The sequence below is a fragment of the Glycine max genome, chromosome 2 (genome assembly GCF_000004515.6).
Source record: "Glycine max cultivar Williams 82 chromosome 2, Glycine_max_v4.0, whole genome shotgun sequence".
NCBI classification, from domain to species: domain Eukaryota; kingdom Viridiplantae; phylum Streptophyta; class Magnoliopsida; order Fabales; family Fabaceae; genus Glycine; species Glycine max.
The window spans coordinates 48,851,414-48,904,421 of NC_016089.4; the positions used below are offsets into that span (position 1 = coordinate 48,851,414).

Sequence of the window (53,008 nt, forward strand, 5' to 3'; positions counted from 1 at the left end):
CCTTAAATTAACTGGTTGTATAAAATGATGATGAAAAGCGATTCAACGTTATCAATCAACGAAAAAAGTAATAGCTAAACCCAAATTTACTTATTGCTCACGTAGTCGAATTGAAATATATATTATTTACTTGGGAATAATCCAAACATTGCAATTTTAAAATTACAAGTTCGTATCACTTTAAAAAAATTGGGTGGATTTGTTCATTTATTTTAATTTATTTCATATCATAGAGATTCGATTTACTGTTATTCTCATGGACAATGAGTATATAATTAATGAAGCAATCAAACATTTATGTCATCGTCAGTTATGGCCATTGGCCAAATCCGAAAAAATTAAACATATTACTGGGAATCAATGAAATTAAAAGCAAGAACTATTAGAAATCCAAAATTGAAACAAAAATTCCTGTTTTTTTTTCATTTTTTCCTGCAAGTCTGAAAATTGAAATACTAACACTACAATATATGAGAAGTTTATTATAATAGTTTTTATAATAATCACCTTAAAAATTCTATTAATATTTAATGGTAATTTCTAATTAATTGATAATATAAAAAATTATTTTATATTATCGTACATAATTATTAAACACGTCTTTGTAAACAAACTTTACCATTTACATATTTTTTTAGCATAAGTTAAAAGTATAAAAAAAATAACAATTAATATATTAGAAAATATGTTTACATTTTTTATTATAATTGAGATAAAAAATAAAGTATACAATGCCTATTTGTTTGTTTGTTATATAAACTAGGAGAGATAGACATAGTAACGAATTAAAAAAGATTGTTTTAATTTTATTTTATATGTTTCAGATAGTATTAATAAAGTCACATTGCAAGTGAAATTCAGAAACTAGATAAGGGTTCAGTGATAGTAATTGTTCAAGCTTCCAGAAAAGAAAAGGGTAGAATTTTCCATGCCTGTGATGAGCTCAAACCAAATGCATATGTTTATTTTTATTTTTATTTCATTAAAAAATTAGGAAAGTAAGTGCCTTCAGTGTCTGATCTATTTGTTGCTTGCACACTTCACTATCTACTCTATTCACCCTACAAAAAGGGCATCCGAGGGAAACTCCACGTGGCAAAACAAAGGGCTGTCACGTCGATAAATACAAAACGTGCTCTCCATATTAAATTACAAACTCACATGGTCTTGGAAATTAATACTACTTATTATTTTAATGAGCCAACCCCCTCTATAAAGTGGCATAATAAGTGATAACTTTTATTTTTTGGTATGACTTCAATGTAGAATTAGATCTTGATAGCTTATTAAAATCTTAAATTAAACAACGGATATATAGGTTAATGGCTGCGCATCCTAACTTGATTTTAATTTTCATTGCCCTTGTTAGGTTTCTTTTTTCTTTTTAACCATCATTCGATCGTAAGCTATTATGAGAAGGGTTTTAACTTTTAATTCAAGTAATGCTAAGTAAATTAGGGGAAAAATACAACCAATTGGATAAAAAATCTTTTGATTATTTTCCAAGGTAGAAGGAGAAGATGTTTTCCAATTTCATACCATCAATGCATGCAAAGCCTAAGTGCCAACCCAATACATGTGCAGAAAAAAAAAAAAAAAAAAAAAGATACATTCACAGAATCTGTGAGTTTCTACACTTCTACTTGGCTCGTCGCTCACGTGGGCCATTACCATCATGGGTCCAAATTTAATTTAATTTATACGTTGTTCTTAACCATTTTATTTTCGACTTTTCTATTTGTAGTAGGTGACTGGGTGTGTAATTTTCGTTCTAAATTATGAGGTTGGACTACCTCAGAAAATGTTTGTTGAATAGATTTTAAAATGCATATAATTTATTACTTTCTGTTAATCTTATTGTTTTCTAAATGTTTATTTTGTTGTTTGGTTTAGTTTGATTCATTTAAATAAATATATGAAATTAACAGTAAATTTCCTTTAATGAATATTTACTCCCTTTAAATCGAGATTACTTTTCTTTGTCCAAGGTTTGATCTTAAGAAGATAGTGAGTGTAATTGCAAATATTTATAAAATGGAGTTTTTTTATTCCCATTATTATCTTTCATTTATTTATATAAATATGTGAGTGAAATAAGAGAGGTTAAGATGGAAAAAATATTGATATGAGTGATATTAAATTTGATCTTAGGTTCTGGATTTAAGTACTGTAAATGAAAAAAATGTAAAAGAGAAAAGAGAATTCTAATAAAAATAGACAATCATATTTTGTGATGACGAAGATTAATTATTAACTAAACATGACATTTCATACTAATTACATGATTAAAAAAAAGACATGTCAAACATCTTTTTCTTTCCCCTCACGACTAATATTCTTTGATATGTTTATCACACAATCATAAACTTATTAATTAAAGTATTCTCTTTATCTTTAATTAACATGAATAGTTTTTTTGTGTGTACATAACCTGAGTAGTTGTTTTGAACAATAAAATTAATTGATGTAAACATAAAATAGTTCAAGTGCTTTGCTACATAAACTTTTAAGGTTATTGTTGCTTTATGGAACAATATAGACATTTTTTTCTATTATTAGATTATAGTATTATAAATATATAGAATGTGAAAAATACCAGTTGATGCAGGATCACGATTCACATATGTTGTCTACATATGCATGGAAAATTGGAAATGACAAGAGCCCACGTTCAGTGGGGACTTCATGTCCATAATCAGCATTGATAAAATAATAGACTATGTACATGTCAGGTGCAATGATGAAATATTCTTTTCGTTAGAAAGAGAGATTATATATATATAATTTAAAAATATAAGGAACAAAAATGGGGGGAAAACATATGGTAAAAATGAATGTGAAAGAAAAAAAAAAGTATTATAGAAAATTAAGTATTTTAAAAGTTGTTAATATGAATAATATAATTCTAAAAGAAAAGATAATTACCGATAGTTACAATTTTTTTCAGCAAAAAAATGGTTAAAGTATGTTTATTTTTCTTCTAGAAAATATTTTCATATATACAGTCGAAATTAAACTTCTAGAGACATAATTAAAAAAAATTAAATTATTCATTAATTATCTCAAACATTTTTTGTGAACTGAAAGTATTTATTAAATAACAAAAGGTTTAAAAAAATTATCGCTTCTAAAATCAATCTTTTCTCCTGTAAAATTGATTTCGCTCACTAAAAATATTACCCAAATGAATATGAATATTGCAATTTGTACATGATCATCAAATTCCGACCAGAAAAGGCTACGTTGGCAATTAACAACTTATCTTTTACAAAGCTTCTTTGTTTTTTTGGTACCACCTTTTACAAAGTTCTGAAAATAATATGATAGAAGTTATGCATAACAGAAAATATAATTAGTACTAATGTCTAATTGGATGTGGAAAAATTAATGTGGCCGAACTTTCAGATTCATCTTAATCCTTTAGTAATGAAAAACAAAAACATGTATGGCACTCACGAACGCAAAGTGGGAAGCTCACAATCACTATCAGGATATGGATTTCATCGTTGTATTTCAAGAACCACCGGCAACTTTGGGTTCTCCTCTTCTGGCCGACACTCTCTCGTTTAATGTTTTGGTTTCCCGGCGAAGAAAAACTATGATTGTTTCACCAAAGTTAGCTAGCCCTAAACCACCATTTAGTTCATTATGCCATTAACAATTACATTACCAGTTTTGTTTCCAACTACTTTTTCCTTTTGTTTTGTTTCCCACCTTCTAATTCTGTGACCATATTAACAATTACCAGTTCCAACTTTTAAAGCAAATTAAGCAATTAACTACTACTTTTGTACCTAATATAAAATTCGTTTAACTAATTCACAATCATCAGATAACTTGGTTAATTGAATTAATTAGTAATTTTAAATTTATTAATACTTTGTATTATTTCTTTAAAATTAATCTTAGAATTGTCAAAATACCTAATTTTATTCTTTTCACTTAATTTCTATTTAATTAATTAATATCGTATAGTCATCTTTTTCAATTCTCGCAAGAGAAAAAAATGATTTTTTCTTATTACTTTGTACCATTTGTTTTTATTAAGTACAAAAATTGAAAAAAAATTAAGAATATTTTGATAAAAAAAATAATGCAAAGACAATTTAAAAGACATCTTATAAAAGAGACAAATAAAATTTTCAAGAGTCTTATATAAAGAGATGAAAGTAATAATTAACTAAAAAATATTTTACACTATCATGCAAATTTTTATAATTATAGATTTTTATTATCAGAATTATATATATATGTGTGTATATATATATATATATATATACATATTTAAAAAAAATTATAATATTTTTAAACTTTTTATAATAAACTTTAATTTTATGTTAAAGTTTATATATTTTATATAGTATTGTTATATATTATGTATTATATACTACATATTATCTTTTATACTAGGACACGTATTATGATGTCATGTTATTTTCAAACTCAGTTTCTTTCAAAAGATTAAAAAAAAACGCTAAATTAACAGGATAACTTAAACAAAAAGATAACATAATTATATCCTACCAATACATCAAACAATTAATTACAATTAAATAAGATAGTTATTTTATTCTATCCTATTATAACTAGCAAACCCTTCTTTTAGGGAGGCTAACTACTAATCCTTAATTGATACAAACTACCAAGATGTGCAAATTCTGAAAACACATTGTCTTTCTTTTCTATTAATTTGTAATTTGTAAGCCAATTTTAATACCTACCCTCTCCGTTTCCAACAGTGGAAAGCCCACTAACGAAAAGAAAAAGACAAATTTCGTACAGTATTTGATAAATTTTTAATTTTTTATTGACAGTTCCCTAACCTCCCTCCACAATGAACATTTTCCTTTCTTTTGTCACTGTTCCTTTGATACTTCAATAATTTCTATAACTTGAAGAAATTAATCTCTAACTAAACAATACTCTCAGTTGTTAACCCCTCAACCCCAATTCGGAAAAAAATGTGGAGCTACCAATCAAGATATAAATTTATACATGGGAACTTAATGAGATTGACAATGCTATCAGTTTCTTTTAAAAGAAAAGAAACAGATTTAATGGATAAAAGAGATATTACAGTAGAAAAGAAAGACACCTGATGTATAGTTCAAAAGGATAGGTGAGATAATTATTTGAAATGGTCAAATAAAATTTTGGATCAAACAGTTTATAAAAATGAAAAATCCTTATCTTCCCCTCTCCTTCTATTCCTCACCAACGAAACACTAAGTAAAAGTCATGGAGATAATATTTCAAAGCAAAGTCATATTATATATCAAAGACAATATACAACTCTACAACTGAATATATGGCTATGTCCATCTTCAACCTCAAATACAATGTGCACAAGCTTTGTTGATATATTAACAAATACTTACTAACAAAACTATGGAATTTCAACGTCTAAAGAACCGGTCACATTGATCTTTGATGGCAATTCACTTATGACAATTAACCGTAGCACCGGATTGGATCATTGCAGCCTTTAGAAGCAGATTGCTTGAAACCAAATCGGCCACCCTTCTCAAGGTACTGTTGATGGTACTCCTCTGCCCTGTAGAACTTTTTGGCAGGAAGGATCTCAGTGACAATCTTCCTGTTCAACTGCTTCTGCTGTTGTTCCAACGACTCCTTGGCCGCCTTCTCTTGTTCCGGCGTGTAGTAGTATATTCCAGATCTGTACTGTGTTCCCACATCATTCCCCTGCCACACAACAAGATCAAACAGTATCTAAGCGCTTAAGTGGTAGAATGTACAATCCATGTATGTGCTGCTGCTGCATATCATAACCAGTCACCATATTTTCAAAAGTTCGTGTGTGCATGGATTTGGATGGAAGAGTGAATTCAAGAAACAAAAGTATTAAGTATGCATATTGAAAGGGGAGAACAAAAGAAACAAGGGACAAGACAAAAATGTAGTGAAGGAAATACTGAAATGGATTATTCCATATGAAAACGTAGTTTTGGATGCTCACAACTCACAAGTCATTCTGGAGAGCCATACATAACTGAAGTCCAACATAAGAGTTGGAACTAGTACATTACCACAATGAAATTAAAGCAAAACCATCATTGCAATGAACTCCTAAATGCAACTGATAAATGGGATTACAAAATGTACAAAGAAAGGAGACGATCCATCGATGTTAAGATATTGGATCAATGATAATCATAGGAGCTGGGGCTCATTGCAGGTTCTTTTGAAAACGGTGCTCATAAGAAGAGAAGTCTTAAGGAGAGAATTTTTTTGACACGTAAAAGAGGGGAAAAAATAATATATTTTTAAATGGATGGATTGGATATCTTACCCATGAAACATTATTAATGGATGGGTTGGGATTTTTTTTTTATCATATAAAGTCATGGATGGTTTGGATTTTAAATAAAATTGTACCATACCATAAATGAACTAATGATTTATTTTTGAACCATCCATTTTAATCCAACTTAATTTATCCAAACCATCTATTGCATTACACCCGTATGAACATCCCACCATGTGCAAACAGAAGGGTAAAAACAGCCTAAACAACTATTACCAAGAGACCACTGGAATTTGATGCGACCCAAAATTCAACACAAGATCATATTAAAACAGAATTTACAAGACAGACATGACTAGATATCAAACCATAAATGCATCTGTTAAATACATGCTACATAGAGAAAACCAATATTACTAATTTACTATAGAGAAATCAATCATGGAATCAAAAAGGTGTTGTCAAAATGTTTAACTCTAGAAGTAATGCATCATTAAACAATTGTACAGAAACCCCAAAAGTAACAAAAATCATTTATGTTGACAATACACAAAGTCCAGTCCTATTATTCAGATCAGCAAAGTCTAGAAATATCAATTAGAAACCAGACTACCTCATTTTTACATGACATGGTGAATAACACAAACAAAATACTTCATATATACCTGTCTATTCAGAGTGGTAGGATCATGTCTAGACCAGAACATGTCAAGCAGAGTCTCATAGCTGCAATTTTTTGGATCATATTGAATCCTTACAACCTCTGAGTGGTTGGTGGTCCCTGTACACACATCCTCATAGGTTGGATTATGCACAAGCCCCTGGGTGTAGCCAACCTCTGTCTTGGTCACCCCAGGCACCCTCTGGAAGGCCAACTCAACACCCCAAAAACAGCCAGCACCAAACTCGGCAAACTGCTGGCCTGGTGCTGGTATGTCATCATCTGGACCCTGAGGAATGGATGAATCCATGTTCTCTGTTGCTCTTGCGCTGCCAAACCCGAGTCTGTTCAACAGGTTCATGGAGGGCTTGTTCACAGCAATGCGCGGATAAGTTTGGGAAAGGAAGTACGGACGCTTGACAGAAAATCTAGAAAGTGAGGGCAGGAACTTGGTTTTTGCAGGACTGGAGAGGGAAGAGGAAGCAAACACTAAAAGGGAATTGGACGTGGTGGTGTAGCTGCTGCTGATTGCTGCTAAGCATTTGATTAACATTAGAGTCCTTTTCTAGAAGAAATAATCAACTTCAAAATGCTCTTGTGTATATGGAAAAAAACAAAACAAAAGAGCCACCAAATCAGGATGCCAAGGCATCTGAAGTTACAAATTTGAACAGATAATCGGAAGTTTAAAAATTAATTTTGAATCACTCATCCATATGGTGCTACATTTTATTACTATACCACATGGCACTTGTATATTGGTAATGATAAAAGTTTTACATGGATGAAGGATCATTTGAACTAATAAAATAATAATTCTCTGTTTTCATTTTGAATTCTCGCGTATAATTACAAAAATATCATCTTATATTTACTTTGTTCCCATTGTCAAGGATTTGTGCAGGGACCAACGAAAATAATTTGTTGAACATGGAAAATAGTAAACAAAGTAAATGTAAGATAAGATTTAAAATAACTTAAACTCCCATCCCATCACTTTAAAAATTGAATACAGAAAACATTTTCTCAAACCAAACATGTCCTAAATCTTATAAAGATGATTAGGTTTTAAAATAACTTAAACTCCCATCCCATCACTTTATGTTCTAGTCCTAATCAAATATATTCCTCCCTCTAAAATTTGGACATTTTTCTTATAGTATATGAGTTCTCCCCCAGACATGGACTACAACTTTACAAGCTGCAGCAGACTCACATACAACTGTGCCTACTGTTCAGCATTAATTTAACACTTAAAGATGCCACTATTTTTTTTATTCAAATAAAACAATTAGCTGACACTCTTTATTTCATGCATGCATGTAATCAGACATAGATAGAGAAAAACAAGTCTTTGTTATGAAATATAGAAGTGATTTATGGTTTAACTATTAGCACTCGGGGGAAGAAAAGAAGACATGATATATTATAAGATTCTTTTTTCATACAATTTCCAACAAATGGATGGATATCCGTATTGGGTCAAAGATTGTGCCAATAAATAAATTCATATTTTCTCATGCAAACAGCTGGCCTAATGTGCAACCTCCTTGCTCCAATGCTTTACATAAATTGAGAATTGCCACAGAATCACATAAAAATAAACCAAACTCACATGACCAAGAATTGTTAATAGAATTGGGTGCAGAAACATGCAGGAAATAAGTCCACCAAATAAATTAAAGGAAATCTAATATCAAACCATACCTGCTCCACAAATTCTCATCTTCAACCCTTCAACAAATTACATGAATCAATCTCCACACAATAATAATAATAATAATAAAGGTAATATTTTTAACACTAAAAGGAAAAATTGAACTGAAATAAAGAGAACCCATAATTCCCTTTTCCTCACAGATTAAGGGGAAGAGGGAAAGGGGAGAAATTGAATTGAGAAATGAGAGATAACATGCAATTGGAAAATGAAGAACACAACATACGTACCCAAGTGAGAGAGAGTGAGAGTGAGAGCAGAAGAGAGAGAAATTCAAAGGTAGTTGAGGATTGAGAAAGAAGATTGAGGATTTGATCTTCTCTCTCTACGCTGGCATCAATTGCAAAAAGACTTAAAAGCCCTCTCCAACTTACCACTACCCTTTAAATGGTGAAGGATAGGAACATCATTTTACAATTAAAATCACATTAAACCCCTTTACCTGTTGCTGTTTGCCTGGAATGTAACGTCTAGAATATTACAAAAATAGTGCATCTAAGGGTGACACGTCGTGAAATATCCTTCATATATTATTTTTTCATATTTTTAAGGAGAAGATGTAAGATGTGTAAAGTAAAAAAGTGCAAATTTCAAATTATTTACTTTTTATTAAATTAAAATATCTCATCAATTTAAGTTTTTTCTTACTTAGGGTAGATATATTTTTATTTTCTTACTCTGTACCTTGATAATTTGAAATCATGTGATTTTGTGATTGAATGGATGACGTTAGGTGTAATGGAAATTATTCTTCAAAAAGTTGAACTATTTATGTATAAAAGAATATTTTTCAAAATAAAGTAAAATAAATTAAATTAATTTATAAAAAATCTTTCATTTTCTTTTTAAAGATATTTTAATTAATATATAAACTAATTTAAACTTATTAAAAAACAATTCAATTTATATTATTTTCTTATAAACATTTATGAAAATTTTTATTCAAACAAAAGCTTTACCTCTTAATTAATGCGTATTCTGATTGATATCTTCCAATCAACACAAATTTAAGTTCAAAAGCCCCTTTTATCTAGATTGTGTTCCTTAGTTTTCTAGCTGCTGTTTTATTTTTCATATGTACCAAAAAAAAAACGCGGTGCTTTTTTTAATTCCTTTAAAAATAAATGTTTTCAACTTTGATACATCATATGATAATATACTATTTAAGTAACTAAAACAACTTAATATAATATATTTATTACGTTGTTATCAGCTTTTTACGAGATTATTATTTGCTCCTTCGTTTTGTTAACGTTCTCATCATTTTTTTCCACTTTGTAATTATCAGCTTTTTTACATATTCAAACTAACAAATATGTTAAGAGATTATGGATGTATTCTTCACGCAAAAGGAAAAATGAGATTACGATTCTTGTTTAGTCTTTTCTTTTGTTTGGATTAGAATTAGAATTAGAAATGGTCCTTTACATTTTGGTTTTTCCAATGAGGGAAGTTCAGGAAAGGAAAGTGAACATTTCTTGAAGGAAATTAATTGCTCGTTTCTTTTTCTTTGGATCGGGTATTGTTTGTTTAGCATTTAGCAAAGGACTAAGGATTAAGTTTTAAAAATTCCGTTAAATACCAAAAAAATCATTGGTACCACTGCATTTTATTTCCTTAAATAAGGTTTCGAGTTTAAATTTTATAAATAAAAATTAGTTGTTGAAAGAGAAAAATTTCATCAAAGATGATTAATAAAAAATTCAACAAAAATTAATCAGTAATAAAATCAATAAATATTTCATATTAATATGAAGATTAAAAAAATCTATTAAATAAAATAAGATAGGATTTCTTAATTTTTTAATTTTTTACTTATCTGGCTGAAATGAGAATGACTTAACTGTTTTTATAAGTATATTTTATTTTGAAGGCTTTTATATATCCTCTCTTAAAATTTTGATACACAAAAAAGAACTAAAATAGGATTTGCTTATTTATTTGTAACTTTTTTTGTAAAGAGATAGAGACAGGGGCTATAACTTATAACATTGGTCTTGGACTGTGCCAAGGCCCATAGTACGTAATCTCAATCAGCTTGTATTAAGTTCTTTTTTGTGCAATAAAAACTCTGGGCTTATTGTAAGTTCGCCCCAAAATTTAGCCCATCAGCTTAAAAACTAAGTGTTAGCCTCAAGCTCCCTGGGCCGAACCAAATATATATAAAAAAAAAACTCACTGAACTGATTCAACTGAGGAATATAAAAAAGATAAAATGATAAAAACAACAACAAATAGACAAAGTTTTAGGTCTTGACAACTCTTGAGTTTTGTGGCCATTGAGTAAACACTCTACATAATATCTCTATCTCCAAGATTAAGGAATAAAAAAAGAGGAGGTCGTTAATTATTAGGTGTCGGCAAACAATTTTTTAAACATTTTGTGGACCTATTTTTTTAGAAAAAGATAGAGGTCCACTTAATGATATAGAGTCAAATGATAATCACTTGATAACCAGAAGATATCCATTACAATAATAGTAGATAGCCACTCAACTCTCTCTTCGGATATATAGATGCATGTATATATCTTTCAATAAGACTTCCACATTCATTTTATATCTATATGACGAGCATTACAAACAAAATATTATTTTTTATGTCAAGCAATTTCCTAACAAAACTTAGTATGCATGCGTTCAATTCAACTTTTCTTTTCTTTTCTTATTTATTTATTTATTAAAATTGACTTTAAAATTAAAGTTCAAAATGAAAACTTTGAAATCAAAATAAAAATTATTTCACATCTTTTATTTCTTTTAACTTAAAAGAAATGACAAAAAGAGAGAAAGAGAAAATGTAAAAATGACTCAAAATTGTTTTTTTTTACTGAGATTTTAGTTTAATACGAATATATAGAATGGCGATTTTTTTTTGTTCCTTAACCTAGTTATTCTAGAAACAATATTGTGTTGAATTAATTGGGACTACCATGTCGTGTTTTTTTTTTTTTTATGCAGTAGAAAATAAATTCAACAAAGGTTATATTAGTTGTGCCTAGAGAAGAAAACAACACCTAGGGCATTTGCGATCAACTTAGACTCAAGTTCATAAGGAAAAACATTTAAAACTAATAGTTGATCATCCTGGGCTTCTTTCTTTGTAAGTCAATCGGCGCAACTATTGCCTTTTCAAAGAGAATGTTGAAAGCGAAGTTGCCAACCCAAATGTATGAAGCTTCTGGCTTTGAATTAGAGGATAAAAAGGATGAGTTGAAACAACATCTTCACTGATGAGTTGAAGAGCAAACGTCTGATAAAAAAAAATAATATACAAGAGCAACATTAATATGCAATGATGTACGTTTTGCAATATCACCAAGTGGTTCAATTCAATTATAACTAGATTGAGTCACAGATTTATATCCAACCAAAACTCAATCAAATTCAATCCAGCGCAGATTATATTTTGTGATTATTATTAACTTAATTATTTTGAGTTGTAAAATAATATTATGTTTATAATTATTGAATTTTATTAATGAATATTTTTTATCATATGAATAGTCTTTTTTTTCATTTTCTATCAAACAAAATAGCTTATTATTTTTTTAGTTTGATGATTTTTTAATTTTTTTTTGCAAGATTTAAGGTGAATTTTTTAATGGTTCAATCCAATAATCAATCCAATCCGATTTAATTAAAGTTGGATTGAGTTAAAAAAAGAAGAAGATAAATTTAATCTAATTCAACCCAATTATGTTTAATTAGATTTACTTAAAAAATAACAATCCAGACCATTTACACTCCTATGGATTAGAGTTGTTTTGTACTCCATATACTACCTTCATCCTTAAAAAAAATATATATATATATATATATATATATATATATATATATATATATATATATATATATATATATATTAAAAATATGCCTTTTCATAAGATTTTTTTAAAGTTTTTTATTGTATCATTTATTTTTTAACCAATATACCCTTATTACTTTACAATAAATGTCATAAATTAATAAGTTAAGTTCATTTTTTCTTAAGAAAATTAAAAAAGATGTCTAACACATTAATTAACTAGCTAAAAATAATTAAGTTAAAAGAGTGAGATTACAAGTTCTAATGATTTTAAGATAATTTTGATAAATAGTATAAATTGTTAACAAATGTAATACTATCAATTAAATTAGTCAATTTTCAAGTGTAAAATCCTATTACAGTTCAGAAAAGAAAAGGAAAAAACAGGTAACCAACATTAATATGAATGTAATAAATTGACTATAGTGTAATTTATTCTGTAAATAAAAGTAACTGTCTACAAATTAATAAAAAAAAAAACTATATTTACTAATTAATATTAACTAATTATAATTTCTATGAGGGCAATTCTATATATATGTTTCTTATTAATTTATTATATATTGTTTCATTTAAAAAACAAAAATGTAAAGCTCATCAACAACAAACTCAAAAAATCAACGGCATGCTCAGCAGTCCAACATGTATCACACTCAGATGTTACTTATTTAACTTTGATTTCATATTTCCTTACATGTCATGCTTAAAACATAACGCCGTTTATTACTTTGATTATTCAACATTGATACACCTAAACTTAATCCTAAAGGAGGAAAGTTGAAAAATTCAACTTCAACCTATTGTGCTTTTACAAGTCCTAATTAATTAAGACCGTGCTTGAATTGAAATAGAGTACATTTGACGCAGTAGTAGTAAAACGAGCAATCAACATCTGCTACACGCGGTGGTTTTTAATTAATATTTAAGGAAAATTAGTTAGCTACTAGAAAGTGAAAACCAATTGTTTTCCTTTGATTAATAGTTTGATTACTAACACAACTACGCAAGTCTTCGGCAAAATACTATGATATTAATTTAAAATTAAACCCTGCAATTGAGTCTACAGAAGTTGTCACATTAAAGCCAAGTAAAAAGTAAAAACAATATTTTATAGCTAGAAAGAATACTCTGCAGCTAACTGCTGCTTAATTCAGACTTAGAAGTCAAAGGGAAGATAGAAGGCAACATTCGACAAGTTAAAAGCCATATTTGACGATATAACATAGCAACGAAATGGCCCAGAAAAGAAATTAAGCCATTGGGAGATTAAGATAGGCATGGCGCGCCCAACATTTGCATGCATAAAGCCATGATGAGTGGCTGCACGTAATCCAGCATTCACACTTGTACAAGAATGGTTCAAGGTTTTGATTCTTATTTTGGATAAAGATTCTTAGAAATTTATAATTCTTAAAAATATAGTTTCAATTAATCATTACTTAGTATTGACATAATGTATATTTGAACCTATCAAACTCTAAAATAACACATATAAATGCATGTTACACTGTCAAAAGCGGTTTTCCCTCTCAAGGACATTCTTGATTCTTGATTGGTATACTTCTGTCCGTAAAGTGTGAATCAAGTTTATTGAGAAGTGAATAGATGCACGGATTTCTTAGCAAATTTGGGCCATTTATCTTTTATAGATTGTATCCCTCCCCATGATGATATAGGAGGGACTACAATGATGAGTTATATATATATAACGCTGTAATTACTTCTTTCCTCTTTATTAAAAAGAAAAAAGAGATAGGGATTATTTTTATAAAATTTATAACTATATTTTTAAAGAATTAAATTAAAAGTTATTATATTTGCAAAAACTAAGAATATATTAAACTCAATTTTTTAATTGGCCCGTGCGATTTTTGAAAGAAAAAAACATGTATTACCTATATATGTATTGAGTTTTTAATGTGTTTTTAAGGATTTTGAATGATATAGTATTTGTTTAGTTTCACTTCGGGTGTTTTAAAATTGCATTCAAATACCAGTTAACGTGATTTCATATAAATTTGTACATATTTTATATTAAGTTGATGAATTGATTCTGAGTAGATAATTTTTGTGTTTGATTAAATTTTAGTAATACTCATCCACCTTATCGTAGCCCAATGCTCATATCACTCAACAACCATACTGCAAATCAATGGGATTAACCTTCGAGACACTTACCATGCATTATCACGCAAGAGACACCATCCTAACTCAATAATAATTTTATATAAGTAAACCTAACATGTTCCTCCCAAGTAAACAATTATCTCCATAAATTTACACACTTTATCTACTATTGCAAATACTAGAACTTAATCGTCAAAATCATTGCAAGTGCTCCATGGAAACTGGACTAGCTAGTGGAAAATCATCTGAGATTTCCAAAATAATCCACCTTATTACTCCTTAAATATTCTTTGCCTTGGGCTGGGGAAATATGAAACTAGGTTGTTGTGTCAATGTCACAAAATCCTTTTCGTTGCCATTTCAAACGTGCTATCCTCTTATATAATATGAATAAAAGCGAATGGTAACTTGTAGTCAACTTTTTTTTCTTCTTTTTGGATAGTTAAAGTTAAAGCAAATTTGCATAGCACGATTTCGAATTGTAATAGTTTATGGATTGACTAATTTCGTTGTTTAAATGAAAAACGTTCTTTAATCATTGTTTATTATTGATCATTTTTCCACAAGAGTCGTGTAGGGAGTATATATAAGCTACACATATAATTAGGATTATGATAATGAAAAAAGTGTGTTTGGGTCAGCGAAATAGGAATTGCACGTGAAAGAAAGGTAGCCAAACAAACAGCACCTTCACTCAAAGATTCCTTTCCCTAATTTGTGTTCACACCTGACGTGGCTACTTTTATTTGAAACTTGTCCTCAGATTCCAGGTTTATCCTTTTCACACCTAAAACCTACCAACTAATTCCAGCTTTTATCACTTTATGACCCCACCATATATTTTAATTTGATGAAGTTATGTGTTGGTAAGAACAGATTTGATAAAATTTCAAATATGGCATGGAATATAAAAGTTTAACCGCATAATTAAATAGCTATAATATATATATATATATATATATATATATATATATATATATATATATAAAGACAACTACGTTTTTGTCTCATAACATAAAAAAAAGGCCCTTCTGCAAAAAAAAAAAAAAACATAAAAGGCACTTTCCAATAAATATATAGCATCTAATTTCATATAAATTTATAACATGAATCTCGATCTTGATCATTTATCATAACTTGAAGGAAATGAAAAGGAAATCTGTATCCTGAGTTTAATTATATAATAACTATTTTTCTACATACTATACAAGGAGAAAAAAAAGTCTTTGGCAACAATTTATCGTTGTTGGAAATGCCCATTTTTGTGTTTGTTTATTTGGAAATGCCTTTTTAAGTAATTAAAAATGATGAAAGGAATATAGATAATTCATTTAAAAAAGTTTACGCTAGATTCCTACCATGCCCCGTTCACACCTGAAACATTGAATTGAACATTTCATTGCTGGCTGCATGACAATTAATAATAATAGTTTAATTAATTGGTGAACTTGGAGGGCTTGACTTTGGCTTCCCGGCTGTTCATGGCTTGCAACACTTGCTTAAAGATACACAATTTATAAACTTAAATACAACTCTGTAATTATTTTTAATATTATTATTCTATTTTAGTAATTTAAATAATAAAAATTTCCATTAAAAATTAATATAAATTGCTGAAATCAACAATGTTAATTAAAAATAATTTAATTATGAAATTGTATTAAAATTTCGTAGCACTTATGCTTCAATATTGTTCTACAATTTGAGTCATTATTATTTTTCAGAAAATATCTGTAATTTTACTGTATATGTAAAAAAAAAAAAAATCGACACTACTTGGTACTTGCTTCTCAAGTATAAAATAATGAAATTAAAAATATCTTAAATAAACTTTTGAGAAGAAATTCTTAAGAAATTGAAGTGAAATAAGTAATGTAATTTAATAACTGATAGTTCATGCGTCAAAAATCATAATTGATATTTAAAGGTAGTATTTTTTATACTTATTCTTTAATAATTGTTGGCTTGATTCACAAGTATTATATATGAAATTTAATTTCACTCAAGTTAGATAAAACAACTATTTGATGACAAAACTATTCTTATAAAGATTTAAACATAATTAAATATTTATATTTGAATTTAAAATTACTAATTAAATTAAAGTAATTCTAATCCGTAAAAATAAAGTTAAAATAATTGTATCACAGTTAACTTACATACATATATAAGTTATGAATGAGATTGATTAACTTGTGACTCATTATTTATATATATAAAAAAAACACATTTGTTGGGATGGCAAAAGCAAAGGCAAGTAGAGGCGCCAGTGGAAGTGGAAGCGTCGGCTCCAATGTGATCCCGTAAGATACCTTTAACTTGAAGTCCGTTACAGTCAAAGGGACCCACACTTGCCACCTATGAAATCCTACGTGGCACTACTTAGGTTTTTCATTTTCCTATTTATATCGGTAATATCATATCTCCCACCTAGTTTCCATCTTTTCTCTCTACGATTCATCGCAATTCACAAAATGGGCAATTGCTTGAGGCGCCAATCGCGGATCGGATACTCCACCGACGACGATGAGGACTGGGAGGATTTTCGGGCGGCGGCGGCGGCAAGCGGTGGTGTTAAGAAATCGACGAGAGAGGTGAAAATTAAGATAACGAAGAAGCAGTTGGTGGAGTTGGTTGGTAAAGTTGAGGTAAAGGAGTTGAGAATGGAACAGGTTTTGGCACACTTGATGAATCACTCTCTTCAACGTCCATGGAGGCCTGCTCTTCAAAGCATTCCAGAAGATCATTAACGTAATTATATGGAACAGAGTATTTGGCTTATTGGCTCAATCCTTCCACCATAAAGAGAGGATTTTGTTTTGTTCTTTTATGGGAATGTTAATGTAACCACCAGGGTGGGTGCTTACACTTTTTGCTTCTTTTGTAAATACAAAACTTTAGTACCCTTTGCTGCTATACCCTATATTATTATTATATATCACAGTTAGAGGTTCATTTATCTTCATCTATCTTCTTTTTTACTTTTCTCCTCCTTCTCAAATCTCAATTTCCATACTACCAAATATCATAATCAATTAATATTAATTAACTCAGATAAGAGATTATTTTATCTTAACCAATAATAGTTTTGAATTCTAAGAATATATATACAACAACAATACTTATTTGGAATGAGAGTTTTAGTATCTGAATTGGTTTTACAATGACAACATGATTGTTTGAGTGAATGATATATAAGACTTGTGAAAATAATCTTCAATTTTTAATTATTTAATTGTTTGTTTTTTCTTATATGTATAACTTTTAAGAGATAATAATCCACATTAAACAATATATTTTTTTAATAAGAAAATTCGAGTCTTGATTTATCTGTTGTGAAGAATTATTCTTTGCTAGACTGAACTCCATTGCTATTTTCTGTTGTTCATGACTGTATTTGGATACAAATTTTTGTGTGGGGTTATGTGACTTGAGAAATGTGAGATTCTGTAACACGGGCACCACACTATTTTTCTGCTCCACCATATTGTGTCCAGGTCCAGGGGGGCTACCACTTTCATTCTTCAACTTGAGAGATGAATGGTGTGAATAGTTGTGAGATTCGCTTTCACAATTTGTTTGTAGTTTTTTAGTCTCTATAACAGCAGCATTGAAGTTGACGAGAAAGGGAGAGTTAATTTTTTTCAAGGCTTGGTGAGATCTTCGAAAAGGATGATTTTTTATTTTTTATTTTAATTTCTGATGATTGATGGATAATCGACTTTGACTATGTTTACCATTTGCTCCTAAAAGCTGACTCATTATTTTTGAAATATTGTATGAAGTAACGTTAAACGGTGGATTAATTTGGGCTCGTGAGTAATTTTTATTAAAACAAAAACGGATATGTTTTTCAACAAACAATGGGAAGCTATCACTTTCGAGATACGGTGCCTAATATTACCCACATATTGTTCATCTTTGAATTAGTAAAACATTAGTATTACAATGGAAGGTAGTGCTGTGAATAGTACAGTAGAGATATGAATGGGAATTAAAACATGGTAGATTAATTCAATGGGTGAAGATTATTAATTTATCATACATGTCCTACATGATGAAAAAAAAAAGATAGAATTTGGAAATTGGAACTTTTGATGAAATTAGGTTAGTTTCTCAATCCAAGAGATCTGAAAGTTGGACCCAACACCATGACATTAAACTGTGCAAATGCTCTAGCCTAGAACTATGATTTGTATCCTTTAATGCTAAGCTTGCAGTAGTAGGTAGGATGCCTATTCAGCATTACACCCTTTCTATATATTTTTCTAAAATATAGTGTAAAACCTTCCAAAATTCCTGGGGCAACTAAATCTCTTTGTCGTCACTATCGAAATTTGGTGGTTGATCAATCATGAATTAATGAGAGCTTTGTGGATAGAATAACATCTCAGATTTTGAGTTCACACTGCTCCTAAGTCCTACCACAAATGTTTGTATTCTAGTCTGCCGGCAGTACTTCCAAGTCCAAACCCCAAAAAAATTACTAATTCCTCAACTTTAAAATAATTATCATTTTAAGATAATGTACAAAAATTAAAAAGTAATTAAACACTTTAATTTTAAAAAATAAGTTGATCAGATTATATTACCTTTTCATTTAATAATAAACTCTTACTTTACTTAATTGATGGTATATCAAATAAAAATGATTATTATATGTATAATTTTTAAAACGAAAAATGATTTAAAATATTTTTAAAATGAATAATTTGCTAAAAAAAATAAAATAAAAACGACAAATTATTTAAAATAATTTTAAAATGTGTGTCGGTTATTTGACATAAAAAGCTCGATCCAAATGTCATATCTGATTTTTTTAAAACAAAAAATCAACACTGCAAAGATACTCTGATCCAATTCGGTCAAGTTAGGACAGACCTTCTTTACATAACTCTTATAAACTACTTACAGGTAATCTACTAGCATAAAACTTTTAAACTTAAAGCCAAGTTATGTATTAGCATTGGCAAAAATTGACTGAATGAGTCTTGTCATAATAGCTCTGTTTAAATTTATTTCACATGTTCAATAAAAATTTGATTTTTTTAGGTAACTATGATGCAACGATAAAAATGTGATTAAATTATTGTTAGTAATTTTTATTTTAAAATAAAATATCAAACAGATTTCCCCTCCTTCCTCCTCCGAGTATCGCCAAATAAACAAAACTTTTGCCAATGTAAGGCTATATATATTTGAATAATGCTTTTATTTTATATACGTTCAGTAGAGTAGAGGAATTTTCTATTACAACAATTGGCAATTAATAAATTTTTTATTGAAACTTATTGGATGTTTATTTATTTAATGATAAATGATAGTATATGGATTAAAAGAAATTCCATAAGGTATTAAAGAAATTTTTGCCGTGCACAATATATTTTTTCATGGGTTCTTATGACGTTCATATGCCATATAGATTGCCTCATCAGCTTTGAAACAACACCCTGTAAACGCCCACGCACACAATACGTCACCCTCTCGATCTCAATGCTTACAAGATGACAATCTTTCTATTGGTAAGTGTTAACACGGATAACTACAATGATATTTAACCAGTAATGTTCATTTTACATGATATATCATATATCAATATCAACATCTTGTAATTGCTTTCTAAAATAAATTTGACTTGCCCATCATCGTCACCCATGAATAAGATATTGATATATGTTGCATTTATCTTCTTGTATTATAAACGACTAACAGGAGTATATATTCACTGCAATTTGCAGTTGGATTAAATCATTATTTTATTACTAGAATAATGTTGACAGATGTGTATACAATTGAAAATATTCAAAATTGAAACGTGGCTAAAAACGTAAAGAAATAACACTGGCACAATGTGACAATGACCTTGTTCCAAAGCTGTTGTATCATTTTTTTGGTACATCGCATTATTGATCTTCTTCAAAATTATAATATTTCAGCACGTGGATTTTATTTTTTTTAGCTTATGACTTTTGCAATAACCAGTACTGTTCTAGGAAGAGGGAGGGACATCTTATTATCGCCTACAGGAGTGGGGTGACTTGTTATCAAATTGATTTATTTTTTATTAGGAAATTATGTAAAAAAAAACTTAGCATGAACTACAAAGTGATACTTAGGGAGAGTTTGACTACTCAACGGAGTCTTAGTCGTGAATGTGTGGGAAAAGAGTAAAGAGAAAAAAGTCATGATGGGATTTCAAGGATTAAGTGGAGGCTATTGAAAGGAGAAAACCAAAGTTTTCATCAAAGAGTTATGGAGGAAGAATGTTAGGAAACACAAGGAAGTGCGAATGATATGTGAGCCAAGATGGGAGAAAGGGTTGGAAAAATAGTAAAAATACACTTGAAGAATCAAGAGGTTGGGGACCTGAAGATAAAACATTTTGGTGATGATGGAATGTAAGTGTGTAAGATAAAGTACGATTAAAATGAATTGTTTTAAGGCATGATCCTTGTGTTAGAATGCTGAAAACTAGAAAATGTTAGATATAATGAACTCACAACTTAATTTTCCACTGTTCTATTAATAACAAAACCTAATTTCTCCCAACATAAACCAACATTTGAAATTCATTGTTAACAATAAGCTTGACGGCTAGAACAAGTATTTGTAAATTTGTTTTGAGAGGCATTATATACTATCAATAAAAGGGATTTTTATATAGTATCAAAAGCATTCAACACTCGTCAAGGTTAAAATAGTGGCGTGAGTTTACATAGTTATTGCACTAAAAGTTATATAAAGGAAGTGAAATATAAAAAAAATAATTGATTACTAATTTCTTTATCTAGTCTGCAACTAGAGTCACTAGAGGTGAGTTTCTTATAATCACAGTCATTGTGGAACAAGACCAAGGAACTATTATTACAACACAAGTTGCCACAACAATTCTCATGCAGAAATTATTCAGTTTTTTTTGTCTGCAACAAAGCAACTACCTTCTATCGATGATGCTCATTCAAATCAACGGAGATTACACATGAATTTGTATCCCATTCAAATCAACGGAGTGCATTATCTGTACTCTTGGAAGTTAACATGACCAGTTGCTTGTGCATGCTCCACTGCCTCCTGAAATGTTCACACACACACACAAAATAAATAAATAAATAAAACAAGTACTCAGAATCATAAGAACAAAGGAGAATAGGCTAAGGTGGGTAAGTAGCATGGCTAACATATAGCAAAGCATCAGGTACTGAGGAATCACCTTCTCACCAATTACTCCAATTTGGCATACCCCACAGCGGAGAGTGAAGTTGGATGTGTCAGTGTAACTCCGTTTCCTGAGAAAGGGTAGCCATGATATTAGCATCATGGGCATAGCATAAATTGCCATGATACTTAGTAGCAGAAATAATTGGGAGAGGCCATTCAACATGATATCCCAATTAAATTAAGAAGATAAAAAAAAATCACATCATGCAAGATAAAACAAACTGACTTCCCTTTGTATTATCGCAGGGTTAACATATATGTTCCTACTGGCAGACAAGACACATAGCCCAACTATCTCTTTCACTTAAAAAAAATGTGCATAATTTCACCAGTATTGTTTGACAATAGAAATTAGCAAAGTTGAAGTCTTCAACTTATCAGTCTAGATTACTAACGGATATTCTCAACAAATCTGATATATACAAAGAATTCAAATATGAAGATTTATGCAATTCAATCATCTAAATATGATAATCTTTATCTCTTTCTTTTAAGTAGGTTCAATAAGAATAGCAAACTACCTCTGCTGGTCCTTCACAAAAGTTAGAGCAAGCCCCTCAACAGGTCCAATGCTTCTGTTTTTCTGTACAGCAAATATGGTCTGATCAAACTCCTCAGGAGCTTCCTCAAAGGGAGACATCTGACCCATACAAGGTGTGTGAGTAATCATCAGGCAACATGAAAATAAACATACATATGAACCTTGACTTCATAAAAAAAAAAAATTATTGTTTCATGTGTAGTAGATAAATATAAATACCATATACTTGCAATCTCACAATTCACCTCCAAAACCACAAAAAAAAAAAAAAAAAAAAAAAAAAAAATCCACAGAAGAGAAGGAATGGATGATAAAAAAAAATGGTATATGAAATTACTCACCACTAATGCATCGTAGTGGAGACCATCATAAATCAGCATCACTCTTTCAGAATAGTTACTTTCCTGTCAAAAGTATTCAAAAAAAGTGAAAATAGAAAAGTTCAGTCATAAGAGGGTGCAAAACTTGAGAGCATATGGATTGGATAAGAGTGACTAACCTGACCATACAAATCACATCGAGTTGTTTGGATATCATATGCTGCAATTTCACGTCCATAATAATCTGCTAATATTGAAAGTTCAATTGCACCTTCACAAAGAAATATAGAGCTTAATTACTAATTAGCACATCAAACTAACAAAAAGTTAACAGTGCTTTATTGTTAAATTTGCTACTGGGAGTTTGAACTTTGAAATACCCTTTGAAACCCAAGTCAAATTCATCAACTACAAAATCTATACCAACAAAATTTATATCAAAAGCCTAACTTTAGAAACAAAACAACTGAAATTTAAACAATTGTCGCAGCAGATTGTCTGGGTACCCAGATGTTTAAATAAAATTTCCCAAATTTTAATTAAATCTTTATGCCTCTTTACATTTCAGGAAAATAATTTATTTTACTCACATATACTCCGTAATATACTTATGTTAGCAAAGTTTATTAAAAGCCCAGATGTTAAATGAGCCTATCTTTGAGTAAGTTTCATCACCTTCCAAGTTCCAAATGAAAATGAATTTTCCACACTTGAGGTTACACCACAGTAACACAGTTGAGGTTACACCACAAATGAAACTGAATTTTCCAAAATGAATTTACATTCATACATTCACCACAGTAACACCAAAAGTAGCTGTTCCAATTTGCAGAGAGAAAATTGGTAATTATTTCCATTAAAAATTTTATTTAAAATAGCCTTGATTAGGAAAGGCATAGGCCAACTAACCTCCCCACTTCTCCGAGTCAAGAATCCAGTTACAATACTCAGCGTTTGGCTTCCCAAGAAATGCTTCACAATATTTCTGTGGATCACTTGCTACTGTTGCTGCTATAACCTTTAGCATGTCAAATGACAAATAGCACAAAAATATTAAGTCAAAATATGTAAGCAACGATGTCAATAACATACTCAAAATGCAAATGTATTAGCCAATACAATGGTATAAAAGATCCACTTCACTGGCAATTCTTATATGATAGACTATGTAATTTCATATCTGAAAATAAAAATATTTTGCAATGACAAGCTTTTAGTTGCATGCAATTTCACGGAAAGCATTGAGTAGCACAGCATGGGGCTTGACGCACCATAATACAAGTGCATATGATGCATTGATGACAAAATATGGAGAATCTACCAGAGAAGTTACTCAAGTCTCACGTCAGGAATTGAAAACAAGATCTAGTGAAAAATAGGTATGCTGAGCCTTATATAATATTTCAAAGTCAATTTTTTTGAAAAATAGAAATGCTCAAAGTGCATTTATTATTCATAGTTGCATCTGAAAAATTCTTCATGCACTATCCAGATAAAAAATAACTAAGTATTCATATCTAAGTATTTCACTCATCCTTTGCATTTGTTGCAACCATTTTAATGATTGGAAAGCCAACTATCAGTTTTCCAAAAGCTCTTTTTACGAATTTTAATAAAATATGTCTATGTCTACAAGGAATATTTGTCCCACAAACAATAAATACAGAACTTCTGTATTGTCTTTCTGGTTTTTGGTTTCAGAAACTATTCAAATTGAAACAAGCAAAATGATAGGCAAGCGAAAGTAAATTCAATTAAGATGGAATGTTGGACATCACATTTAAATTGCATAGCATAGCACACTGTATATGATTATCAGAAGAAGAAAAAAGGGCTAAAATATGTTTTTGAATTCTCAAAATATCTCGAAATTTGGTCTTAGTCCCTATAAAAATTTAACATGTTTTAGTTCCTAGATTTATTAAAAGTGATGTGGTTTTAGTCTCTTGTCAAGAACTAAAAACACATTTTTTTTTATAAAAAGTAGGGAATAAAAATATTTTTTATAGCATGCTTCATCACACTCCAAGCACATGATTTCAATAGTGTCGTATCACACTTCGAGAATGACACAGTTTGGAGGAACTCTAACTCATTTGGGTGAAAACTCCTTCTTCCAATCCTATAGAGAGGTCTTCTGATTTGAAAACTAATTCTACAATACAATGTTGTTAAATGGAGGTGTCATGGCCGCCATGGTGGAATTTTTGCCAACCACCGTAGGCAATTTGTTAATATGGCCACCTCCTATGACAGCACCATAGGCCACAATGGAGTGTTTACATGGCATCATTTTGCCCTTCCGCCATTGATAACACTACTACCATATGGTTTCACTAGTCCAAATCTTGAGTTTATTGTGTTTGATACCTCAAGTTTGGAAAATGAGATTTTTCTAGTAGAAAAGATCTTATATTTAACTTCGAAATTTTTGTTAAAATGTAGGGACTAAAAACGTATTAATCTCAATATATTTTGAGGAAGCAAAAACATGTTTTACTCCAAAAGTATATATATATATATATATATATATCTTGAGGCAAAAGTTGACCAGCCAGAAATGAAGCAGTACATCTGATAGGTTCAGACAAATAACATGAATACAAGAACAATTACCTGTCTCAACTCAGCAGCTTTCTTTTTGTCATGATCCATAACATATCTGAAATGATTAAGCACAAAAAAAAGAAGAAAGAACATAACAAGTGGAATCATTTGTACAAGTAGCAGTAATACCGATACAACATGAAACTAAAAGGGGGTTGTATTCCATTGCTTTGCTTACCCAACTGCATTGAAGAGGCAACTGTTATCCGAAGGAATGACCCTTCTCAGAATAACACCTTCCATGATGCAGATTGTAGATAAGTACCAACCTGAAAATCAATCACAAGAAGAAAAAAACATTCAAAATCTAAAACGCTAACTATTCCACAATAATAACTAAAGCAACACCGAATGTGAACTCCAACAACAATTAGGATGATGAAAAGAAAGGGAAGAAAGGGGAAAAGGTTTGAATTGGAAAATGGAGATCTATGCTATGAGAATTGAAAAGGGGATTGGTCTGAGAAGAAGGAGAGGATACGAACCAAGCTTGTTATTGGTGTGGGTGTGGGTGTTGGATTTGGTATTGGTGAGTATTTGAATAAGAAAATGTTTTCCTTTGTATGCGTCAAAAGAATTAACTTAAACGGATTTTGCTACCGCTTTCGTTCGGATGCCACCGTCCTTTTCCTCGGCATGCCCCACTACTCTCTTCCATGCCAAAGCAAGGAATACACCACAACAACACCTTCCTCTTTTATTCTCTCTTATCAAAAACTATTCTTTTAATAATAAAATCATCCCATTACAGTTTAAAATAATTATTAATGTTATCACCAAGTATTAGTATTGAAAAAATATTATCATTTTTAAAATAATTTTTATTTAAGTGAGAATTTATTTGTAATTATTTTTGTATTGTTGATATTCAGTTTTGATAAAAAAAAAATATTTAGAAAAAATAAATTAATGCACTTTTTGGTAATTGATTTTTTAGTTATCCTGAATCAGTATTTTTAATACATTTAAGATCAGAAGAAATAATCTTTACTAAAACCAGACGTGTCTGAGTCTAGTAATATTTTTTCTCCCAATTAAATTTGAATTTTTCATTCACAATGCTTAATATTATTTAGAAATAGTAAATATAACATTTTTTATTAGTTCAAATTGAATTTAGGTATAAAAAGATTTACAACGCACTTTTCAAATTTATCCCCCACCCCACCCACCCTCACTCGCGCAAAGAAAGGAATCAATACGTACAAAAGAAGTGCATGTTTTCTTTGAATAAAAGCATATGCATATTGCATGAGATGAAATCCTTTCAAGCTACCATCTTTAACGTAGAGATAATCAAAATCCCCTCCCAAACTATAAAAGAATCAGTGCGTACAAAAAAAGGTGCATGTTCATCGGACAAAAGCGTAGGCATAATATAAAATCCTTTCAAGCATCTTTGATGTGGATGCATGGAAATTGCAAAGTATATTGAATGAATCTTTTAATACTCATTTTGTACTAAGATGACAGGGCCTCCATAGACCGTAGAACTTAATTTATTCAGCAAGCAAAACTACTTATTTTATACTGCTAAAAAATACTAATTATTTTTTGGTAATATAGTTTACTCATGTACTTAATGGCAATTTTCTTCCAAATATTAGAAAGGCTCTTTCCTACGAACGCCCCTAATCAGACTTGAATATACTTGTGTAGGCAGAAAGGGTGATATTCTAGCTGATGGAACAACGTTTGATGCAATGCATTCTTGAGAAGTATCAGCAAATAAATGTTTTGTTTGAATTTTTTTAATATTTATTTATAAGAGAATAAAATGAGCTCTTTTCTTATATATAAATTAGAATAATTTATACAAATTAAATTTTATAGAAAGTTTTTTCATTTAATTTCTTCAAAAGTTTGAAAACTATAAATCGATTTTTACTTACAGAATATAAATATGATTTTTTTTAATTTACTTCTTTTATAAGTATGGATAGAAAATTCTATCTAAATAGTATACAAATTGACACGATAGAGTTACATAATTATGACAACGACCACTTTATATGAGTAACTTTAATGTTTGTCCCTTACCTTCATTTTTTTAAAAAATAACATCTATGTATAATTACGGTTACTTAAAAAAGTAACGTTGCTTAATTAAAAAAGCAAGCCTCGTTATATATATATATATATATATATATATATATATATATATATATATATATATATATATATATATATATATATATATATATATATATATATATATATATAGGGCGAAAAGTTATGGCTTCACCGATAAAGATGCTTTATGTTTTATCTTTATTCTTGAAACTGGCAAAAGAACAACATTGGATGCAAATGCAAGGCAAGTTGCTTTATACGATTCTGAGATATTCATATATTATGCACAACCTGAAGTCTTAATCGTTCCCTATAAGAATCCAAAGCCTTTGTTGCAAAATTCAATCTGAGCCAAAGCTTTGGAGGATGCAAAGTAGCAAATGTTTGTCAGTAATTTGAATAATTGAGTACAAGTTTGATTTGTTATCGCATGAATTCCGAGATAAATCCAGATATCCAACAGTCCAACACAAAAGGAAGAATTATGTATGATCTTTGACAAACTTATGTTCGGCTTCACCAACATTTAGCCAAACGTGCTCTGAATCGTTCAACTCAGATTGAATTCTCTCCCTCCCAGTCAATGAAAACAAGTTACACATTTTGAATATCTAAGGATTGTATTCATAAACTAGGTCGAAAAACATAACAGCTTAAATGTTAGGGTTGGACTTAATTCAAGATTTTACAAATTATTTTCAGAAAAGTGAAATTTGGAATGTCACAATCTCAAGTTTACTTCATTTTTTTTATAAAAAAATATATATATTTTCACATATTGTTGATTCTTAGGAATATAAAACATTTTCATGAAAATAAAAGTTATTTTCTCCGATAATTCCATATTCCCATTTCAGCCAAATGAAGTAATATCCTTCTTAGATATACCTCGAAAAGGAATTAATATCTAACCATCACATCAGCCAAATGATATCTTTAGTTAAATGAACAAAAAATGAAGAAGATAAGCAGTACGAAGAATAAGGTTTTCAATGTAACTCCACAAATCAATATATAAAAAAAAAATAGATGTGAGTTCGAGTAAAAAATATTTATTAAAAATGATCTTATTCGATAAAAGCACAGTTGACTAAATTCATGGTCTGTCATATGTGATACGCTGTCACAAAAGCTGCAAACAAGAACATTCAATGACTAAGTTGCTTTCACTTTTAATAGGCGCATTAATCTTTGAGAGAGAGAATCCGAAGATTAGAGACCTCGCTAGGATGGTAAATGTAATCAAAAGGGCAACATTATCCAAAGAACAAAACAAAGTAAAACTCCAAAATACTAAGATATGTCCCTTCCCGTGTTATTAACCAAGTTTGCTGAAGGAGCCAGATATACTATTACTCTTGGTGCTTATATAGTTGCTATGCACTCAATTTCAATCTTGGCATCCAATGGCAATGCAGCTACTTGATAAGTTGAACGAGCAGGGAAAGGTGAAGGGAAGTCTGAAACAATTGGAAAAACAGGTAAATTAAAAGTATTGAAGTAGGCATTAGTGAAAATTAAATAATAGCAATTCAAGGGGAAAACCTTATAATTTTCAGCATGGTACTAGTGAATTCTCTAGCATCAATCTAGTTATCACCCTTGGTATATACTAAATATGACAAGTTCACAACATGACTTATACGACAGGCTAACAGATGAATCTTCAAGACTTAAACATAAAAAAAAAACATCAAACTTTTGAATCTAAAAGCTGGTCAGTGGTCAGCCATGGTACATGTATGCTACCTACAGGCTAACACATTCTCAGCCCACAAATGCAGAAGGATCAATTTTCACAGCACAGTAAAAATTATCAGAAGTGAAACTCATTAGTAATTAACAAAGTTAAGCAGTTTGTCAATACAGAACTTTCATGACCTACAATATGAATGAATAGCTAATTATTTCTATCAAAAGAAAATAGTAAAAATGAGTAAAAGACTAAATGTTTAGGACAGTGTATTCATCTTTTCACCTAAACAAGTTATTGCAAGCTTCACCTTCAACAAAAATATAAATTGTCATGTGTCAAGCAAGAAAACATTAAAATCACTACTACAGAACTCACATTTAGCATAGATCTCATTGACCTTCTTAAAGTCCTTCAAGTCAGCCAACCTGCAGAAAACAACATCTCAAAAACTAGTAACCTTGCAGAAATGCAATTATCCCAACCATGTAAGGGTGAGGAATTCGTACATAATTGTTGTCTTAACAACGGACGAGTAGCTAGCACCACCGGCTTTAAGAATTTCCCCCATGTTTTTAAGAAGCTACAATTGGCGATTATATCAAATGTCAGAAACAAAATCAACAAGTGCATTGCAACATCAATAAAAACTAAAAAGTTACCATCATACAATACGACAATGAAATGTAATGTCACAAACTGAAATGTTCTCTCATTTTGTACCTGTTCAGTTTGGTCTTCAACATCATCAGATACGAACTTCCCTGTCTGCATTGAAGAGCAAAACACACATCAACAATCAGAAGAAATGAGCATCGTAAATAAATTAAAGGAAGTGATAAGTGATAACAAACCTCGGGAACAAGGCCAAGAACACCAGACACAAAAATAAGGTTGTTGGATTTGATTGCTTGAGAATATGGTCCCAAAGCCGCAGGTGCACCTTCAGTTTGAACACTTTCCTTAATACCTACAAACAATCATTCACAATTAACTTTGTTACAAAGAAAATTAACAGTAAGGGTCACCGTTATAACAAAAAAAGCAAAAATTTAAAATTTTTGAAGGTTTTTTCATAATGGGTACTTACGAGTATCGGAAGAAATGCTCAAGCATGTGAATGGCAAAGAGCGCTTCGGTGACGAAGAGGAGCGCCAGAAGGAGGTGCCGGCCACCGACAAACACCCTACTCCGGCGGCCAATGAAGCACGGTTGCGCAGTGCGCTGTCTTCCATCGCCGGAATCTGGAAGCTCCGAGCACCGCACCACGACGCCATTTCTATATTTCTCACTCTGTCAAATTCTTCAACACAAACAAAACAACCAACCTTGTCTTTGTTTTTGGGGTCTCTGCTGCTAAGTCGCTTGATTTTACCAAAACTACCCTTATCTCAGGCACTCATTTACCATTATGGTCCCTTCAAATGGATGGGCTCCAAGGTTTCATGGGCTGGGCCATCCTTCACCCAAATGACGGGTTTTTCTTTGGGCACCATGCAAATTGCTGGTACACCCAGCATAACATTTGAAATTCCATTTTTGCCCTTCTGTAAAACTAATATGAATTAACAACCCATATGAGACTTACGGATTAGCAATCCATATGCGGCTTATGGATTCATAATCTGTAAGTGGCCCATAGGATTTAAAAAAAAAATGTTTACGAGTTAATTTAAAATTAATGGTCTAAGCAGGAATTAAATGGGTGAGTTATTAACACGACGCTCTAACCAACTGACCTAATAGGTCAATTATGTTATAAAATAATTAATGTCACTACATATAACACTAAAATTTCTAATATATATTTAATGCACATGTAAATTTACATGATAAATTTTGTAATAATTAATTTTTATCTAATAATTAATTTGTTTACATATATAATTTTTTATGAAACATATGATTTTTATTTGAAATTTATATATGTAAAAAAATGCATTATTAGATCAAAATGGCGGGCTTTTCTTTGAGCCCATGTTATTTACACACATCTTTTTCCCTAAGTTCACACTTTTTTTTAGTTTTAAAAAAAAAAACTATAGGTAATTGTTAAGCATATCTTTCATAATTGTTAGATATAGCTCTTTTTATTAAATTTACTTAAATATCCCTGCCTCTTATCTCACACTCCTTTTCTCCTTCAAACCTTTCTATTTTATAATAAGATTGAAAAAGGTGTGAAAAAAAAGGGAATGAAAAGTAAGGGTGAAGATATTTAATAAATTTAATAACAAAAAATAAAATAATGTTGTACATAATGTTGAGTCATGTAATAATTTATATATGTTGTTTGAATTATTAAAACAATTGTGTATGAAAATGAATCAGAGCATGCAAAGAAAAGGTTGAGTAGCAGGATCATTGCTTTAGACCCAAAAAGATAGGAGAATGAAAGCCATATTGAATCAGCCAACCATGATATGAAAGACAAAGAAAAAAGATATGAAACCTTTGATTTAGCTAAATTGGTCTTCATATTAAAATCTAACTTTGAATTTGATCATTATAAGGAAGATGAGTCATATGCACCAAACCAAGACCAAGAAGAAACCTAGTCAAGTTGTTGGCTTTTTGTGTGTTTTGTAGTTGGATTTGTTCCTACTTTTGGTTGGACAACATGGCTCATTGTGTGTGTGTGTGATTGCACGGTGAAGTTGCAAAATCAAGATGTGATGGAAGGGAAAACCCTAGAGAGTGTGAGGGAGAGACATATCGAGATCCATACTGCCATCAGGGCATAAACCACTGCCCACAACCAATATTTCATTTTGTGTGATAGCAAGCATTAGATCAACGTAGAAAAAACAATGCTCCAAAAGATTCCAATCACATCAACAAAAAAGTATTTGGTGAAACCAAAACAAACACAAAAAATAAAACAATCACTCAAAAGCAATATATTATCTAAATGAAAAATACAATACATGAAATAAAAGAAATGTTACCTCAACGGAGATTTGCTTGATGAAGTGTTGAAGTCGAGATGTGAGATCTAGATCCACATCGCCACTAAGGCAACAATTGCCACCCACAACCACCGTTCCATCTTGTGTAGTAGCCAATGTTGTTAGATTTGCAATCTAGATTGTGGAAATGTGCGATTCAACGATTTTGGAAGACATCTCTGGGTTGCATCGTTGCTGGGATTGTTGGAGTGTGATATCAAAGTAAAATTGCCCTGTTGCACATGGGATCTATGATCCCATCTGAACTTTGTGGGTGAGCAAATAATGGTATTTTGTGGGCTTTGTGGGGGATCTTTCGCATCGTTGTTGGACATTGCGCTGCAACTTGTGTCGTCGCCAAACAACGTCTATTCTTACAGTCATTGGTCTCCCAGTACTCTTCCATCTATGCTCTATGTTTGTCATAAAGAATTCGGGTTGCACTTGTTCTTGGACTTTCACAAGAATGGTTGATGACACTAAACATTTATAAGAGAAATTGATGGGTCTTAGGGTTTCAATGGAATTGGGCCTAGATGTTTCTTCTTAATTCTTCTTTTTATGTTTTGACATGTTGGGCCTTAATTTGAGTCCACTTTAGCTTCTTTTTTTTTTGTTTTTAATGTAAAATATAACATATAATATAATAAACTAAAGAATAATAACAATAATAATAAATATAATAGTATTAAAAGTGTAATTAAAAAAAATTAAAACATAACAAAATATAATAATTTGATAAACTAACAAACATAATATATGATAAAAAAATTAAAGAAAAATAGAAATAAAATTTGTATATTATATATAAGTATTTTAGGTAGGGAAATGTAGGATCTTATGATTCGAATCTTGTTTTTTCCACTTCCCGATCATAGGTAAGATCTTGATTTCAACAATCATGGTAGCAAAAAACACTCAATCCATTGACACTATAGGCAACAAATCTAAAAGAACTCTCTATGTAAAGTTGAGGTTGTAGTGCAAATGCATCAAGATCCGACTTTTCTCTACACAAGAGCAAGGTTGTAGCAAAGATGATTTAGAGTAAGAGCAATATGCATTGGGATCAGGTGAGATCCAACCAATGGCTTTGAGTATCATCTTCATGTGGTAGAGAAATGGACAAGGCAAGATGGAGAAGGGAGCGTCATCCTCAAACAGGAGATCCAATCATCTCAAAATCATTATGTTGATTTTGAATCCTCAAAGAATAAACATTATTATATACAGTAGACAACTCTTACAATACTTTGGACAAAGTGGTTTTAGAATGTAATAATAAGTAGATTACTATATATAGTGGACAACTCTTATAACACTTTGGGCAAAATAGTTTTAGAATTTAGAAGTTAGTGAGCATTATCATATGCTAAGTTGGATGTTGGTTACAAACATTGGTGATAGATATGATCGACTCATACAATAAATTTCTAAGATAAATAGACACTTTTTGAGGAGGGTTCATATTCCATATTGATAAAAAGTCAATCAACTTAATCTTATAAGTTTGTCAAATAGATATTCTCTAATATTTCCAAATGACTCAATATATTATTTAGTAAAATATTTTTAAAAAGACTTAAATTTTTGTTATAAAAGCATATACAAAGTAAATAACATGATCCTAGTGGTAATTTTGAATAAAAAGAAAGGAAGGTGAAAATTTCAATATATATCTTTCCCATTATTTCTTATCCTATTTTAGAAAATAAATTATTTTTATTTATAAATATAAATTTAACATTTATTTCCGTTTCCTCTTGATGTCTTCACCGAAAGGATACCTCAAATACTTGTTTTTAGATTTTTAAAAATAACTTATTTATTCACATTTACTACTTAAACTTTTATTTTAAAGTTTGCTATGAATGAATAGAAACAAAAAGGTAAATTATAACATCCCAGTAATAATTGGATAAGAAAGGAAGGAAGATGTAATTTTTATTTACAGAAAATATTATATTATTTGAGATTTTTTTTATAAAAATTATTTAATAATTTTCCCATTATTATTTTTTCATTTGTCGTAAAGAATTTATTTCTTATTTATAAATAAAAACTTAAAGATTCTTTTCTTTTCCTCCTAGTTTCTTCATGAATATATACATTAACTTTTTGTTTTAAGATTGTTAAGAAATTATTCATTTACTGAATTAATAGTTAATTTTTTGTTTAAAAAAGTTTCTATACATAAAAGCATAGGAATAAAAGAAGTAAATAGTACAACCCTAGTGATCAATTTAGATAAAAATAAATGGTGAAATTTTAATCTAAACTAAATATTCTATTATTTAATATATATATTTAAAATATAAAGGAAGGTAAAATAATTAAAATTTAAATAAATATTTTATTATGGTATTTTTTCAAAATAAAAACATTATATATCTTTCCCTTTATTTCTTATTTTATTTTAGAAAATAAATTATTTTTTATTTGTAGATAAAAAAATTAACATCTATTTTCTTTTCTTCCTAATTTGTCCATGAAAAGGTACCTCAAATTTTTAAAAAATGTTTTTTTTTTCACATTTATTAGTTAAAAATAATTGAATTGTTTTTATCAAAGCATAGGAATAAAGAGTAAATAATAAGATCCTAATATGATAATTTGTGATAAAAAAATAAAGGAAGGTAAAATTTTCATTTAAAGTAAATATTCTATTATTTCAGTTTTTTAAATATGTTTTTATAAATTTCATCTTATTGCTTATTGTCATTTAATTTTTTTATTGATAAAAATTTAACACCTCTTTCCTCTTCCTCCTAATTTTTTTTAATATATATGCATGATAAAAAAACTAATATGTAGAAACCGAGTTTGGTTCGATTCTATAATATACGTATAATTTAATATATATATATATATATATATATATATATATATATATATATATTAATTTATATGTTTTATATTTATATATAATATTTAGATATAATTATAATTTTAAAAATATTATATATATTTTATAATTTTAAGAAAAGTATCTATATAAATAAAATAATAATTTTGTATAACAATAATGTTATCTAATGTGTATTAAATATTAAGTAGGATTAAAGCTAATTCTATTATTGTTATTCTATGCCATGGTCCTCATCATCAAGCAGCATCTTTCCGAATTTATTCAGGTGGTTCTGGACATTGTTCACGTTGAAGACCCTCACTAGGAAATAGGGATACACAAGGGTATTTTGAATAACAAAATATAAAAAAGAAAAGGAAAAGAGAGGTAAATAGAGTAATTGTCGAAGGTACATTTATCAATAGCCTTTACTCTAGCCGCTAAATTTACCATTGGGCGGACCTCTTTTTTCTTCTTGTGAAGTTTTTTAGGTAAGGGATTGGGCTGACCTCTATAACTGTCTTTTTTATTATATAAATTATTTTAAAAAGTTAAAAATAATAAGTTGAGTAATTAATTACTTTTTTTTATGAAGAGTAATTAATTACTTTTATAAAAATAAAATAAGCATAGTTAACATGCTCTAATTTGGCAATAACTTCAATAGATTATCTACAATTGCATACATGACAGAAGCTCAACAACTTACTTTTTCTTTTGTTATTAACATGCTCAACCTACTTTACAACAAAATTACTAATGTGGTCAGGATTCAGGAACATAAGTTCTACACATTGGGCATGATCCTTGTTGGACTAGCCACTTGTCTATGCATTCTAGATGAAAAAGGTGGTCACATTTTGGAAGTATCCTGACCAATTCTCCATCCTCAAAATCCTGCAAATAAAAAATATAAAGATGATAGAGTTTGTTTAGTTCTATGAGATATATCATACATGTATTGGTATGATTAGTTTTGCACTAATTAATGATTCTTAGAAAAAAATGATCTAATCAACATCTCATTTGTATTATACCAAGTTAATATATATTGCAAACAGGGAATATTACAAGTACTATTATGTATTGAGTTTTAAGAGTTTAAGGACTTAAGTGAAAAAGGTACAAAATTTAGAGACTGTAATTAATATTTCAAAAACTTGGTAATATTAAAAGTTGATTTTTTGGGAGAGCAAAGCATGTTTTATTCAAATACCTAATATTTATTGGTGCATACTATGCAACGAAACGAAAGTACTCATTGTGGTCCTAGATCCCCCGCAACCACAAAAGAAATAGTATAAATTGTGGTCAAGTCATTAATATTAATAAACTTCAATCCTTTTTTGGGGGAACTTTAATTACTTCAATTCTATCTATAATTCGCAACAAGTGTAGATTGATTGATTAATTTCCCTAAAGCAATTTCTGTTAGCTTTTCTTGAACTAAGTCATTTTCATTTTGACAGGACTCTTGAGATGTTCCTCACCTGGAAGCAAATTGAGCAGCAAGACATGTTGTATGATTTCAACATTTTTCTGGAGTTGAATGGCTGAAAAGGAAGCTTCAGAATTACATTATGTGGTATCCCTCTGACTCCCCTGATATCATAAATGTCCGATACTTCTTGGTAAATTGTTTCCAGTGTGTTAACCTGAAACAAATTAATTTCACCAAATGTGATTAAAAATTCTGATTCCAAGAGTTATAGTATGGTCCACTCACCACTGATTACACATTTACCTAACTTTTATATGTTCATAATAATTCTTAAGTTATACCAAAACATCTTCCTGCCAATCTCTTACTAAATGAAGAAAATATTAAATATTATGGAAGGACATAACATCACTGATATGATAGATACATTCATAGTTTCATACTTACAGTTACATGCAACTGATAGAGTTTTGCAACAGCCGGACATATCCATTCCATAAAGATTTTCCCATTTAATAAACTGCTCAACAGGGCAACCTGCAGTTCCACACCAAAACTTAAAGGTGAGTGAGAAGAACACATTGTCCTATTGGAATATGGTAGTGGGGACCAGTAGTAAAATAGTACAATGTGTCTAACTACTAGCTAATGGTGAGATAATAGGGCCTTTGAAAAGGGATGAAACATTCTGTTGCCTATGTATGGAACTAGCAGGCAGTAGTATTTACCTTGGAAATTGGCTCATCAAAAGCATCAAAATTGATCAATTCCAATGCTGCAATGGCTCCTGTAATTGCTCCTTTTCCAGCACCATCAAGAAAACCAGCTTCTGTGGTCTGCCCTTTGATGCCTCCTGCAATTGTTCCTACTATTGACCCTCCTGCACATGCATCAAATATTGTTCATAACAATTTTTTTTGCAGTGACTTCACAATGTAAGAGGTTAATGACAAACACCATTTTATCTTATTCCCTCCCTCTTTTCTTTTCACAATGAAAGAAATTGTTGTTTTAGGAGTAAACGTGTTTCTGAGCTCTCCCAACTGAATAGAAACATGCACTTTTTTTTTTTTTTATAAGCAAAACATGCACTTGATTTGACTAGCACGAGTTACATTAACTTTGAGACATAAAGCCAAATAAATGTTTGACAAACCTTATGAGAAGTGTAATATTGTTTAGCTATAGCATTGTTTTTTAAAAAACCAATGTGCAGCATCATATCCAGGGCTTAGTGAAGTACAAGTGATTTCTCAGGACAAAGCCAAATTCATGAGAATGCTAATAACAAATTAAGAGGAAGGAAATTAAATGTATATTTACCTAGTGCCAGAATGCAAGTAAATAGAGCAAATAGAACTTTCTTGATAATTTTCGTGAATAGTCCAAGTGCAGAACCGCCAAAACAAAGTTGCTTACACATTGCTACTGTTTCTATCATTCCGGAAAACCTGTTGTTGGTCATAGTGTGAGAAGTGTTGTTGGTAATAGGCATTTCAAATTGAGAGGATAAGAGTGCTCTAAATGTGTTTTGCTTGGGACTGATGCAGATAGACTTGCATTTATAGGCTGAGGGAAGCCACGTTAATTACAGTCATGGACCAGATATATTAGTATTTAATTTAAGAGTCTTAACAAGTTAGATTTCCCTACACTACTTTCTTTTCATATGACCGAATAGTTTAAAATATGCATTTACTCACATTTTTTTTTTTTTTTATGCCAAACAAGTCAAATGTAAAAGTGAGATGAGGATTTTGACATGTAAATATCGTTTTTGAGAATTTTAACATAGGAGTATTGATGAATCATAAATGGTTGATTACGTGTAAGCCTCTTGCGATGCATAGATAGAAAGCAAACACTCGTGGCTAATAAATAAAAGAATCTTACTGCTGCGAGAGAGCACGGGAATTTTGAAAGATAAAAACAGAATCTCATATATTCTAGTAGCATTTTGAGTTTGCCTAATTATAATAGACAAAATGAATGGGCACCGCTTTGTACCGTAAATATGATAAAAAAAGTCTTAACAAGTTTATTTAAGCTTACAGGGATATTCTGCGTCACACCAATTCACCAAAGAATGTTGTGAGAACAAAATATCACACGCAAAAGAAAAATAGCCAGTTTAATTACCACCTAATTTTCTTGTTCTTGTTTTTTTAAGTTTGGCTGCTTGGGGATCCTTTGTTGGTTACCTAAAACTAAAAGTGCTATATCCAATATTTAATTTTCAAATGTAGTCATCAAAATAACACTAAAATATATATTTTAGGTCTATAATAAATTAGTATATTTTATGTTTGTTTCTTGATTTTTTTTTTATTGAGTTCCTAATAAAATAATTTTTATTTTTAGTCATTAATATTTTTTTAGTCCTTAATAAATTAATAAATTTTATATTTTTTTCTGATAATTTTTTTCATTTATTACTATTTCCTTTAAAAAAACACTAATAACAACTTCAAACATTTACGGTTGATGAAAACTCTAGTAAAAAAAAACAAACAAAAACAATAATAAGTTATTTTTTGAATCCACATTGAGTGGTACCTAATGATAACCAAACACACGAGTATTTTTTTTTTTATGTGCATTAAGGATATTTTTCAACTTGATGATTAGAAATTAATTCTTTTTGAGACAGAGAAATTACTTAAGTAAATTTTATCTCTCACAATCCAACGAAAATTTCTTCATTCACACTATCAAAAATTAAATATCCTAATTATTTAATTCCAACATTGTTGGTAATATGAGAATGAAATCCGTGAGTTAAATCAAGTGGTGCTACACTAGGGTTCATCTAGTTTTGATTGGTTAAAAGGGGACCTCAAACCATTGGGTGGATTGATTTTGGTATTCTTCTGTTGTTGTCAGTTAAACCTATAAATACTTTGAAGAGCATCATCACATCATATCATATCATAGAAAAGTTAACTGAGGTGGTGGTTGGATTATTGGCTATCCTACTGCTTGTAAGTAGTTTAATTTTGTTGTCCTTCCTTGCAATAAAGGAAACTTTAGATATTTAGGGTCCTTGATGATGGGTAGTTTCAAACAACTAGGGCAGAGAAAAAACAAGAAACTAACTAAAACAAGGTGCTGGAAAAAGTGGTTCCTGGTTACATTGCATCTGTGGGCTGATATATAGAGTTAGTAGTTCATAAATAACGAAGGGATGACTTAATTGCATTAACTCATGGGTAGATATGGCTGAGATATTTTAGTATTTAGTCTCCTAGAGCACGTCACCTTCACCCCATAATTGTCTTCATTGGTCTTTTTAAATTTGAAAATACTTAAAATGGCCGACATATATTATACTATTTTATTTGCAAAATGTTAAGTTAGACAAACTTTTGGGGAGATATGAAGGAATTAATAAAACAAGAATTTGTTTGTTTGTTAATATACGTTTTTTTTTTAAAAAAAATGGAAATTTTTCTTTGGACTGGAAATACGTATATGTTTACCACAAGTAAAGCCATAAATGTCTTCTTCTTGTCCCTATCATTTTTAATGAGGTGGATTGCGTCAGTTCCTATATGACCCAAGTAATTGAATTTGCGCCACCATGTTGATACGATCGATTAACACAGTTGCTAGTACAATGCAAGTTGCACCATAGTTTGGCACACCTATAGCTTATGTTTGGTTTTGCGGCGGGGTCAAGGAAATTCAGTAAATTTTCATGATCATTAATTCATTATGAAGCTATTTTGTAGCTTTCTATCTTTCCATATTTCTTGCACATTTATTTTCCTTTCACTACACAACCAATCATGTATTGCATGGTATGGTTGTCACTCACATGTTCAATCAATTCAATAATTCAATAAATTTGAAGTAATTTAATTAAAAAAATCAGATTGATTTAGATCATTATTTTAGTTCAACTTGATAAAATATAAATTCGGTTCACTTTAAATCTCAAATTTTCATTTAAAGAACTTGAATCAAACCAATTTACCTAATTATATATATATATATATATATATAAAAGGTGAAATTTGTACAGATTAAATGAGTATTTTTTAAAATAAATATACAATTAATGAGTCTTACATTGAATTAAAATAAATTTTTATTAGATAAAAATGAGTTTCTTTTTTTTTATCATATTTATGTCCTATTAATTAATCACATGTATTTTATGGATTTATACAAATTCAAGAAAGGCTGCCTGTTGTGAACGGTAAAACAGCTCAATAGTTTCCTAGCATTGGAGGCCTAGGATCCTCCAAAGAAGAAAGGTGAGGGAAAAAACTTGTATTAGTTCTCAGCTTGATTTCTATTACATGATTCATTCATATATATATATATATATATATATATATATATATATATATGTACCAAATACTAAAAACTGTTATCCAATTCTAACACATTCTAACAAACAACACTAACAGAATTTGGCTGATAACAGAAAAAGCATAAATGGCAGACAGCATATGCTCCTTTGACTAATTATATTCTGCCAGCTCGTTATACGAAATCCCTCAAATGATGATTTTCCTTCTGAGCATCTGCCTCTAGCATTTCTGTTATGGTATTATTCCATTGTTGCTGCTTTATTCCTTTCATAACCTTCCCTCCATAACACTGCCATTTCTCTTAACTTGTTTGCTATCATTAGACAAGATGTTGGTATCATGCATGTTCAGGGAATTTAATCAATCAAATGAGGCCTTCATTCAATAAAGTAACAGCAATGAAAACATGTGTTAGCATAGAGAGGCTAGCGTTTATTCATTTTCACGTATCAACTACCAAAGGAGAGAGGGCTACGGACTGACTTTAATCTTAATTAGTCAATCATTGATTTGGAATAGGAATATTGACCAATTATTACAAATTGAAAATGAGTAAGGAATAGAGACAGACCTTCGAGGGAGTATGGATGGGAGATGCAAATTTAGACTTTAATTAGTTTTATTCATTAATTTAGTTTTTAAAACTAGTTATTTATTTGTTTTTTTTATTGATGTGACATCATATATTCACTGTTGGTCTATTTCTGTGCTTAAAAATCAGTTTAATTGTGATATTGTTTGGAAAGCAACTTCATTTAGAAAGAAAAATCCAGCCGTTCTAATTCAAAATGTTTGCACTAAGTTGTGACTAGTTTGTAGTGCATGATTTGAGTTTTAATATATTCCCAAAACCTTAATTAAAGTACAATTATTTTTTGAAATATCTTGAAGTACAATTATTATACATGTGAAGTAAATGTTTACATATTTATGAAACAAACACGAGACACCAATAAAGCTCTGTAAAGCGTGAATTCTGGTGTGCCCCCAAAACCACTTTCCAATCCTGAAACAGGTCCCTCCTCCAGGCCAAGCTAAGTGTGCATAAGATTTAATTGTATTGTGAATATCATTACGCAGTCGAAAGACTAACAATGCACATCCCAATTGTATATAGTAAAAGCTCATTATGGTATAAAAATTGTTGGCATCTAAAAATATAGATATTTTGATATCATGAGAGAGCTACAAGAGACTACAATTTGGTTCAAGATTAGATATTGGAGTGATTGCTGAAGTGTGCACAATGTCAGTTTCATATGCTATTGTTATGAGATGTGTATACTCTTGGGGATTGCAGAGCTAGTTGCAGCAGTAAGGTATTCCCAACTAATATGGGGGTGTGGTTGTGGAATATAGTGTACAGATGTTCAATTCATCACACCATTTTAGGACAAGATTTTCGTATTTTTGGGGAGATGATCAAGGGGGCAACTTCATTCCTCACTTCCACGATATTATCAGAAATTAAAATGTGTTACTATTATTGCGTTTTGATCATCAAAATCACACTCCCAACTGAAATTCGTTTCATACATTTGCTTAAATGATGGTTTTGGGCCTTTTTTGGGTACACAAATAAAATTTTAAGTTCTGTTGGCCCAAACAACAAAAATAGCCCTTGTGCCCTTGTTAACTGTTAGGGAATTCTTTCTGCACCCCATTTTTCTTCATGCACCCCACAATAATAATTAAAAGATAAATTTACCCTTCAATCAGCATCACCTATCATAACTAGTACGGTAATTTTATCCTTATGTTTAATTTTTTATTTAATATAATGAAATAATATAAATAATGCTATATTATAATTTTGATAATTTGATCTTTTAAAGAAATTATATTTAATGAGAATAAGAGAAAGTGCCAAGATTTTGTCAATATTAGAAGAGTAAAAGATTTTGCCCTCTATGTGACTCAGAGCCAGAAACTATAATTCATTCTCTTGGAGACTGTGTATGGACAAAGGAGGTATGGAAAATGTTTAGTGTTAATTACCAATTTACTTTCTTTCAGCATGATTTGGGGAGTTGGTTGCTAACATAACAAACTTAAAAAAAAAAGCCACAAGGTTGTTGAAGATGTGTCGTGGAGCATTATGTTTGCTTGACAATGACAGACATTGGTGGAGAAGGATATTCAATGCAGCGAGTAGCAGTAGTCTTTCTGTGAAAGATTATTTTACTCTCAATTGTGATGATGCCTTATATATTAAAATCTTCGTGTGGAACAGTGCTGAGAAAGGAGAATGGTGAATTCGTGCAGGCTTCCTTTTTGGAATGCAAATGGCCCTTGCTGCTGGAAATCTGATATCCTTGTTGCAGTGAGGAAGGAGGATTTCCTTTCATGTAACTCTGGTCATATTCACAGCGAAGCCAATGGTTTATCAGATAGTTTTGCTAAATTTGGTTATCATTAGCCAATGGTTCTATGTTTTTCAATTGTATCTCTGATTTTGCTGTAACCTCCTTAATTGAGGAGATATCTTTTGGTTATTCCCAAGCGGAAGTTAATTGATTGAGTTTGGGGTGTTTCTTACCCACTCAATTCAGAAAAAGAAGAGTTATAATCATATAATAAAGATACAAATGAAAAAAAAAAAAAAAGTTTAGAAACCTGACTTTTTAATTTGGTTCAAAGAATTAGAAACCTATCAACTTAAATGTTTCATAAAATAATTTTTTTTGTTAATCCTCTTTATTACAAGAAAGAAATCTTGACTAAGAAAAACCGAGAGTAAATAAAATTCGACAAAAAAATATTTCGGTCGCATCATAAAATAGTGTTTCAACAAATATTACAAACTAATAAAGTAACCACTTTTACAAACTCCCTGTGCTAGCTGTGCACAACAAGATCAGGTGTAGTGCCACATGTTTTTTGGGTAAATGTGTTACACGTTTGTATTAGGTTATTAGCTATTAGCACTTTAGCTGAAAAGATATTTTGAAGTGAAATGAAAGATTCGAAAAAACAAAATTGTGATTCTCATTGGCGATTACGATTTTGATAATATTATTAATTTTGCACTATTTTTTTTATTTACCTTATTTTTCAACCTCTCTTTTTGTTATATTACATTACATTAATCCTTATATGTTTTACTTCTATTTTCTGTTTTTTTTAATCTTTCACTAGATTTATACACCCAATACGTATATTGTGATTATTTTCCTATGATTTTGTTACTCTAGATTGTTTTTTCAAAGGAAAAAAAAACTGTTTTGGCGGGGCAAAAAATATTAATAGAGGATGTTACAATCCAAAGTAGATACGAAAAATTCAAACACAAGATTTGAGAAAATCTGTATCCTAAACACAATACATGAGTGGTTTAAATGATAATCAAGTAGCCAATTAGATTTCATACATCTGATTTTGTTTCATTTTTATATGTACAATTTAATATTTTTTTATAAAGTTATAAAATTGATTTAACAATTAAAATAAGAAGGAAACAAATCATAAATTTAAATCCTTCTCATTAATAAAAACTAAAAAAACTAACGACTGAAATAAAAAACATTCAAACAATGATGGCAATTTTCTTGAAGTTATCAAAATAGAATAGCATGTGAAATGCCTAATTAGTCAACTCATGGCATGTTAGTTAGCAAAAAGATTTGTATAAGACGAGGGAGGAAATAGCACTGCTCCTTAATTGGTATCATTTTTAAGTTTTACAGACTCACTTCAGCCACAAATTTGCTCCCACTACATGGGCAATAACTCTCCAAAATGTTGGTTAATTTGAAAATCGAAATAATACTGGATAAATCTGAAGTCGTGTATAACACTTTCAGATTGAATCAAATTTTGGGGTTCAACCAAAATTGTTCAATTGGATAAAATCAGAAGATTATAATTCTAGAATTTTGTTTTGGTCTTGTATGTTTTATCACCCATTATGCTTTCTGAACCAGAATGATTATTTATGATAAAAGAACAGGTGGTTTTTGACGGTTAATCAACAAGTGATTAAACCGAACATCTTGTTATTACATTAAAACAAACAAACGTGCACTCTTATTTTAACATAATAAAGAGATCAATTACACTAAAATGTCCAACACAAAAGACATTTCAGCCTTAATCTTTTGCTTGCCTTTACCTGCATAATTACCACAAGTATATTTTTCTTAAAAAATAATATTCTTTTTATGTACATACCGACACTCAAGTATTCATCCAATCAAAATTATAACAAAACAATAAAATCGACATCTCCACAAAAATAAAGGTTCCTTTAGCAACTCAACTAGCCAAACGGGCTAGGAAGGTTAATTGTGACTTGAAAGCTAAGTTCTTTGGTAGCTTCAAAAACTTAAACATTAGCTTTATTATTGTCACAGAAGAATTAAGAAAAGCAAAACCACCTTGTAAATAATTAGCCCAAAAAAGAGGAGGCGGGAACAAAGGGCATGCCCTTTTCCTTTACCGAAAAAGGTATGTGAAAGTAATTTCATCTTTAGTATCCAAAAAAAACGTGCTCCGTGTTGTAAGACTTTAAGTGATTAGGTCCATGGTGAGTGTGTATCATGTTTAGCATCGGACAATTATAGTTTTTGTGCGTATTTCTCTTTTACCTCTATAATTATTCATCTAAAAAATAATTTAATTTTACAATTATCAATACAATAATTAATCCTAGAAAAAGGAGACAAAAATTAATAAGGAAACATTTATTCTTCGAGATCATCTTGCATTCTTATGTCTACATAACTTTTATTCTTATGTGAATGGATGGAAAAGTTACATTCTCATCAAAATGTGAGAAATTATTTTCTAACTTCATTGTAACTTTTACATTTATTTTTATTTATTATTTAAAAATATTTCTAAAAATATTAAAAGTTGACCAAACATATATTTATATATTTTGGAAAATAACATTCCTAACTATAATATTTTTAAAAATGTGACTACGGAGACAAACGCCTCCTAAGTACCATTGATGAAGAGAAAACTAAAAAATTAAATATTTTCATAATGTTGTAATTAAACTGATAAATAATTATTTTTTTTCTGTTAAAGCAATAATTACTTCAAAATTAAGAAATATTAAGTTAAACACAGTCAATGTAGTAGTCAGATTTAAAATCACAATAAATTGTTATTTAAAGCTATGGTTTAATTAATTCAGTATATAAACTACTATAGGTGAATAAAATCATTTATTAAGAAAGAGTCTAACTCTAACTCTAATTGACTGAATAAGATGTTTGAGTTATTATAATTTTTTTTATATTTTCTTTGATTACTATTGAATAAAAATAATTATTTTATGAAGTTTATAAGCTATAAAGCAGGATTTTATTTGAAGTGTTCCTTAAAGTACTATGTATTGTATATTTTCCTTCCATTTCTTAGCATGAAAATATTTTTTAGTGTGACGCGCATGCGCCTATCATTTTTTAATTTCTCTCCTTGTTAATTCAACCTATTCAAATAATTTCACTTTTTAATTTTCCTTCTAATTTCATCTCTCCTGCCATTTTTTTTTTATCCATTTCACTTCTATTAAATAAAGTGTAAGGAAGGTTAGGAAACGCTGAGATTGTGTTCTCTCACGCTAATTTCTTCCTACTACTCGGTGTATCAAATAAAGCAAAAGTGTGAGAATTTGACAGAATGGAAATTATATTTAATTGGAACATAGAATCTGTTGGGGGTATGAGAATTTGACCGGAAAGTGTATGATTATGATTTGCTCAGAAAGGGAAAATGAAATAAAAATCGTATACTTGCCCATGTTTACCATTTTTTTAGGAAAAATGTAAATTATATTAAACCCAAAATGATATAATAATAAACGGAATATACCTCGCAGTTAAAGAAAATCAAAAGTCTCCCTAATACAAGAAGACCTATATCAAGATGTTAAAACAAATGCAACAGGTGCGCTTGTTTATACATAAGAAACTTAATCTTGCTAATAACATCTATTTCAGAAAATTGATAATCTTCAAAAATCAGCTTGTTCCTAGACAGCCATATGCAGTAGACTGTAACTGCTATACTCAAACAACGTAATTTTCCTTATCTGCCCCTAATTAAAGAGTCAGTAATGCGCTGTAAAGACGTGAAACGCCTGCGGAAAGGAGCCAAATCACGAATGTGAGCCCAAACTTGGAGAGATTTCCTGCAAGAAAAGAACAAATGAGCATTTGACTCAGCCTCATTTGAACATAAAGGGTAGAGGGAACCCTTGTTCAAAAAATCAACTTTGTCAAGAGTAAGCAGCCGGTTCCTTTTAGCAAGTGAAAGACATCTTAGGGGGATTGCTGGGTTCCATATAACAGAATACCAACTAACAGTAGGTTTGACACCTCTAATGTATTCATAGACTTTGCCAACAATCAATTGTTCATTGGTGCTCCAAGATTGAATTGTTTGCCACTTTGCTTGCTCGTGTACACGTTTTCTTGCTTCAGCGTTAACTACTATGAAATGATATAATGATAAAATAATTATATATTGTCTCGTCCACGCTTTATGATTTACGTTTCACACGTGTCTTATTTCATTTGATGATTATATTTTTCAAACAATTTTCATCATATCGTCACCGTCATGCACATACTTTTTTTTTGTTTCCATTTTTAGTTAGGAGTAGATTTCTTTTATTTGTGATTAGCATATTCGGCGAAGAAGAAAAAACAAGATAGAAAAAATGAACAAAAAAAGAAAAGAAAAGAAATTCATTAGTATTATTTGATTTGAAAAAAGAAAAATATTTTTTCTTCATAAATATTATAAAATCAAAATGCATTGTAAGGATAATTTTTGAAAAATCAGATAAAAAAATACCTTTTTTTGTTAAATTAAGGATTATTTAAGTCAATCTTTATATAATAGAGAAACATGAAATATGATCTTGTATTGAATTAATAATTAATGATTTCCAATAATGTAATTACCAAGAGACATGACAAAAAAAAGATATGACCAATATTATTTCCGATTATATATTTTTATAATCTATAAGGAATCTATTATGTTATTTTGAAAATTATAAATTTGATTTCTTATTTTTGTTGGTGATAAACCAACCAGAGAACTAATTACCTCTGGGAAAAGAATAGAATCAGAATTCATTCTTAAGGCATTTAAAATATAATCCTGAGCAAAATCATGAACTACAAAATCATAAAAAAATAGTACCCTCCATAGCATTTATTGATTCGGTAAATTTACAAATATATTTTTCAACATTCTTTTATTAATGATTATTTTCTCTAGACGCAATAATCTTATGTGCGAAGCTTATACGGAATATCTCAAATAAAAATTTTCATTAAGCGTGTTGAAAATGCAAAAATCTCCAAATTAAATATGAACACGAGACCAGCATCACCTTTAGACTACATAAAGAATGCCGAAAACAAAAACAACCTTTTAAACTACATGAATTCTTTTACTTGGTTGATCATTAACAAAAAATAGGTGGCAGCATGTGGTGAACTAAAACAGGAGAAAAATATGGTTTTTGATACGCATATGTGATTCGGTCCTTGAATCTTAAGAAGGAATCAATCAAGGAAGTTTCTTTCTCTTCTATGAACTCCCTCCAAGGCTCTAACCTTTGTTTTTCTTTTTTGGTCGTAAAATAGTTTCAACCCTTTTTTAGTTAACTCATTAAAATCCAAATCCCATAGTTGACTCGGTTCCACCTTTATCCTTTTTTGTTCAGACTCTTTCTACTTTCCTCTCCTCCCTTAAAAAACCACATATTCTGATCCATTCTGCATCAAACTTTGGCCTCTGCTCCTCCTCTGTCTCTCTCTCTCTCTTCACACTTGAATGAATATTCTTTCTTGAATTCTCATCTGGGTTCATTCCTTTTCTCATGCGTTGACAAAATCTTCACACTTTCAAAGTTGGTAACTGATAAAACTTGAAAATAAATCTTCCCTTTTTGTGTCACAACCATGGGTTGTTGTATGAGTAAAAAAGGGTCAGAGCCAGAAGAACACATTGTTTACAGACATGTTGCTGGTGCTGGGGGTGCTGGTGTGTACAATAATCACAAGAGCCATGAACCCCCTTCTCATCAACCTTACCCATTACCTGAGAAGCATGCCCCTTGGAGGCCTCCACCAAGCCCAAAACATGTTCACAAGCATGACACAATCACTGGGAAGCCATTTGAGGATGTTAAACAGCACTACACACTTGGGAAGGAATTGGGGAGAGGCCAATTCGGGGTGACTTATCTCTGCACTGAGAATTCAACTGGTTTTCAGTATGCCTGCAAGTCCATTTCAAAGAGGAAGCTTGTGAGCAGAGACGACAAGGAGGACATGAAGAGGGAGATTCAAATCATGCAGCATTTGAGTGGACAATCCAACATTGTGGAGTTCAAAGGTGCTTTTGAGGATAAGCAATCAGTTCATGTGGTTATGGAGCTGTGTGCTGGTGGTGAACTTTTTGACAGGATTATTGCCAAGGGCCACTACAGTGAAAGGGCTGCTGCTTCAATATGTAGGCAGGTTGTTAAGGTTGTTAACACCTGCCATTTTATGGGTGTCATTCATAGGGATCTCAAGCCAGAGAATTTCTTGCTATCTAGTAAGGATGACAAGGGACTTCTCAAGGCCACGGATTTTGGCTTGTCAGTCTTCATTGAAGAAGGTAAATTTTGTTATCCATTTGGTGGCCTTTTGCTATCAATTTTTAATTGTTGTGTGGATTCCTGAAAGATAAGTATGTGAACTGTAGCATACTTGTGAATAAACTTCTAATGTTTTTGAGGAAAATTTTGTACAATTTCCATCCAGAACTTTTTCTTTTTTGTAGGGAATTGGATGCAAAAGTCATGTAAGATTGAAAATGATTTTTCTAATAAGTTCTAATAGTGCATTGCCAATGCTTGACATCAGTGGCCTGATTGTTAAGACTTGCAAAGTTTTAGAAGCTTTTAATTTGTTTCATGGAATTTTTTTTTCTCTCAAGATGTTGATTTGAATAAACTTCTGCCAACAAATTTTTTAAAGCTTTATGTCCTTTTTCTTTTTCTCCATATGTATGCATGCAGTTTATCACATTTCACTAGATGGACATCTTTGTCACTCAATTTGTGCCCTGATTTATGAATTAATTTTTCTGCAAGTATGGAGATGGAAATTGTAAAGTTGATGGCTTGTTAGAAAGGGTTTATCTACTGTTAATTTAAAGTGAATTAAGTTTATGAAATTGAAGATTGATAAACCTCGCTTACTTATTTTACACATTCTCACTTGCGTAAAATATGCTAAATTTTTTTACTTCACAGGAAAGGTGTATCGAGATATAGTTGGCAGTGCTTACTATGTTGCTCCAGAAGTTCTACGTCGTAGCTATGGGAAGGAAGCAGATATATGGAGTGCAGGAGTTATATTGTATATCTTACTTAGTGGTGTACCTCCATTTTGGGCAGGTAAACTCTGACTTTGATATGTTGATAATAGGATAATTTCCTTGTATTAGAGGTTAGCTTCCCCCTGTTTTACAGTTGACTAATTTCTTATAAAATATGGGCTGTAGAGACGGAAAAGGGAATATTTGATGTCATATTGCAAGGTCATATTGATTTTGAAAGTAGTCCATGGCCAAGCATATCAAACAGTGCTAAGGACCTTGTTCGCAAAATGCTTATAAAGGATCCAAAGAAACGCATTACTGCTGCTCAGGTTCTAGGTGGGCGACTTTTATTGTGTTTTCTCCTCATTGAAACTTATTAAACTTTGTCTGTATGGTGTTTGATAGTTTGACTTTCTTTCCCATTTGATCCTTTTATGTGTGTACTTGGGCGAGGTTGAGAAGATAGATCACTATAGGGGCTTAGATATATTCCAGTTCTGTTTGCAACCCAAAGAATGATTTTATTTATTGAATGAAAATGAACAGAAACATGGATTCTCCTCTAAGGATTCCCCCTTTCTTACAAGCTTGTTAATTCTATGAATGAATATTTTCACTCTTTCCCCTTCACTTCTATGCAACACGTAACAAGGCTAGTTGTTACAGTTACTACTAATAGTGTTGCATATAGAAACTGAATTTAGGACATAATAACTAATACGTGCCAAGTTCTTTCCATCTGTATAGATTATTCTATAGGTGTGACAACAACAAGAATTGTTGCATTTGAACATGTTAGTTGCTGAGACTAGGGACTTTTCAGAGACAATATTTTCATAAATATACTGTTTCTTCTATTATGCATCCTTTAAACATGTCAGCTGTTTAGTTACAGGACATTCTGTATTTGATAGAAAAAGAAATATTAGTAAACACAAGGAAGCCAGTAACAGTGTGTCTGTGTTTTGATGCATTGACTCATACCTGTTTCTCATTACTATTACTGCTGACTGATAGCTTGATTGCAGCATCCTTAAGAATTTTTTGGTTCATGAATTGTAATTTCTCTACTAATTGATTCCTTGTGTTGTTTGAATATTTAGAGCACCCATGGCTTAAAGAAGGTGGAAATGCTTCTGACAAGCCAATAGACAGTGCAGTGCTTTCCAGAATGAAGCAATTCAGAGCAATGAATAAACTAAAAAAACTAGCCCTCAAGGTTAGTCCAGCCACTAGCTGCATGAAGTGATCACAATGCTCTTTTATGCTTATTGTATTTGATGGCATAATTAAACATTGAGAGACATAAATATTTTTCCAGTGCTCATTATGACTCTAAATTGCTTGAGTCTGTGTAACTTTAGGGGTACATATTTCTACCAATTCAAAAATAAACTGAATGGATTTTAAATAATCTTTTAGGTCATTGCTGAAAATCTTTCTGAAGAAGAGATCCAAGGCTTGAAGGCAATGTTCACAAATATCGACACTGACAATAGTGGTACAATCACATATGAGGAACTGAGGGCAGGATTGCAAAGACTTGGCTCAAAGCTTACTGAAGCTGAAGTGCAGCAGCTTATGGATGCTGTAAGCTATTGTTGAATTCACAAGATTTGCCCTCCATTGTTTTTTCTATATTCTTTCAAGCTTACATTCCTTTGCTTAAATTTAGGCTGATGTAGATGGAAATGGCACAATTGACTACATAGAATTCATCACTGCTACAATGCATAGACACAGGTTAGAAAGAGATGAGCACCTTCACAAGGCCTTCCAATATTTTGACAAAGATGGCAGCGGGTAAGTCCATCTACTGTGAATTGACATTTCTTCTTCAATCTGTCACATTATGGAAGTAACTTTTTTCCTACTATGCATTCTCAACCTCAATTTTGAAGTCCATGCCTTCCATATTAATCTTTTGACCATTGGATTATGTTTTCAGTTTTTAACAATAAACAAGGATCATATACCATAGATCCTATTTCTTCCTACACCAAAAACCACATACATTATAGAATCACTAATTAATGAATAGCTCTATTTAGATTTTCAAGAGTAATGACACATGTACCCTGGATTTTGTTTGATTCCATCACAGGTATATCACAAGAGATGAACTAGAAACAGCCATGAAGGAGTATGGTATGGGCAACGAGGCCACAATCAGGGAAATTATATCTGAAGTTGACACAGATAATGTAAGCCTATTTTTCTTTTGGCTTGCTACAATTTTGTATTCTAGTTCCATCCATAGTTGACACTCAATTTTGTGATTTCTCAGGATGGTAGAATCAACTATGATGAATTTTGTACAATGATGAGGAGTGGAACCCAACAACAAGGCAAGCTATTCTAATGTCTCTAGATTGAGTGTCCTGCAGCCAAGATGGGGTGCTTGCTTCAGAGAAAGGCTTCCAAAAGTTAATATTCATCTTAGGCATGTAAAGCTTGTAGTTTAGATTTGTTTTGAGTTATATGCTCCGCGTGATTTGTTGTCAACTCTTATTTCTCTTTATGGTTTCCATTTCACTTTGAATTTTATTATTGAGTCCTCATGTAATTTATTAGGTACACCAATAATAAATGGGCTTGCCTAGGGAAGGTGATTTTCCAAGTTAGATTCTACAGTTTGTTAAATTGAAATCCTCATCCGGTATTCTTTGTTAAGAGTTGCACTTTCACCGATGAAATATTTATTGGGTGCCAAAAGGGGACATATTTTTTTTGCTGGATATGATTTCTAGCCCTTCTGATATGAATCCCACCACGGACTACGGTTAGTAGTTAGTGCCATGCCTGATGACAACCACGTGGAGTCATGCCAGGTTATGTAAGGGTGATTGCAGATTGGATGAATTGAAATTAGTTTTGAAGAGAAAAATTATGATCCAATTTTAATCAGTAGTTATTTATTTTACCATTTAATGTGTTGAATTTAAGTTTCAATCTAATATACTTTTAAACTAGTTTGGATTGACAAACCCAAGTTTGTAACATGCTTGTCATCAAATTCCTTCCATTGCCCAGTGTTTTTTCATCCTTGATATGGGGAATGTAGTGACCACTATTAGCAGC

At 30.5% G+C, this 53,008-nt stretch overlaps 6 protein-coding genes across 11 annotated transcripts; 2 read left to right on the plus strand and 4 right to left on the minus strand.

The window, feature by feature from the left end:
* Positions 1-5,101: 5,101 nt before the first annotated feature.
* On the minus strand, positions 5,102-9,029 carry LOC100792638 (peptide methionine sulfoxide reductase-like). Of its 4 annotated transcripts, NM_001253050.3 has the most exons (4): positions 8,874-8,928; positions 8,634-8,660; positions 6,931-7,457; positions 5,102-5,703 (listed from the first exon to the last, which is right to left on the minus strand). In NM_001253050.3, the coding sequence occupies exons 2-4, from the start codon at positions 8,650-8,652 to the stop codon at positions 5,452-5,454; spliced, it is 798 nt and encodes a 265-aa protein (NP_001239979.1). In that variant the 5' UTR covers positions 8,653-8,660; positions 8,874-8,928; the 3' UTR covers positions 5,102-5,451. The 4 variants fall into 4 exon arrangements, with proteins under 4 accessions (NP_001239979.1, XP_014618902.1, XP_040862110.1 ...); XM_014763416.3 differs by lacking the exon at positions 8,634-8,660 and having other exon boundaries at positions 5,251-5,703; positions 8,874-9,029; XM_041006176.1 differs by having other exon boundaries at positions 5,251-5,703; positions 6,931-8,660; positions 8,874-9,029.
* A 7,963-nt stretch (positions 9,030-16,992) lies between these two features.
* Positions 16,993-17,536, plus strand: LOC113000145 (uncharacterized). Its single transcript, XM_026126727.2, has one exon. It carries the CDS (start codon positions 17,052-17,054, stop codon positions 17,325-17,327), a length of 276 nt encoding a protein of 91 aa, XP_025982512.1. The 5' UTR covers positions 16,993-17,051; the 3' UTR covers positions 17,328-17,536.
* A 3,796-nt stretch (positions 17,537-21,332) lies between these two features.
* Positions 21,333-25,962, minus strand: LOC100793701 (OVARIAN TUMOR DOMAIN-containing deubiquitinating enzyme 2). Of its 2 annotated transcripts, XM_003519527.5 has the most exons (9): positions 25,749-25,962; positions 25,442-25,532; positions 25,273-25,318; positions 23,566-23,674; positions 22,836-22,927; positions 22,678-22,740; positions 22,317-22,435; positions 21,788-21,863; positions 21,333-21,648 (listed from the first exon to the last, which is right to left on the minus strand). In XM_003519527.5, exons 2-9 carry the CDS (start codon positions 25,504-25,506, stop codon positions 21,592-21,594), a joined length of 627 nt encoding a protein of 208 aa, XP_003519575.1. In that variant the 5' UTR covers positions 25,507-25,532; positions 25,749-25,962; the 3' UTR covers positions 21,333-21,591. The 2 variants fall into 2 exon arrangements, with proteins under 2 accessions (XP_003519575.1, XP_014626078.1); XM_014770592.3 differs by lacking the exon at positions 21,788-21,863 and having other exon boundaries at positions 25,749-25,944.
* A 2,406-nt stretch (positions 25,963-28,368) lies between these two features.
* LOC100527559 (RidA-like protein) lies at positions 28,369-30,411 on the minus strand. Its single transcript, NM_001250917.2, has 6 exons — positions 30,120-30,411; positions 29,884-29,999; positions 29,753-29,797; positions 29,539-29,612; positions 29,408-29,457; positions 28,369-28,796 (listed from the first exon to the last, which is right to left on the minus strand). Exons 1-6 carry the CDS (start codon positions 30,304-30,306, stop codon positions 28,702-28,704), a joined length of 567 nt encoding a protein of 188 aa, NP_001237846.1. The 5' UTR covers positions 30,307-30,411; the 3' UTR covers positions 28,369-28,701.
* A 5,049-nt stretch (positions 30,412-35,460) lies between these two features.
* LOC100305612 (RING finger and U-box domain-containing protein) lies at positions 35,461-37,810 on the minus strand. 2 transcript variants are annotated; one of them, XM_041005559.1, is made up of 6 exons: positions 37,590-37,810; positions 36,995-37,146; positions 36,714-36,803; positions 36,316-36,480; positions 36,042-36,094; positions 35,518-35,722 (listed from the first exon to the last, which is right to left on the minus strand). In XM_041005559.1, exons 1-5 carry the CDS (start codon positions 37,759-37,761, stop codon positions 36,062-36,064), a joined length of 612 nt encoding a protein of 203 aa, XP_040861493.1. In that variant the 5' UTR covers positions 37,762-37,810; the 3' UTR covers positions 35,518-35,722; positions 36,042-36,061. The 2 variants fall into 2 exon arrangements, with proteins under 2 accessions (NP_001237925.2, XP_040861493.1); NM_001250996.2 differs by lacking the exon at positions 36,042-36,094 and having other exon boundaries at positions 35,461-35,722; positions 37,590-37,803.
* Positions 37,811-48,202: 10,392 nt separating this feature from the next.
* On the plus strand, positions 48,203-52,547 carry LOC100794568 (calcium-dependent protein kinase 33). The gene is made up of 8 exons (XM_003519529.5): positions 48,203-49,219; positions 49,860-50,003; positions 50,111-50,263; positions 51,031-51,146; positions 51,350-51,517; positions 51,603-51,730; positions 52,032-52,131; positions 52,215-52,547. Exons 1-8 carry the CDS (start codon positions 48,517-48,519, stop codon positions 52,287-52,289), a joined length of 1,587 nt encoding a protein of 528 aa, XP_003519577.1. The 5' UTR covers positions 48,203-48,516; the 3' UTR covers positions 52,290-52,547.
* The last annotated feature ends 461 nt before the right edge of the window (positions 52,548-53,008 follow it).

Coding starts and splice junctions, on each gene's coding strand:
- LOC100792638 (XM_041006176.1), bottom strand. CDS start 7,479: ATGTTAATCAAATGCTTAGCAGCAATCAGCAGCAGCTACACCACCACG. Junction 5,704..6,930: donor CTACCACTCTGAATAGACAG/GTATATATGAAG, acceptor GTTGTGTGGCAG/GGGAATGATGTGGGAACACA.
- LOC113000145 (XM_026126727.2), top strand. CDS start 17,052: ATGGGCAATTGCTTGAGGCGCCAATCGCGGATCGGATACTCCACCGAC.
- LOC100793701 (XM_003519527.5), bottom strand. CDS start 25,506: ATGGAAGGTGTTATTCTGAGAAGGGTCATTCCTTCGGATAACAGTTGC. Junction 23,675..25,272: donor AAGCTGCTGAGTTGAGACAG/GTAATTGTTCTT, acceptor GACATGCTAAAG/GTTATAGCAGCAACAGTAGC. Junction 21,864..22,316: donor TTTGTGAAGGACCAGCAGAG/GTAGTTTGCTAT, acceptor ACCCTTTCTCAG/GAAACGGAGTTACACTGACA.
- LOC100527559 (NM_001250917.2), bottom strand. CDS start 30,306: ATGGCGTCGTGGTGCGGTGCTCGGAGCTTCCAGATTCCGGCGATGGAA. Junction 29,798..29,883: donor TTCTTGGCCTTGTTCCCGAG/GTTTGTTATCAC, acceptor TCTTCAATGCAG/ACAGGGAAGTTCGTATCTGA. Junction 29,458..29,538: donor GTTGTTAAGACAACAATTAT/GTACGAATTCCT, acceptor TGTTTTCTGCAG/GTTGGCTGACTTGAAGGACT.
- LOC100305612 (NM_001250996.2), bottom strand. CDS start 37,761: ATGCCTATTACCAACAACACTTCTCACACTATGACCAACAACAGGTTT. Junction 36,804..36,994: donor TTGATGAGCCAATTTCCAAG/GTAAATACTACT, acceptor GTGGAACTGCAG/GTTGCCCTGTTGAGCAGTTT. Junction 36,481..36,713: donor TCTATCAGTTGCATGTAACT/GTAAGTATGAAA, acceptor AATTTGTTTCAG/GTTAACACACTGGAAACAAT.
- LOC100794568 (XM_003519529.5), top strand. CDS start 48,517: ATGGGTTGTTGTATGAGTAAAAAAGGGTCAGAGCCAGAAGAACACATT. Junction 50,004..50,110: donor TGTACCTCCATTTTGGGCAG/GTAAACTCTGAC, acceptor TATGGGCTGTAG/AGACGGAAAAGGGAATATTT. Junction 52,132..52,214: donor CTGAAGTTGACACAGATAAT/GTAAGCCTATTT, acceptor GTGATTTCTCAG/GATGGTAGAATCAACTATGA.